This window comes from Teleopsis dalmanni, chromosome 1, assembly GCF_002237135.1.
Source record: "Teleopsis dalmanni isolate 2A chromosome 1, ASM223713v2, whole genome shotgun sequence".
Classification (NCBI taxonomy): Eukaryota; Metazoa; Arthropoda; class Insecta; order Diptera; family Diopsidae; genus Teleopsis; species Teleopsis dalmanni.
Window position 1 is genome coordinate 85,687,787 of NC_051846.1, and position 72,089 is coordinate 85,759,875.

The 72,089-nt window shown below is 30.6% G+C and overlaps 4 protein-coding genes across 4 annotated transcripts; 3 read left to right on the forward strand and 1 right to left on the reverse strand.

Moving 5' to 3' along the window:
* Window positions 1-24,162: 24,162 nt before the first annotated feature.
* LOC119686122 lies at window positions 24,163-24,707 on the forward strand. The gene is made up of 2 exons (XM_038100599.1): window positions 24,163-24,483; window positions 24,537-24,707. The coding sequence occupies exons 1-2, from the start codon at window positions 24,163-24,165 to the stop codon at window positions 24,705-24,707; spliced, it is 492 nt and encodes a 163-aa protein (XP_037956527.1).
* Window positions 24,708-29,682: 4,975 nt separating this feature from the next.
* On the reverse strand, window positions 29,683-30,286 carry LOC119686131. Its single transcript, XM_038100608.1, has 2 exons — window positions 30,212-30,286; window positions 29,683-30,153 (listed from the first exon to the last, which is right to left on the reverse strand). Exons 1-2 carry the CDS (start codon window positions 30,284-30,286, stop codon window positions 29,683-29,685), a joined length of 546 nt encoding a protein of 181 aa, XP_037956536.1.
* A 1,103-nt stretch (window positions 30,287-31,389) lies between these two features.
* On the forward strand, window positions 31,390-32,105 carry LOC119668672. Its single transcript, XM_038078256.1, has 3 exons — window positions 31,390-31,458; window positions 31,536-31,859; window positions 31,918-32,105. Exons 2-3 carry the CDS (start codon window positions 31,662-31,664, stop codon window positions 32,074-32,076), a joined length of 357 nt encoding a protein of 118 aa, XP_037934184.1. The 5' UTR covers window positions 31,390-31,458; window positions 31,536-31,661; the 3' UTR covers window positions 32,077-32,105.
* A 13,629-nt stretch (window positions 32,106-45,734) lies between these two features.
* On the forward strand, window positions 45,735-51,383 carry LOC119668673. The gene is made up of 9 exons (XM_038078258.1): window positions 45,735-45,846; window positions 46,081-46,463; window positions 46,518-46,680; window positions 47,501-47,765; window positions 47,822-47,963; window positions 48,215-48,359; window positions 48,424-49,077; window positions 49,736-51,142; window positions 51,206-51,383. The coding sequence occupies exons 2-9, from the start codon at window positions 46,208-46,210 to the stop codon at window positions 51,315-51,317; spliced, it is 3,144 nt and encodes a 1,047-aa protein (XP_037934186.1). The 5' UTR covers window positions 45,735-45,846; window positions 46,081-46,207; the 3' UTR covers window positions 51,318-51,383.
* Window positions 51,384-72,089: the final 20,706 nt, after the last annotated feature.

Consider the following 72,089-nt stretch of genomic DNA (forward strand, 5'->3'; position numbering starts at 1 on the left):
GTTTGTGTAATGCAGAGAACTTTTCCTTTGTATAAATAATTTTGCTCAACTTAAGAAAGAAATGTATACAGGAAATTTTTATGCTGCAGATATCGACCACGTTAATATAATATATAAATATATTAATATAATGTTGTTATTAACCTATTTGGTAAATCGTATATTATTCATAACATTAGCTCAACTTATTTCAGTCTAATTTTAATATATTAAAATAATTTATTTTATATTAAAGGTTCCGCTAGGATCAGTTCTTAATTTTTATATAGAATTTTTTATATGGAATCTTTAAATTTATTCCAATATATTTTGAAGATTTACTTATTTGAATTATTAATTTATATGCACTTTTCTAAAATTACTATATACTGATTATACTAGAAATATTTAGCTTTAAAATAAAAAGGTTTTAAGTCAAGTATTTTAAAAGAATTTCCAAAATTTATTAGAACTATTATTTTGATTTATTAAATTAAATAAAGAAATTTAATTCAAATTTCTTGCAATTTAGACGTAGTAGCTACAAAAACCTTAGCTCAGATTTCCTGAATTTATAATGAAAAGTTGTTAACAATAAGCACCAAATTTTAATTACTTAATTCCGCAGACCACTTCATAACGCGCAATTAAACACCAGCGATGGAGTCGTCATAAACCTCAATTGCGCAAACTTTTCAATGCTAAAATCGAACGCCAAATGGACTCACAGAGGACCTTTAACGTACTTTAAAGTAATTTTGTTTTTTAATGCGAAAAAATAAACAAGATATCTCAAAAACCAACGTGGCTTTGAAACTTCAACTCAAAGTTAACTTAAAGTGTTAATGAACCTAAAGATAATAAAGTTAGGTATTTGAAGAAAGAGTTCAAATAGTCAAAAACTTTCTTCTCATACTGATTATATCAGAAACCAATCTAATTTACGCAAACTTCCACTTCCAGCTAGAAATAACTATAATAGCTCAAATAATTTTTAAAAGTTGTGAGTAATTCGGTTTTTATTGCTTTTATCTGAATTAATGTGAGTTTTGTGCTTTCCATGCATCGGAGCAAAATATCATTCAAAATAATTATCGCATTTCCTCACTAAATACTTTAAAATGATATATATCACTCTTACGTATACAATTTAACAAAAAATTATATACATATGCAAATCTTTAAATCGGATTAAACTTAATTATTTTTGCCACTGAAGCCACGCCGAACTGCAAAACTGCAGCATCGACAATGCAGAATGTGCGACACCTGCAAGCGCACACGAAACCAGAACCAAAAAATTTACTCCGTAAGCCAGAAAAATAAATTGACCTTTTGCCATATACAAATATGCATATATATATATATATATGTATATATATATTTATGGCTATATATTTTTATATACCCAAACACACAGAAAGGATATGGGCACGTATTTATGCATCTATGCGGACTGTCGTAATAAAAAGATTCACAAAAAATTATGTTATTGCAGCAATTTTTAAATGACACAACCGTTGCCAGCAATATTTTCGTTATTTTCAAATTTTTTCTTCATGGTTTTCGGAACCGGCATTGATTTGGTAGGATTTTTTGCCTTTTAGTGGCCTATTACGAAAATCGTTTAGTTGTTACACAATCGTCAATTTAGCGCTACGAAGCGACAATTGCTGCAACATGCAACATCTGCAGCTGCATTCACATTAGCGTCAACATCAGAACCAGCAGCAAAAACTACAGAAACAACACCAAAATGTCGCAATATTGCTGCCTATTAAAAGAATCCCAGTATTCACACACATCCTTGCATATCCTGTGGCACATACGAGCCTCATATTAATACGTACATTGGCTGCAGTCTGAACATTGTTTTTTTACGATGCGCCTTGCATATGCCGAAGTCAATTGAAGAGTTTTGTTAATATTTGTGCTCCTTTTATGAAAATTGAACCATCCTTTTTTCGTTTTCTGGTTGGGAAAATTGCCTTTCAAATGATGCTCATTCACATAATTGTTGCTTAATCAGACAAATTGTGTCAATTATTTATTTTCAATGGAAATTCATTTAAATAAATGGTGCATTACACACGTTTTCTGAAGTTCATTATTAAGAGAATAATATTATTTAGAATTAAATTCTTGAATAGTGCAGAGAACGTATAACCCCTTGTTTTGTAATAATTATTTTATAAATTAAATATTTCAAATAAGTATTCATTTTAAACACAATGAACATTTATTTACAATTTACATTAACTCAATAGATTAAAAAAATAGTATTGAAATTTAACAATGGAAAAAATTATAATTAATTCAACTACTCTACAGCTGGTTTATGATTTCGGTCTAATATAACAAGGCGATTATATGTGTTAATGAAATTTCACAGCAAATTAGCAAAACCTCAAGTTCGAACATATAAATTAAGTACGTCTTTGGGTCAGTTGACTAATGAACGTTGACTCTGTGCTTCAAATTTTACAGGGCACGAGTTCAACCCTTGATACTTGCAGTCTCAAAAATTATTATTGAATAATTTAACATAAGAAATAATTCCAAAAGCACTGACGATAGATATATAGTAATACCCGAAACAGCTGTATGGTCAGCCAAATTTATTAAAATAATAAAAAATGTTGTTGTGCAATTCACTACTGTTTAAAACCCAACTTTTGACCATTAGCTAAAAAAATGAAATAAATTATAATAGATCAATTTCATGTTAGCAATACTGTCTGACTTAAATTAATAAATGAACTTATTTACTTACTTACTCCTATCGTTCTCTCCTAAGCAGAGCATAAAGTCTCAAATAAATTAACTAAGTACATATATTTCGAAAACCTCATTATCATGACCAAATGTAAATCGAATTTTCTCTCTTACTACTAATACGAATTTTTTAATTTACATTACAACCATTAGTTTCAGATTAAACGTGATCGTCTTAATAACATGGTCGCCACAAAAAGTTTATGGAGGTATCAATTAAATGACTTTTTTATGATTTTGTATCTCGATTTCTTTTTATATAACTATGATATTTTTTTATTGACTAGAGAACAAAAAGTTTTAAGTTAAAAATGGTAACAAGTAATAATTTCACAACACAACAAACAGTTTGAAGTTTAACAGGCAGCAAATAGGTTTCACTTGCGACATGTGATCAGAAGTTGTATCTGCTAATATGGGATCCAGGTGAACACAAATTCGGTTACCCTGGACACGGCTTAGCGCCATATTTACGGGATATAAATGAATACAAATTCGGTTACCCTGGACACTGGACATGGTTCAATGCAATACGTACTAGTTTCGCTGTGACTAACACCTGAAGTTACGTTGGAGAAGTTTTGGCATTTATCAATTAATGTGAAGTCACACCTTCTAACCCTAATACCTTGAAAAAACTACAGAGGCTGATTTCGCTCCTCAATAAGAAAGAAGATACATTCATATATATAACTTCTATTGCTATTGAAGCCATTTATTTCAATGAGGCGTATATTGGCATATTATCTTCATACATTAAGACCGAAAAGTTTTCGGAAATTCTCATTTAAAATTCGCGCGCTGTATATTTTTCGATATTTTAAGTTTATGTAGTTTGGCAGCACTGTCCTTAATTACTATGCCAAAAATGAGCGCGATCTGTCAGACAGTTCGTTTACGGCAGCTGTTGAAACCAGTTCACCTCAGTAGTGCGTTGCGAAATGTCTTCGACGGTCGTACGACCGTCCTGAAAGGCTTTGTACCACTCATAAACTTGAGTTTTCGATAAAACTGATTCCCCATAAGCCTTTTGTAGCATTCGCAACGATTCTGCACACGAAATTTCGTTCGAAACACAAAATTTGATGCAAACTCTTTGTTCAATATTTTTTTCCATTGTTTTTTTCGCAACGCACTACTGAGGTGAACTGGTTTCAACAGCTGCCGTAAACGAACTGTCTGACAGATCGCGCTCATTTTTGGCATAGTAATTAAGGGCAGTGCTGCCAAACTACATAAACTTAAAATATCGAAAAATATACAGCGCGCGAATTTTAAATGAGAATTTCCGAAAACTTTTCAGTCTTAATGTACCTGTGTTTAGAATACAGGCGTGAAGCTCACACAGCAGGTAGCCACGTAACATTACAATGATTCATTCTTCTTCAAGATTGATAACATCATTCTCATGCTAGCTGCTCTGACTTTTCGACGTTTTTTTTGTTGATTGATAAAATATAAATAGGCCTGAGTTTCAGCTATCACTACTTCATTTCATTGATATTTCTTTCCCTGAAGTCTTTTTTTGGGGTCTCCAGAAAGGTGCTATTCACTAAGGACAAAATCTACGATGAGAGTTTTAAGCATTGTTTCTATTGAGTTGTGACTCGATCTATTTAACCCAATGTAAGCAAACTCGCGTTCACTCGAAAGCAACTTATGAAGCAATTTCTTATAACTTTAAAACTTCTTTCTATAACTTTCTATGTACTCTTTTATGTTTTCCGGAAAAATAGTCGCAACAAGCTTTTGGGCGCTCAGAGGCTTCAGTTTCATGTGTTTATAGCTGTCATTAATATATTTTGTAGTCGATAGTGCAATCGTCTATAACGCCTACCCAACCAATCTTTGTCGTCGATAGTATTGTATAACCGATATGTAACCAACACACGAAATTCCTTGTTATCCATTGTTTTAGAAATAAGAGAGCTGCGATCAGAAAAAGCATTTGTTGCTGTTGAATAAAATATTTTTTTTTGAAAATAATTTAATATACTCAAAACACAAATTTCCATTAAAATAAATACACTGGCAATTTTTTATCTAAGTAAATATTGTAGAAGGAGAAACTGATTTTTACAAAAATGAAGCAACTTCAATTTACTTTCAATACAGAGTTTCCATGGAAAATTCTTTATATACTCAACAAAAGTTAAATATTGAAAGGAAACAAAATATTTAAAACTTTGTGTAAAAATTCGTAGTTTGATCAACATAAATTAAAAAATTCTAACAAAAACAAGCAATCAAACCGAATGAAGCACTAAAATCAAATAAAATCAACCGAAACTAAAATAAAATGAACCGCGCCAAGTCCAATCAATGCCGAGACTTGATTTCAAATGAAACAAAGTGGAGCGGACGGATTTTTTCAATTTTGCGATATTTTCCGGTAATTTTTTTTTGCTCCTGATGTGGCAAATGCGGCACAATTGCGTTTCTAGATTTTTTTTATTTTTTTGGAAACTGCAAGACCGATTTTTTGCGCCCTTCATCGGTGTGTTGTTTTTGAAACAATATCGGATGCAGTACAAAAACCCTACAAGCGCCATTTTGTGTACTTTTACTTTTTTAATGCGTTCGTTACTTCGCCATAAAATGTCAGCTTAAAAATGGCTGAGCACTCATTGGAAAATGCTTTAAACTTTACATAATAAATTTATGCGAAAAAATTATATATTTTTTGCATAGATTTAATTTTTTCCCTAATTTTTATAAAAAATATAAGAGATTACTTTTCATTTTGGGTCTAAAGCAGCATCCGAATCAAAAATTTAAAATATTTTTAAGCAAAAACTTTTAAAAAAAGTGGAAAATTTAACGCAATTGTTAAATTATTTTAAAAAATTAAAAGCCCTAAAACAAAAGACCATTCAATATTTTTTTCAGTTATTTTTTTAAATTCATAAAATTTAAGTACAATTAAATAAAAGGTGTAGAAATTTTTCTTTGATAATACTTTAAGTAATTATAACAGATTAAGTAATCATTGATTAAATAAAATTATTAACATAAAATAAATCAAAGGTACTAAGAGCGCATAGTTTATTTTGGGTGTTTGAATATTCCATTAATTTTTATATATTTTGATAACAGAATATTTTTGGTTGGACCCTACCATAACACACTGTGAATCGTCTAGGATAATCTTTGCAGGTTCTACAAAGAGCAGAAGAATACCACAAGGCAAGTGTTGAAGAGCATTAATACAGGTCTTACCAGTACGCACAATATCTTATTATGAACTGAACCTTCGAACAATAGAGTAAATGCTACTATTTTTTTAAAGGATTGTATGGTAAATAAATGTTAAAAACACGATACAACATTCCCGCTTTATAATGGGTGAGTATTTATAAGTTTTGAAACATTTTTAAACAAAAATTTTATTATTAAAACTAACGTCTTGCCATTTTTCGAGTAACATTTCCATCTGTGTCGAACTTGGGTGAAGAACTTGACCAATTGATTTTCAGCGGCTCTTCGGTCGACCATTTGATTACCGTTAGAGAGATCAAAACAGATGGTAGTGATTCAGTGTAAGATACCTGCTAAATGGTGTATAGTACAAAATTTCCTAAGTTCCATCAATATGTCACGACTTTTCAAAAATATGGGTGATCTGGTACTATCATGATAAAATGCAACTTATTTTTTGTTTGCGAGTTCTGGTCACTTTTAATGTTTCATTTGAGCAGTCGAACAGTTGCACCAGGTTTAAGCAGCTCATAACAGATCATTTCATTATAATGCCTCCAAACATTTAACGTTTACCCGAAATCGTTTGTGGGTGATTACCAGCCCTTGATCGTGATCGCTTGCTTTCAATGTTATTGTATTTAAAACATTTGTTGTCCACAATGATTCATTACGTTTCATTGTACAGCGTTTTCCTGATAGTAATTCGATAGATCAATTTTATATTCGTTAATTAAATGTTTTCAAACTATCATGTGGTTGGTATTTATTCCCTCTATTATCTTTTAAAAGCTTGTGTGTCGGTCTTGTTTCGCCAGATGCAGAAGTTTATGGAAAAAATTCTTTAATATGTCCGTAAAATGATAAATATCCAATCATTATTATTATTTTCAAATGGGGGAATTATACAATATGACATATTAATCTAAACTTAAGTGCTTATTCAATGCATTGTAATTTCAGTCTTTTTTTCCTATGTATGTTGGGAAGTTCATATTGAGATATGTTTTGATCACAAAATTCACAACTTCCAAGAAATTTATGGTATTGTTAGGTAAAAATTTCACTTGTAGTTCAGTATCAAAATCCCTGTAATAATTCTTCGGTTAATTTAATTAAGTTGCATACCCCTAATCCCTAAATCAATCTACGTAGAAATTCTCTCTCTATAAGCGACTTCAATTGCGATAGTCAATCGAACATTTGAGAACTTTACTGAGAGCAGATATATGCAAAGAGTCAAAAAAGAATATGCATTTTTAGTAAATAATAAATCTCAACCGTAATTATGTTTATATATATATAACATCAGGAAAATTTAAATTTCAGCTTTTACAACAGACAAGCATATTTTTAAGAATTAATATTTCCTTAAGGAAAAAGAAACATATTATATAGATATCTTATAATTATCACTTCTGCAAAAAATAATATAACAAAAGCATATATTAACTCTATTTCAATTAATCAGTCTAAAAAAAGTTTTTCACAAAGAATATTTTTAATAGAGTGTGATAAAAAATTTAAGAAAGTTCAGGATCTTGTTTATAGAATGAATCCATTTTTTCCGTATTGGATAATTTTATATGGTAAAATAGTATATGGAAGCAGAGAAATTTATTTATATATATGTTGAGTTTATTTTTTATAAAACTTGTGTAGAATTAAGTATATATTTTATGGTATAAACTTCTCAATTCATTATTTCACTGAACATTGTTTAAGAGGCAGATCGAAGTGTTGCAAAAACAATAAATAAATTATATACTCAGATAAATAAAAATTAATTTTTCAATTTATTTAATAAATTTAAAACTAATTTTTGAAAATACTTAAAAATAAATTAAGTGGCTAATAAAATATTTAGATTTTTGAAATAATATATTATTACCAATAGTTATTTCAGAAAATGTTTAAAACTTTGTTATTAAAACTAAAATTAAACAATCTTAGCACAGATATTAATTAATAACAGAGCATCAGATGAAAATACCTACTTATGGATTTTATTCGGAATGTTACTGGAAGTTTTGAAAATCAGTTATAGTGTTATTTATTAATATTATTTACTATGTTTTGTTAAATGAACAATAAATTACAATATATGTAGCGTTCAAATATATATTCGACTATATTCAAAAATAAGACTATGAAGACATATCACTAAAGAGGAAATGTGTGATGAGAATTGTACCAGATTTCTTCGATCGGCGATCGTGACTTTTCGATATTAACCGAAACAGAATAACAATCTCAACAAAAATTCTAATTTATTAAAAATTGTATAAACGAATGAACTACTTATCTATTTCCAAAAATAATGTGAACGTATACATTTATTTAATTATATATGTTTAATTAAACATTATAATTTTTTATTAGCGAACACCAATTTGCTTTAATTATTTTTAGAGTACAGAATTATAACCATATATGGTAACTTGAAATAATATTAAGAGTATATGAATAGAATACTTGCTTACATATTCAATGTTGTTGTAATCACTTGATTCTTAATTGTTATAAATCCAAAATTGATTATTGCTGATTATTTTATTAATAATGTTAATTCATCTTAAATGCTATTGCACAGCAATAATGATTTATTATACACAATCTTTGGTAATATTATTTTTGGTGAATATTTCCTATATATTTTAATTTTTCTAACATAAAATGGTTACTTCATACAAGATGTGTAAAAAATTTTTGCTGCTTATCCAGAATATAATCTACGTTAATCAACTATCAGGCAATTCATTCGTTAATGTCAAACATGCTGCTCGGTCTGATTAGGCTAATACTGAGAGAATCGAAATTCGAAAATTATTACTACATTAAAGTATTAAATCCAGGAAAATGCGGATCAACCGCAAGAACCTCCAATTATTTATTGATAACAAAAAGAAGTTCAGTGATTGGGTATAATAATGTTAAGAGCACCAATACTGCATAAGTGGTGTGATTACAAAAGTTTTCAGTAATTCAAATCTGCAGTCAACAATTCATATAATTTAAGCAAAAATATAGATAAAAATTTTGATCATTATATATATATATAAATCTATCTTGATTAAGAAACTGTGTATTGCGTTTTGTCATGACAACTTTAAATTCACGTAAGTCTCTGCTGACCTGATAAAAATTAGAAGAACTCTGCTTAAAAATTCGATATATTTACTGAACACTTTTTATATCACACCACCAAATTATTATTTATTTAGATCGCTGAAAGGCATTCTTACTAGCATAGAACTGATCTCTAGGTGCACCAACGCGAGAGATAAAAACTGAATTGTAAATTATATTGGTAAGCAATATTCTGCTTTAAAATTATATTCTATATAATTATATATAATATAATTTAATCTAGCACCAACTCTTTTTTAAAATGTAATGAATAAATTAATAAATTTAAAATAAATTTACATATAAAAAGCAATCGCTACACAATGTCTTTCTTTAATTATAATTAATAGTCAATACAAAATTAATTTGAGAAAAAAATATTTGTGAAATCATATGAAAGGACTATACAGTAATGATTACTTTCAGTATTAAATTCCACAATCACGACTAATTACATGTAATTATAATTTGTAATTAATTTAATAATTTTACTTTTTAAAAGAATTTTAATCAATACTTATGTTATTTAAATCTTTGAGATCCACACAAATTATCCAATTTTATTTATATTTATTGGTTATATATTATTTATTTCATTATTATTTTATTTTATAAATTATTAACATTGTTTAGGTCTAGTTTTCAAGTTTTAGCATCAATCCTGAATATTTAATAATTTTTTTCGAAACTAATATGTGTTAATATTATCCACTGACATATTTTAAGATCCAATTTTTAAAAAAAATTTTTAGATAAATATTTTATCATATTTAGTCAAAATAAATTTAGTCAAATTTTAGTCAATATAACAGCAAAATAAGATATTTAAATTAAATAACTTCGTTTTATGTAAAAATAATATATTTTACAGAAATATTTTGTGAGAATTCATTATTCAAGATTTTTATTTAAAAGTTTTCAGATATCACAAATGGATGTTGTATAAACTGATATTACGAATATGAATATTTTTACTGTAATTTCATAATTTGCCTTCTCATAAATAATAATTCGGAAGTATTGAAACTTACTTAATAAAACTAAATAACTATAAATAAAAATTAATCACAAAAGATTTAATAAAATGTTTTATATTTTACTAGATATTTAAATATTTTTAGTAAAAGTCCTATAAATTCGTATAACACTACTACTTTAAATAAATGAGTATTTTTTTTAGAATAAAATTACTATTAAATATATTTGGTCATTAAAACAATAAATTGTTAAATAAATTTATTTAAATAATAAATCCAAATAACCTTCGATACTTGACAATATTAAATCTAATTTTTTGTATCTTTATTTGTGAACTTAGATCAAATTTATTAAATTGTAATTAAATATCTGTGATGTCCCATAATCTTCAGAATTCAGCCTTCATTTTTATTAATCATATTGATTTTAAATATTTTTCAGCTTAGATTTCAATACATTTCAAAATATTTTATATACATTATAAAGATGGAACACCTTAGTAGGCTACAGCTTCCTTGAAAATCGCACTATTTATTATTAATTTTAATAAAGACAAAAAAAAAACAATTTAAGTAATTTAATTTAATTTTTATATTTAAAAATAACTTGTTTTTAATTTGTGAAATCAAAGCATTGTCGTTAATATAGGAACTAAAGTAACTGTAATAAATTTTAAAATTTGGAAATTTTTGAAAATTCATGCATATAATTCATTCATATTGGAATTTCCTACAGTTTTCATTTATAATTTAAATTGTTATTATATAAAATAAGTAAAGTATTTCAAATAGTTTGTTAATATCATTATTAAGCATTTAATAAAAATTTATATGTCCTAGGATGGGGAATGTATTTTAAATATAAAAAGGAGTGACAGTGAAGATTTTATAATTCCAAATCTTTGTTTTATAATCCGTAGAATTTTTGGATTGCATCAGATACTACTAAATATCCATCACCAGACTGGACTTAGTGACCATGTGTTAGTTTGTTTATCTGTCCACAATATTTTTGGACTTGTTTTTTTTTTGTAATATCACTAGCTCACACAATTTTGAAGTATATGAAATTCATGAGTTAAATCTGACTACTCAATAAAAACTATCACATTTACAAATATTTATTTTAGGTTAATAAAAACTATTTCAGAACTTAACATTATTATGCACATTATTAACATCGCATAATCATGAAAGACATATGTATAATATGAAAGATAATATTTTATACATATATTAGAATGTTCGTAATAAAATAGAAGTCAAACTATTTACAAATCAAGACTTTGCTTTAATGCTTTAAAAATCAAATACCATCATACCATTCTTCTATATAAGGAATCTTTAGATTCATACGTATTTCTCAAAGAAAATAAAAATGCTACAAATATGTATTTCTCTTCAATTTATCACTCAACTATAAAACGTTATATTATTTAATTATACTTAAAACAATATTTATTAAATAGATAAAAGTAGAAAAAATCAGTTTGACTGCACTCACCATATAAAAAATCAATTCAATTTACTCGTAGATACGCAACCAAACACAACGAGTCCAGCGGCAATTCAATTGTTTTTAATTCAATTTAAATGTTTGTAGTTTTACGTTAATTTTTTTTCTTCTCGATTTTAAGCACTTAAAATATTTTCAATTATTGTTTTTACCAATCAATCAATAGTAAATTCGTTTAATTAATTAAAAGCAAAAGGATACGCACAATTGATAGTTCATTAATTGATAGTCAGTACGAAAAAACCGGCAATTATTGAGTGGTGCCTTTTTGCATGCAAAGTTCAAAAGTTACTCATACGCCACCGAACGTTTTACTTTGTATTTGAAAATTAGCACATTTAAAATTTTAATATTTGCGCCTTTGCGACTGCACCACGTGACTTTTTGTTGTGTTCTTATGAGTTTTATTTAACAGTCCTGAAGCATCGTACGTACTTCGATATTTTTGCTTCCTTAAGCTTTTTATGATTTGTTTGTAAACAATAAAAATTTCGCCTTTTCAGCTTTTATGTTAAACTTTTTGGCTTTCTTGCGAAATTTTCGCCGTGATTTTTACTTTTCCTTCAATAAACACAATATTATTTACGCTAAAGTCCTGTCGAGTTAGTATCCTCGCTGCTTGCTACATGTGGCAACGTGATTTGCGACGGCAAAAGAGTATTCGTTTGCGTTGGGTTTTATAAATTTTGCTTTTCTATATCTTTGATATGATAAATAACTCGAAAAATATGTAAATTGTAACTTTAAATTTATTACTTAATTTTATAAATTGTTTTTATTTATGCTAAGACTAAGTATATTTATTGTAAGTTTTTCTGTACCTGATGTGATTTATGCTAAAGCGCCTTAAACTATGCTCTAACACTGTGCAATTTAAATGCTTCTAATGTTTATATTAATAGAGTAGTGCTTAAATAAAATATCTTAACTATATACTGCAAATGAAGGCTATAACTTGTCTTATATCCTTGTTGGTATTAAGTTAGGATTTTAAATTATATATAAATTAATTTCAATTTTGTGCAATTTCGATACAATTTCAAATTTATTGTTTCATGTGTTGCATATTAGATGCTGTCACAACCGTTCAGCTTTAAGCGAGCGAATTTTATACTCAAAACATTAATTGAGAATTAAACACTGAAACTAATATTATCGAAGAGAAATATTTTACAAAAATTACAAGACTCTGAGCTATTTTTTACATTATAAATAAATTATTTTCAATTTTATTTTTAATTGATATGCTAATTATTCATAAATCAAGTGTATTAAATTTTAAAAGTCGCTTTTATTTTAAATAAATAAATTATAGATTTACCATATGCATGTGTTGACTTAGTTTTTAAAAGATATAAATGTTTTCTAGATAATTTTACAGGAAATATATATTACAGTTTAAGCTGAGTCTAAGATTTGAGTTTTTTTACTAATGTAGGTTTCTTTACTGCTTTTTAGATTTAATTTCAAAATAGTTTACTTTTATTTTGGTTAAATAGCTAAATGACCGAACATTAAAGTTGTTGCCATAGGTTAGTTTTTTTTTCTTAACGTTACAGTCAATAAAATGTTTCCAAAAATAGTTGTGATATGAGTTATTTAAAAGCAAGTCAGAATATTTTTTGTTGAATTATTTTTATGTTATTAGATTTTAATTTTCATTAAATAATTTTTATAAATTATGATATTTTTCACTTCACAATTTTATATGCAAAAAAATCTTAACATTCTAATTGCATATTTCATTTAAAAAGGCCGTTACATTATATTGTAATGCAATTGACTACAACACCAGAAATTGTCATCCTTTCGTTACCGTAATTCGCGTTAAACTGATCCTTACAATTCCGAAAAATCGCAAATATTTTCATTTGGCCAAGTCAGATTTGCATCGGTCGAACGAACCTCCTGCACGAGTAAAGGACGAACTTGTTAGCGCCAACGAATACCGGCAATAGCAACGAACATTTTTCCTACCAATACGCATATAACAATAGTTAAAAAAAACAAAAAAAATCTAATGGAACAGTTAATAAGTAATTGTGCTCACAGACAAACCAACCATAGTTGTATTTGTTGTGATTGCAACTTAAAGCATGAATCTCGGTTGTGCAGACAATAGCAGCAACAACAACAACAGCACTAAGCAAGCCATAATGTTGTTATAAAAGCGCACGAAGAATGCACTAAACTAAACGAACAACAAACGACAATTGCTTCAGCAATTTACACGATTGCCTTAAAACTATTGCATACTTCACGGCTTGATGTTGCATGTTGCGCTGTGGATAGTTGCAGAGCTATTTTGCTTAAGGCTAGAAGGCAATAGTAAACAATTAGGCTTCGGGTAATATGTGTTTATAAGACACTTGCATGCCGAGCGCCTATAACCATGCAACAATATTTCGCTCCAACCAAAGTGCAGAGCAGTTATTGTCGTGCTTGCTACATGTTCGCTGCAATTTGCCGAAAGTGTAAAAGCTTCCGATAGGCAACAAGTCAAATGCAACAAGAGTGCGAAAATTGACATTGTGTGAGTTTATTTTAAGGCATTTTTTATAAAATTATTTAAGAGAATTATAGTTACTATTCTTTACTAATATAAATAATTAATATATTTTCTCATACAATTTAAATATTTATAAATTATAAAAATATTTACCAAACATAGCCACCCACTTTAAAATAACGGAATCAAATAATAAAAAGCTTTACCAAACGAATTTCCATTTCGCCGTAGAATATTTTCCCACAGAGGCGGAGAAAAATCTACAAGAAAGCTTTTAAAACTAAAATGCATGCGAAAAGCTTTCGTTGTTCAAACCAATGGAAATAGGAAATATAAACAAATAACAATGGAAATATGAAATTTGAAAAATTTTAATTATCAAGAAAATAATATTTTATTTTAAAATCTTTATTAAAGATTTAATTTATTAAAAATGGGAAGAATCTTTGATTAATCAAATAGTTTCTCTGTGTAAGCTTTTTGATGATATATTACATTATTTAATAAATTTGGTAAGAGCATATTTTTAATTAAATCTTTAATTTTATTTAAAAATAACACATTTATTTATATTTATAATTAATATGGAGCTGTGTATGTAAATGTATGTACATATATATAAAATGTTATAGTTTATAGTCAATATTTTTAAATATATTTAGTTTTTAATTTTTATATATATGTACAAATTGTTTTGCTATAACATTTTTATTTAAGTTACATATTAATTATATTTCGATTATTTTAATATTATTATTATTATTATTAATATTATAATTATTATAACATATATTAATTATTTTAGCATATAGAATGTAATCCAAGACTATTAAGTGCCAAATAATCCAAGTTCATTTAGAAAGAAGTATATTTGCGTCATCAATAGGTATTTACGAATAGTGATCACAGCCTTTTAAAATCTGACACTGATGTCTTAAAAACCATATTATTGCTTAACAAAATTAAGTTATGCTAAATATATAGATATTAATATATATAAAACATATATAACTATATGCTTATAGTTCACTAATTCTTTATGAATTCACAATAATTGTTCGCATTTATTTTATGTCATTTACAAGAAAGATTTTATTAATGCAAACCCCTTAGAGTTTTAATTATCTCAGTTTTAAATGATCTTTTATTTTCTATTTGTTTACACTTATTCTAAAAACTTAAAATTGTTTTATACTACAATAATTATTTCAGTGTTTAAATATTTGACACCTTCACTGTCTGCCCTATTGATACACAAAAACAATCAATGTCACTACAACTTCCCTCTCTCTTAGTCTTGCACGTATTCTCGTATATGTGCAATTAGTCGCATCTCCAAAGCAAACAGCATCCCTAACTCTAGCGGGCAAGTCAAAACCAATATTTAAATTACGCTATAACAACTTAATGGACACATTCCTGCACCCACCCAACCCACTGCGTTTTCATTGCTCCAAACTTGTGGCAACTGAGCGCAGTTCTCACCATCGGAATTTGTCCTGCGCAACAAAAGCTCCCCTAAATTAGCACACCAATAGTGTGGGCGCATAAACGTTTCGCATATCATAATCCATAGCCAATGAAATCGCTGTTTATTTCCAATGGGAGCCTTACTCTCAGCTGGTGACAGTTGCACTGCATCTACCGGCTTCCTTGCAGATGATTGTAACTTGTGCCCACGTAAACACCACTTCTTGCGCTCTCACTTGCATTTCGGGCTTACATGCTTTCAGGCAAAATGCATATTTTTTAAATGAATTAAATGCCTGCCTTCCAGCACAACATTTTCCAGCCAGCATGGAAGCCCAATGTAACTGACAGCAATACAGTCAGCTTGATAGCTTACTTTGTTTTTGTGCACGCTGTCATATGCACACGAGTGCTTACGTACATATTTACTGTGCACATATGCACATTGTAGCGTGCAGATATTTTAGTTCGAGTGCGCGTACTATTTGCTTTAAGGGAGCCGCCCCAGCATATATAATATTCCGTGTGTGTTCATATCTGCACATTTGGTTGCATGTCTGTAACTGCATTACACACACTAACCGATACGCATACACAAACACACATACACAAAGACACTCAACGGCACTTGTATGCAGTCATTTAAGGCATTTTATTGCACTATTTACTTTCGTAGCCATGGAAAAACGAGGTGACAAATTTTATTCCAGTGCCTTAAAGTATGCTCACGTTTTTACTCATTCAAACGTTGTAGGCTTTCGCTGCATTTACTTAACTTTCGTTGAGGATTCATCAGTGCCTGTGTGCGTGTCGGTCCCTTACAGAGACTTTGTAGGCATGAAATCGAGGGTAATTGGGGTCGTACAATGTTGATTTTAGTATGGCATCGACTGATTGCAGGAATTTATTCTTGTAGAGATCAGCTTGTTTATTTAGGGTCATCGTTGTTAAATGTCTTGATTCAACAAATTCCATTTCCCTATAATATTTCAATCAATGTTCTTTTAAAATTTTAAAGAAAATGCATTTTTATTTTTGTTCGTACAAATATTATATATTTTCTTTGTTTTTGGTTTATACTTTTAATAACTGCACTTCAACGAAAGATATGAATAGCGCATTGAAGTGTATAAATCCTTAAATGAATTACAGAATAACAAGAATGAAAGAAAAACATGATCGTTATCAATACGAATCAGCTCATAGAATGCAGTTAAATTATTGTGGTTAAATATGCAAACGAATAGTCTCATATGCAAGAGGTGAAATTTTGCTCAATTTAAAATTTATTTCTCAGTACTGGTCCCTTTGAACTCTATATAATTGCCACAATTTTTCATACTTTTTTTTTCATTTCTTGAAGTATTTATATTATTTAGAATATTCATTAGTTTCTATTAAATTACATCAGAATTCGATTAAAGCATTTTCTTAAATTAGAATAGGAATAAAACTCACATGGAATCGGATCAGGTAAATACGGAAGATATAGTACGACATCTTTGTATAATTTAGGCAGTTTTAGTTTTTTATATACGCACGAATACGATTAGTCCTTTGTAATGGTGATGTGAAAGTTTTTTTCATGAACTCTACACACATCTGAAGTTTTTTTTTAACCAAAAAATATTTGTATCTCCTGGAAATTTGTCAGAAGATTTGTCGCTACTTCTAATATATTCAATCATTTCAGAAATTACGTCAAAATTTAAATAAACTCTTTTCGAAAAACATATCTTTTAGATTTGAAAATAATTAAAAATCGAAAACAGCCAAATCGAGTGGATACGATTAATGTGGCAGTACCTCATAAAGTAATTTCACAAGTGTTGCGAATTAAACGATTATCGAAACAGATGGTATATTATTATAGCGAAATAAAATGTTGTTTTAATAAAATTTGAAATAAAATACATTTATTCCACAATTATTATTATTATTATGTTGGCCATTTTCCGAGTTAGTGCATCTGGGCACTTTTACTCTTTGATAACTGGGGGGTTTCTGCAGAGTTTCATCCATCTCACTGACAGATTTGTGTATTCCTCGTAAGCTTCGTGATTATTCAATGACTGATCTGCGTTCCGCACCGTGTAATTAGTGATTACTCTGATAGATAGTACTAAGTAGGGCAGCCTGTCGGTTTTCCCATATAGCTTCAGGGCTCTGTCTCTTATGTATTTTTGGATCCGATTTATTCTAAGGTCTCTTAGCATGTCATTTGTACGGATATACCATGGCACTTTGAAGAGACTTCGGAGAGCATGACTTAGAGCAACTTGTAGCTTCTGGATAGTCGACTCGACAGCTTTGCTATATGCGATATATCCATAATATTGCTCAAAAGTAATAACAGTGGTATATGTAATTCATTGTCTTTTGACAGCTCTGCCGCATCAGTAACTCTGCATATCTTTGCTTGGCGATCTTTCTTTACAAGATCACAGATTTTATCCGCCATATTTACTATGCGCTTAGTAAACCACTATTGAATTATTCAATGAGATGGGAGTCTTTATATTGGCTACCAGAAAAATAGGCAACAAAGAGCAACACTTTTTTGACATGGAATAAAACTTGATTTTTTAAACAGCAATGAAAACAAATGTAGCTTCCACCTCACAAAAATAATAAGAACTTAAAGTTTTAATAATAGAAATAATAAGAAAAAGAGTAAAAAATATTTTAAAATATTTATTGCGGTTAATACCGTCTTAATAAAACGTTGTCATAATTTGACCATCCGGTACCAACCAAGTTCACGTAAATGGAAAACAGAAATTTGTTTAAGTCCATTACAAACTAATAAAGAGTTAAAGGATACTTGGCGTTAGCACTGTGTGAATATCCTTCAAGAACACTGGTTATTTCTATCATTTCATATTCCTAAAAAAGGTCAAAAGTCTAATTGATAAAAATGTTTAAAGTCACTATGAAGTGGTAGCTATGCTGCTTTAAAGTATATTATGAAGTGGTAGCTATGCTGCTTTAACTATAGAAGCAAAAATGGGAGCCACTTTCAGTCGTCATGATCTTACGGCATCATGAGAACAGAAAATGAGATTGAAATCTATTAAAATGTACATGTAATTTAAAATGCATTTTTAAAATACACAAAAAATATGTATTTCAATTTCGTAAAGGAACGTTTACCTGGCACATTGGCACATTTTTTTTTAAACAAAGGCTTAAAACAATGTTAAAGCTGCATTAGTTTCTTTAAAATCATTTTTAATGAGCACTAAGAAAATTTGTTCTACGTACACCAAAAGACAGAGCTTGACACTACTTCATGTCTTAAGGAAAAAAAAGTTGTATAGAAGATTTGTGCTTATTGATTCTGTACTTCAATAATTTCAATTGCGTTTAAGCTGGTTAGAATATCAACTTTTAGGTTCACATATGTAAAAAATTTTTAATTTTTTAGATGTATTTATAAAGGTCCAAATTTCAGTCAATTATGTTCTAGAAAACGTTTGTTTCAATATACCTAATACTTAGGACGTGTGCGAGTTAGGCTAAGTTGATACTAAACCAAATGGGAGATTTTTTGGGATTTTTTGCACTAAACACATTTAGCCATTTATCAACACGTATCGACACATCACTACATTATCAGCACAACTTAGAATTTCCCTCATTTAGAACTCAACTTAGCCTAACTCGCACAGTAAATAGAATTTTAAGAAAGCTCTAAACTGAAAACTCCAACTTTTTTGTGTAATTAATGTGAACCATCTACTTTAAAAATACTTAATCTAATAGTATGTTTTCACTGCTTAATTAGTAAGTGTAACTAACTAAGTAATTTTCGTTAACCATACAAAGAGCTTCTGTATTTTTACAGTAAGTTAGTAAGTAAAACTAAACCGAAAATGTCGAATACTACGTTTAAAGATAAATTTCCCACTAGGGAAATTACCAAAATTTTAAATATTTGTCATATGTTTTATATGTTAAATGCAAGTATATAATAACTAAGCTATGATCAAATGCACTGAGGTAGTAAGCATAAAATAAAATCTTTGTTTTTATTAGTTCATGTAATGGATATATAAAATGTATATATATATAAATGATATATTTAAAATGTATATATTTAATATTGAATAATATATTTAATTTTTTGTGTGATATATTATTAGGCAAAGTTTATTTAAGCTTACAGATACCCTCTTATATCTTTCAAAGAACTTTCTGACACATAAAAGCTCTCTCACATGCAATAAGTAACTTATGCCAAAGGAAACAACAAATCTCTAAAGTTACTTAATTAACTTATTAAGTAAGCAGTGGAAATGATATAATTCACAAACTAAATAATCTATTACTTAAATCAAACTAATGGTTCGGAATATCGATTTAATTTTCCAAGTTAAATAAGTTTAAAAAATAAAGACACTGTTTCTCATTTTGGTAAACAAAACATTCAACTGATATAGGTAAAAAACTAATTAATAAAATTAATCTGGCCACAGTAAAAAAAGAAATTATATTACTCTACTCTTCAACAATTAATTTTAGTTAATTAAATTGAAATCATTTTTACTAATGAAGTATATCAAATGTTCGTTAAACAAGCTATTATTAAATTAAAAAGAATGTGTTTTGAGGAAGGCTTAAATGATTATAGTAATAAGTGGGCTACTGATATTAACTTCAATTTTGAGGTTATAAATGAACAATTTTAGAAAGTGTTATATATCTTAATATTTATTTAAACTGAGTTCACATTCAAATAATAGACCAGAAGATGTAAATTTTATTGGGAGTCGTAATTTGATCAATAAAACTTTGCATTTTAATGAAAATTATTAAAAAAATTTCTTTTTAAATTTATGTTGAAAAATGACAACATTCAATAAATTCTTCACTTCAGAATATCTGATGTGTTCTGACTTATCACGATTTATGGACTTTATGTTAGAAAATACATATGTATGTTTGAGGCCCTTTCAAAAATGTTCACCAACGAAGCTCAAAAGGTGACATTTTAAAGTCCTTTTATGTATGTAACGTCTACAATTTATGTATTCCCCTTCTGATATGGTACATTAAATTTTTAGGACAACACAAAGTCAAATAAAAATCAGTAAAGTTAAGGGCTTAAATAAAATAAAATAAAGTGAAACGAAATTCCAAATACAAATGGCAAAGCCGTTCATTTCTATTTACTTATCACAACCGTAACACGTATTTTAAAGTGTAAATATGCGAATACCTGCAACTGGAATCATTTCCACAAAAGTCACTAAGGCAGAGCTGAAATGGAAGAGTATAACAAGCAGAAACAGAAAAATCAACGAGGCCTACTGCCATGCTCAACGCCTAAGGATAATGGATGAAGCCCGCAAGGGTGAGAAGTGAATATGTGTAAATTGTGCGAGCCGAACATGGAAGAAAGACATTTGGCAACTGGGACTGAAGCACGTAAGCGACAATGCAGGACATGCATTGCAATTACAATTGCTGAATTAAAGGCGCAACATTATGTAGCATGGAGCAGACTGCACACAATGCGATGGTGCACATGTGCATTATGTGAGCCTGATTAAGATGACAATTTCCCAAAAAGAAAAATAGAAATAAAACCAAAAAAAGCTTCAATGCAACGCATGCTATGTAACATTACAGAAATCTCGATCAAGAACTATTTTAATACAAATCCAGGCGCGTCTATTTACAGACTGTCTAAAATCCAAACTGACAGAAGGCTGCTTTTTAGCTACATAACTTTTGTGACAGACTCACCACCACACTTACTGACTCACTGACTAACTGACTGACTGACTGACTGAGTAAGAGACCATATATATTGTTTTCTGTGCGTTGGACTGACAGTACGACTCACAGTTTTTGCACTGCAAAAATAAAAAGTATAACAAATTCCACTTTTTGCCTTTATTTAGTTTTGCAGTTTTCCATGGCGTAAGCAAAATTACGTGCAATTGTTTCACTTTATACGAGTACGTAATGTTACGTTACGTAAACATAGACACGTCAAATGCATCCGTAAGAGACTATAAATAATGTTTCATGTGCCTGTTTACTTGCGGCATTTGTTTTGTTGTTGTTGGAATTGTTCAGTTGCGATTGTCAATTTCGTTGCAGTTTAGAAGTTTTCCATTCTGAGCGTTATTTACTTAAGTCGAACATAGGTTTAGCAATTCTCAAAAACACGCACTCAAACAAACTCAGTTTAAAAATTAAAACTTCACAAACTTTTCAAGATAAAATACTTAAAATCAAATTAAATGCGCTGTCGCAGATATTTGCTGAGATTTCAGTGGTTTTGCTATTTAGGAGAATTTTTTCCTGTTTTGGATATCTTCTCTTATGTTTTCAAATAATACTTTCCGATATATGTTATAATCAAAACAAACATTCATACGATTTCGAAAAAAGCTATTATCACGGAAGTCGAACATAACATATATGTTCGACTGTTTAGGACAAACCATTATCAAAAATATTATGGTGAAATTTCAATAAAAGAGAATTTGTCAGTAAAAGTGGATTTATTTGTATTAATAATCTTTCATAATCTGCACACTGTCATATTGTGTACACTTTCCTATAGATAGTTCAGACCAACCCCGTACTCAATAATTTATATGGAGGAACTTTTAACATCAATCTAATAAAAAAATTTTAAATTCATTGTAATTAGTAGTTCCATGAAGCATTAAAAATAATTATAATGAGTACAAATAAAGTTCTTCGATTTTTTAAGTCCCTCTCTCTGGCTAAATGCCTACTTCAGATCAATATTGCATAGTTTTTGAACACATCTATTTACGAAACTCAATCAGTTTGCTTTTGATATGCATGGGTTCAATATTTTGTGCTTAGCGGAGAATTATCCTTCAATTTTAAAAATTTTCTTATTCTTATTTACTTATTTTATATTTAATATTTAATTTTAATTAAAAATATTTATTGAAAATTATGTAAAGCACTAAAATACAAATTTGTTGGAACTATTATGACCAACTACATGTTAGCGATTGAATTCCCTTAACAAACTTCTAAGTTCTAGATTCTTTAACAAGCCTAGATTATATAGATAATCTCTTAGTTTGACGCACGATTGACCTTTTATGTCGGGGTGCATTCATAGCCTATTATTTAATAGTAATAATCTCTCAGTTTAAAATGTTAAAACTTGAGTTTAGTTATTAATTTATAGATGTTGTAAATCACTGAAGTACTAGATGATTCGATGAGAAAGTGATTTTAACTTAGACTTCTTTGACAATTTTTGTACAACATTTTGAAATTTTTTTTACGTTCGTTGATTTTCGGCAGTTAACATGATCAACAAAATTTTTTTTATTTATAATTGTATGATGGATTATTGTAGATTATTTTTCACTATTTCCTGACTCAAGTAACTAGTTATCCCAAATGGTCCTATTGCAAAGCTTCATTCGATTAATAAAATAGACTAGCTAGTACATACAAATCTGCTCTACATTGTTTACGCCCTCCACCCGACTCCCTAACATCTGAAGGTAGCGGAACCTTATCCACATTACCCTTTTAACCTTCAGTGTAATAGACAGTCGGACTAGTTGCAGGCCATTTGGTCTTTGACTGTTTGCGAGAAACATGAAAGTACCACTTAGATTATAAGTACATCGTCATAACCAGTACACTACAAAACAATTGCATACGAGTATATATTAAGACAGCCATAGAACGTGTAATTTAACCAAATTATAGAACGCCTGATCAAACAGAGTAACGTGTTCACAAATTTGAATATAAATGTTTCATTGTCCGCAGCTCTAACTAAAAGATAAACCATATACCACGACAAGCTACCTACTCTTTGGAGTTTTTCTCTTGGCATTGAGTTTTTGTTATTAATTTTAAAAAAAGTTATATTTTCATATATTATTTTCAGTTTCATATCTTTGATATAAAAGTGTTTATTAATGCGTTGTTTCCTCATACACTTGAAAAAAATTAATAATTACTTTGATTGTTACCTTTTGAGCAATCAGGAAAAAATAAGATGAAGCTTGAAATTGGATCAACGAAAGTTTCGTGCAATCTTGGCTCGTAATCATTGCTTCCAAATTAAGAGGTTTAAAGTTCTAAGGCCGGATCTTGTATTCTAACAATTATATATATTTATGTTCACTTATCTATTGTTGTTGTATTCCATGACTAGTCAAAAAGCATTCTATTAGTGAAGTAGTTTGTTTCCGTTAAAATTGACTTTAAAAAAAATTTAATAATAAGTTATAAAGGAAATCGAAAAAAATTGATTATTAAATAAATGATTTTATTCTTTTTTCATTTTTGGTTAATGACTATATAATTATTGCAGTTAGTTATTTTATTTATTTTTAACTTTTTAAAACATGCGAATTCACTGTTCACTGCCTTCATTGAACTACTAATTACAATGAATTCAAAATTTTTTGCCACAAAATCTTGGAATTGTAAAAATTTGGCAGAAAATGAATAAAATCACTACAATTTTTATAACATTTTTTGTTTTAAATTTTTCACTTCAAAATGTGACGACCAAAAAGGTAAGGATTACGAGAAAATTCTTTCTCATATTATTCACATACTTTTCAAATTTTCAGAGAGACATGGGTATAAGCTTAATCAATTCTGTAGTAGACTTCAATCCCATCTACATAGAAAATCATACAGTCAATATCAATGCTGATCATGTATCAGTTGACGTACTTCTGCACATTGCACAGGACTTTAAAAGTGATCCTTGGACAATAATTGGCATATATTTCAAGATGTCGAAAAACGAGCATTATCGTCCAATTTTTCATTATGATGTTAATGTTTGTGAAATTTTGGGTAGAAGTGGAAACAACAAAATTGGCATGGCACATATTTGGTTAAATTCTTTCTTTAAATTTGGCACTTTACCAAAAAGTTGTCCCATAAAAAAGGTATCACATCTAAAATTTAAATATTTATATTTATATCACTTTTTGAAATTTAGGGTATATATCACTGGAATGGTATTCGCACCGATCACATGACAATCCCTACCATTCTGGTAAATGGAACTTATAAGCTGCTTATAACCACCTATTTTCGTAAAGAAAGAGTTAAAAGAATCACAAAGGAACCCGTAGCTAACATAACAATTTTAATTGAAGTCAATAAGTAAATTCAAGCAAATAATCGCAGTTATTTGAAAGTGCTTTAAACTGTTGAAAATTTTAATACTAGATATGCAATAATACCAAAGCCCTCCAAAAAAATTCGTGATCTAAAAAAACAATTAAATAATAATTTAATCAAATCAAAATTTAAAAGCGTATGTAGAGCGATATTACAATGATTGAATACTTTATCTTAATAATAATCTAGTATGTGATCAATATTAATAAAATGAAATATTAAATGCTAAAATATATAAGTTTAAATTGTCTTAAATTAAACAAGTAACATCCAGGACCAAACTTATAAGTTACAAGTAGTTAACTGGTGGGGTTAGAACAAATTCTATGCTAGAGCATTTAGGTTATCAGCTAAACGTATAAAATATATATAGGAGTGGATTTAAATTTCTTTCTTCACCAACAGTATATTTAGATTTTTATAGGTAACAGAATTTCGAACATCAATATAGTCTAAATAATACTCTTACAGCGCAGCACGTTTAAGTCAAGAGAAAACTTTGAATATCGTTTAAAAATCCAAAATAGACGCCTAACTGTTAGCTTGATATGCTAACATTTTGCTTCAATATGCTTTTTTCAGTTAGTCAGCTATCTAAGTAGATGTCTATGTATTTTACTCCGAAACATTGTGTCAATATTAACCATTAATAACTAGTAAAGACAATGTTTCCCTTTTCTGTTTGACTTAAACGCATTTAGCTTTAATTACCAACAGTTTAAACAGGTTTGAATATGATATATGTGCCCCTGCAATCACATCGATGCCACTTTATTCTTTGAATGGGAAGTCAAAACTGACGTAATATCAGCAGATATTGATTTACCTATGGCAACACTTTTATCGCAAATGGTTCTTTAGAGGTCATCAAAATGAATAGCTTGTCATTAGTTTTTTATTTCTAGCTAAATGTAATGTATTAACAGCATATTTGTAAGAATAATTATGGGTCAATAGCTTCTTGATATGTTTCTATAATAACTTATGAGTTTGTCAAAAATTTAACGAACTCAGAAATTTAACAGACTCAGAAAAAAGTTTTCTATTACATTATTTAGAGCCATGTATTCTTTTATAAACCATCGGTAGTTCATATAACAGTTAAACAATGTTAAACGAATGATCACTGAATCATATGATTAACTTTCAATTTTACCTAGTCAAGATAAAAGTAGGTAAAATAAGATAGAGACATATAGCTATACCCAAAACCTGACGCATAAGCAAATACTACTATATAATATGAGACTCATATTTTAGGCATAATTCTTATTAATTTTTATTAAAATCGAGTCATTATTATACTCTTGCTTTCTAGTTTCTTGATACTCAGTAAACATAGCATGCTGGCTTAGAATTTGATAGTAAAAACCGAAGGTAAATGGAGGGATTTCAAAATAGGTTGGAGAAGGATAGCCCTGTATCCAGTGTATATACATAAGTTCACCGAATATAAGTCTTTACTTTATTTAAAGTTTGTTATATTCATCGTATTGATAATGCCGTTCATGGTATAATTGTTAATTGGGGTCCAGAAAATAATTTTGTTGTAAAATGATTTAACTGATTGGTTTTATATCTAGCACAATATGCTTTTTTTGGATCTAATCTCATTAATATTTCTATTAGTATTAATATTTATTAATTAATAAATATTATTTAAAAATAAGAATTAATATTTGGATTTTAATCTAGGAATTTGAAAGTCATTTTGCTTTCAATTGTCCCGAGTGCGTTCTGTTTGAACCATAAATTTCGAGAATAACTTAATAGAACCACTCTTAAAACATTGAAAATACATATTGAAGCTGAAGTTTGCCATGATCTACTAAGCTAGGAGGAAAAATTTTTTTTAAAACAACTTTTTTATGGCAACAAAGTTATGAAATCCTTAAGTTCTTATTTCTCCTCTTCTGGTTAAAATATATTTTCACATTAAAAATTTAAACAATATTAAATTCGAATCTGATGTTTATTTCATATATATCTTATTTTCATTTATTATATAATGTTAATATGAACATCACAATCAACCACCATTACTTCATTTTTGCTTTTATATATTCCATAATATCCATATCCTCTTATGCGATATTCGCCAGTGTGCAAAAAACTTGGCAATAGTTTTGGGTCCCAATTCCAGCCTTTGAGATAGTAATGACCCTCAGTTACGGGACAATTACTTAAAAAGTTACCATAACGTTTTAAACTATTATACCACTTTTTGAGCAGAGACACCTTGAGGGATGCAACCATGGTACAGACGTCAATATGATAGCTGAAGAGCTGTTGATACTTCCTCGTGTTAGACATTCGCAACTGAAACTCAAAATAGGCTCTAAAACCACTCTTCAGTGGTTGTATTATGTACATATCGACATTCATTGTGTTGTTGGTCGTGTGCAGTGTAAAGTTCGAGAAATAGTCTGGATTAAAAGATGCGCCAGCGGAATGAAATTCAACAAAACGTAACTACAAATATATTTCTTGCATTAATTTTCAAATCATTTCATTTTATATACAAATTTATATGAATACTTACTGCCTGAATAGCATATAATTTGTTTTGAAGATATAGAAAAATAAATAATTTGTAAATATTTGAAAAAAGATTCATTTTAATCTGAACAAAATTTAATATATATGAATAAGCAAACCAGACCCGAAATCAATTTAAAACAAAAAAAATAAGAATTGATGTTTATTTGTTCTTTTTTAATAAACTAACATTAGCAATTAGAAAGCTTTAACTGGGAAAATATTTGCTACTTAACATTCACATCAATCTGAAGCAAGTAATTTTGTGCCCAATTATAGTTTTCCCTGTCATATGAAGAACAGTTTCAAGCATCCTATAAATTTTCCTTGTAAAAATCTCAGATTTGAATTAAAAGTTGAAAACGTTTATCTTCCTATTATTTACGTCAGCGGTCAAATAAAATGTTAAATATTTTTCCTAAGACAGACATTGTTTTTGGCATTATTACTAATTCAAAAAACGATACTTCAACGATATTTCAATAATTCAAAACTTTTTTTGAAACAAATTGCAATTAAAAACTCATTTTTAATGTGATAAAATGTTTAATTGTATTTTAAACTAACAAAGCAATATAAATAATTTGCTTGTTCTTGATTCATAACAATTAACATAACAATTTTCATAATTGCAGATATAGCCCCAATATAATCAACATTTCATCACATCAAACTAACAAGAATAGACTTTTTCAACCAGGCCAAGTATTTCCAGATTATATCATTCTATCAGATACCATCGTTCAAATAACAATATGCGGTCAACTAATATTTTTTTTCTAGGAATTACTTTTGCTTAATAAAGTACTTAAAGCTCATAAAATATTTTTTATTTGTAAGCAGCATAGAAATTCATTTCAAAAGCAGCATAGAAATTCATTTCAAAAAATTAAAAGTTTTAAAATGGTAAATTTAGATAGCTAATCTATACTTTTTCCAACATCATTATTGGAATACATTAATTGCACTAATGCCTATTAAACATATTAACACATTAAAAATCAAAATAATACTTCAATAATAGAATATTCAATAGAACTAATGGGAATTATTATGCTCTCTCTAAAGGGATTCCCAAAGTGTATAAGCTAAAACAATTTAATATTACTATTTTTCTTGTATTTATTATTAAAATCAGTCTCCTGAATTAAGTTGACTAATATAGCAATAATATAAAATTATATGTGAAGGCAAAACTATATATTAAATACACTACATGTACATGTATAAAGTACATTTACCTATGCAACGAGTTACAAATCTTTCCATATGTCTTTTGGAGGCTTTTCTTTATTTTTTCGAATGATGAAATTTAGAGGTTTTCGTATATGTCAGTGCTGCTAACGTGCCAAAGAGCTTCAACTATATCTCTTATTGTTTTATTCAAAATCAGTTTATTACATTTTAATCAGTCTGATTAGTACTTCTTCAGAGTAGAGTACCGTAAAACAGATTAAGAATTTCTTAAGATTAAGAAGTTGTTTGTAGACGATCAGCTTTACGTACTGAGATTGATATGATTGCCAGTGCATCTTTTGGAATTTCAAATCTAACTTATAGTATATTTAAGTAAGTACATTTAAGTAGATATACAGGCTTAGATACGTTGTACTTTTTATAGATGCAATCTATGTGTACAAATTTACTATACCATAGTTAAGATTTAGATACTAATGATTAGCTCAAACTGTAATTTCGTTTAGAGCTTTTTTAAACATTTCCGCAGATTCTTCCACTATTTCAACGATTAATAGGAAAGCCTTGTCGTGTAAAGGTATTCTAACAATTTATATTAGTTTACGATGTACTGGATGCGTTTCCTAGCAAACAAACTTGAAAGCAGTGCCTTAGATAGTACCATTTTTTACCTCATAAAAAATGTCTAACAAAAAAAATCATGTTTAAGTAGTTGACTGGAACAACTGTCAACACTGTCTGAATTGTTTTTCGCTAGACCTTTTTTGCTGTAAGATCTCCAAACATGTCGACAACATACGTCACAAGCTATTGATTTAAATACCACTCACTCTATTATTACACAGTGATCGTCAAAAAACAATTATTCTCCATTTAGATCCATTTTCAAACATTTACTCTGAACTCCTAAATACGTACGGAAGACTTACCTAGTTCATTTCATAGAGCACTATCATAGAGCTAAATTTAAAAGTTAAAATTTTAAATTCTTTAACTGTACTCGATAAATAAATTTTGGCACTTTAAAATTAAAACTAAATACATTACTTCACTGGTCTTGATTTTATCGCCCTCATTTATCAGCCTCATTTTATTTGCTCTCACTGAGAATATTATGCATTATAGTATTATAATTTCTAAGTAGCTCTTTGAGTTTGCAAGATTATTAAAGTGCAATTATACTCAATAAAATTATTTCAAAATGTTTATTTCTTATAAATTCATATTTATACAATATTAATTTCAACTTCATAATCAACCACCATAACTTCATTTTTACTTTTATATGTTCCATAATATCCATATCCTTTTATACGGTATTCACCAGAATGCAAAAAACTTGGTATCAAATTGGAATCCCAACTCCAGTTATTTATATAGTAGTGACCTTCAGGTACGGGGCAGTTCCTCACGAAGTTGCCATATCGTCTTAAGCTAGCGAACCACTTCTTAAAAAGAGATTCTTTAAGGGACGCAACCATGTTGCAGACATCAACCTGATAGTTGAAGAGTTTCTGATAGTTTTTCGAGTTTGATAAACGCACTTGGAACTCGAAATAGGATTTAAAACCGCTCTTTAATGGTTGTATTATATACATATCAAGACTAATTGTGTTATTTACGGTTTTCAGAGTAAAGTTTGAGAAATATTTTGCACTAAAATTTGAACAACCTGAACGAAATTCAACAGTACGTGTCTGAAAATAAATTTTTTATTGAACAAAATTTTATTTAGTCCCAAACATTCTCACTTACTCCTTGAATTACATTTATTTCGTTTTGTATAATAAGTAAAATAATAATCTTATAAATATTTGGAAAAGTTTTCATCGTAATGTTAAAAAATATCAAAATTTAAATAATCTAACCTAAGTACGAGTTTGTTTACAATAACAAATAATGTTAAATATATCAAATATATTTATAAGTAATTAAGAATTTATATTTGTATGGCAATAAATCATTATTTAACAAGTTTTGACCGCGGCACTTCATGCAATATGAATGTAACTGTAATGTAATTATTGTGATTTCAACTATATGCAGATGTTTTCAATGGTACAAATGCATTGCGACTTTAATAAATCGTTTATACCGCAGACGACTTCCTAACGGAACAGTAGTCATTTTTACTTAGTCAAAACCAGATAACTATTATTGAAAATGTATTTTTTTCTTACCCAGTGTTCTTTCATCTTACATATCTAGAAAAATGCAACAAACTGATAAATCCATCAGTTTTGACTTACTAAAATGGTAAGTAGACCAATTTGAAACAAAAGGTAGCTTGATAGTATCATCAGATTTATTCTATTTGAAATATATAGATTTCTGTAGTTGTAGATTGAAACAATCACTCTTCAATAAATATTTGTAAATACCAATGAAATAATTTTCGGTGGCAATGAAATATGTAATTTTTTGCTTTTCATTCCCAGTTTTTCATATATTCTTTTTTCAGACCCAAGTTATCCAAAATCTTTCTTTTGCAGAGTTTCTTTTTGCTACGAAATAAATTGTTTACTAGTATTCGCACTTTTTTTATATTCCAAGACAGACATTCTTTTTTATGTTATGTTATTAATATCAAAATATACAACTCAAGTAAATTATTTTAGTAATTGAATTAAGTACTAAATAATAAAAAAAAAATTTTGTTAACAATGATTGTATTTAAAAACTCATTTATATTTCGATAATGTGTTTGTATTTACGTATCGTATCATCTGAAAATAATTGAAAACAATAATAAAAAAATTATTTATTTATTTTTTTTTATAATGATTATTGATATTCTATAAGTCAAAATAAAACATAAAAAAGTAGCGCTTACTTCAAAAACATAAACAAATATATAATATTGTTATCAATAATATTGTCATACATACAAAAGTAGATAAATTCTTGCTGCTATGCTTCGATTCCTGCAAACACTAAATAGATACATTGTAGTTCTAATAATTTTGATCATCTTTTCAACTCGAAACACCCACTGCAAAAAGGTAAGTCAACTAAAGCGATTCATTAATAAAACTTAAATTGGAAATAATTTTAATCAATTTTTAATATTTCTTCTAAGAAATTCAAATCGTTGCTATTTACAAATATTTACACCGAATTTAATCCAGTATATGTCAGAAACTACAGTGCTTGGATAAATAAAGATAATTTATCCATTGATCTTGGCATATATTTCATACAAGACATGATTCCAGATCCTTGGATGAAAGTTGCTATTTTGAATAAAATTCCAAAATCCAAGAAATTTCGTGGAATATTCTCATACGATGTGAATATGTGCAGCATCTTCAACAAAAGTCCTATTGGATTCAATCTAATGTATTTTTGGATAAATAATTTATTGAAATACAGCGACATGCCTAAAGAGTGTCCCATCAAAAAGGTAATCATCAATACAAACTCAAACTTAATTATTCTGACTATCGATTTAAACATTATAGGGAAAATATAGTTGGAAGAATTTGCAGCCCGAAAAGGAATCAATACCAGGATTCGTTGTATCTGGCATTTATCGCATAGACTCAATAACTTATTTTCGTAAGGAGAAAATTGAATACATAGCAAATACTACAATGTTGGTGGATATAAAAATGAAATAAATTTAAGCAAATATTCTGTGACTATGTAAAAAAATAAGACAAATATAAGTACAAAATTACTAAGATTATTTTATTTCATTAAACTTGTAAACAGTGTCATCTATTACTAAAAACTGATCAAAATTTTAAAACATGTACATGATAATTAAATATACGTATATATATTAAAAATGTACCATAGTATGTTAATAAGCAAAATTTTGTTAAATCTTGTACAGGACTGGAAAGGGGAATGGAGAGAACATTCTATACAACTTGTTATTAAATTAGAACATGGACATGGAAAAACATGGACTAAGCATTGTATACCGTGACGAACATAAATATGACAATGACTGTGATACAAATGCCCCCAATGGTTCAAAAGCATTATATCTTTAATGAATCGAATGTACCGCAGACTAGTCCCTAACTGAACAGTAGGCATTCTTGATTAGGAGAAACCAAATAGGTTTTATTAATTTGTTTAATATATACTTCGCAATAACAAAAGGAAGATTTTATTTTATTTTTGATCAGGTCTATAGTACTAATTGTACCGTTCATTATTCTTTATTTATATTGATTAAAGTTTTATTTAAAATAAAAATATTTGAGATGAAGAACCCCACAAACGCAGAGAGACAAGTTAATAAGTTAGCTATTAAGAATACCACTACACAAATACATATAGCAAATCTGACAGTTCATTTGTGATATAATACCAGATTCATATTTCAAAGAGTAAATTTCATGTTGAAGAAAAATGTTGTTCAAGCTATTAAAAAATCGAAGGACTAAGGCGAAGTACATTCAGTATAAGCAAAAAGGGTAATTGACAATTGAATATAATATACAATTGAATATACCCAATGTTGTTAAAACGCCGTTTAGTCAAATTTCCCATTCCATTAGTATAACTGCATACAATGCATATAACTTCCTAAGAGATCCCTAGTCACTAGTAAGTGGTGCCCTCACTTTCATGAATTGAGATACCATCATTGATTGTCTTAAAAGGCAGAGATTAAAATGTGCTTCTAATATTATAAAATGGCTAAAATAACAAACTACATGGTAAAATTTTTATCAGTAATTTACTAGAACATGGATAGACTGAACAATGATTTAAGGAGAATAAACGTTTTAATTAGAAAAAAAATTGAAAAATCGGCAAGAACAGGAAACTATAGTGCAATAAATCTGGAAAAGACTATTGTGGTCATAAAAATGATGATGTTGCAATAAAGAATTAAGGTCAATTTACTTTCAGAAAAAACCATGTTCTAAAGGACGTTAACTTGATGCAACTGCAGTAAAACAAAAACTTAAAAACAAAATTGATGTTCCAGTGACTTCAAATTTTATTTAGAAAAGACGGTTATAAGCATGCATCCCTAATATTAAAAAAAGCCAAAACAGAACTTAATTAGATCACAAAAAAATTAAACGGAACCCGATGATATGTAACAGTCTAAAGTATTTATGAAAATGTAAGGAGCTCAAGTGTAGTGAAATTAAAATTGGCAATTCAAATTAGTTACTATCTGAATTTATGTATGAGTTTCTGACATATTCGGTTTTAATTTCGAAAAACTTTTCCCCTGGTTAATTACTGTTATTACTTTCACGACAAACTGCCGAATTTGTTGAATGAATTTACCAGCCCGCTTTTTTAGCAATCATTCCAACTGTCAATCTTGAACTTCATCTAAGTGACACTCACATCAGCAGTCGATAAATTTAGACAACCTTCAAATCATCAACATAGAAAAGTATCCAATCTGAAGTCTTTAAAACCTTTTCGAGATGGTGTATTGTTTCAAAATGCTGCTTGGCATTTATGAATAATACTTCTACAAATTAAAAATTATATTAAAATTCGTAAGAAATATCGAACTGAATCTTTTGTTCTGATGATGGTGGAAGTAACACTGACTCTTAGTTATTTGGTTGGCAACTTCGTGTTTCCATTTTGATTGCTTGCTATGTAACTTCAAATCATATACCACGCCAAATCGCCTAGCAATTTTAAATTGAAAATTTATTTGGCGTTGCCAACTATGCGAGGATTTCTTACTTCGTCTGTGGTATCTTATATTAATTTTTAATGTGATTTAGCTTTGGTTAAGTAAATTTTTAACCAAAGCCAAAAGTCAAAACAGTGGTCGTCAAAAGTAGGTATCAGATCAAATAGTCATATATATATTTTTGTTTTGATATGTCAATAAATACCCTTGGTTCAACCCTTGGTACTTGAAATAACTTTATTGGGTCTGCCAAAAATTCAACTACATGAAAAAAATAAAAATTTTTTTTGTTGCAATACAACACAGCTCGAAATCTGACAGCTAATATTAATGTAAGATCAAGGATTTATAATATTAATCCTGTTCAATTAATAATAATAGAATGGAAGAATTTTAAACAATAAAACTAAATCTCGAACTTATAATAAAGTTCAAAAAATTTTTATTGTTAAGAGTCAACAAAATAATTAATATTAAAATAAAATAAAAAATTCAAAAAATAATAATAGTAATATTTATAATAACAAATAATATACGCATGCTTCATGTCAAAGTAATTAGTACACACAAAAAGAGTAATTATATTATAATGACATATTTCGGAGAAACAGTGTATCAATTTCTGTTTAAATTTCAACGCTCATTGATTTCAAAATCCATAATTATTAACCTTTTTTGAATTTAAATATCTTAATAGTTTCGTAATTTACTTTCACCGAAAATGTTTACTAAAATTTGTCTTTTATGTCTAAAGGCATTAATATTTTCACTATGCCTTATTAGTAAGAGTTCAGCAAAACGTGTAAGTAAATTTATTCTCATCATCTATAATTATTATAATTGAATTACATACTAATCTTTCACTTGTACATTACATATATCTGCATTGTAAGTCGGATGTGTTTCTGCTTTTCACTGGTGCCCAAACTACAATTAATAAAGATTTCATGTCCAGTTACACAATTGAAATATTACCGCAAGCGCCGGGATCATCGTTGAACATGAACATGGATTTCATACAAAATGTCACGGAACCCATGATGCAAATAAGTGTTCTCCTTCCAAAGAGGAATGGTGATTATACCAGTGCTTTTCATTTTGACTTTAATTACTGCAGCATATTTGGAATGAATCAATCAAAAAACTTATTGGAGGCCAATGTGGGTAATTATTTGAAAATCTGGATCAGTAATATTAGAAAATATGGCAATATGACTACATGTCCAATTGTTAAGGTACTTTAATAACTATTTCTATTATTTAATTATATATTTTCTATAAAATTATATTATTATGTATTAAAAAGATATATACGCTATCTGCTATTAATAATTAAATCTGCAACATAAATATTTTTCTTAAATTTTTTTTTTTGCTGACCAAAGGGACAATACACAATTGCAAACCTAAGAGCTGATAGAAACAGCATACCAAATTTCTTTCTGTCTGGAAAATATCGCATGGAGGTGATTTTTTACTTAAATAGAGAAACTTCTAAATTACAAGTCTACAATGCAACAATAGATGTCGAGTTAAGAAAAAAGGATTTGAAAAAGCATAACTAAAGATACATATATTATGAGTTCCACCGGTAAAAGATAAAAGATATTGTATTACTTAGTTGAGTTATGTATTTAAATCTAAGAAATTTATTCTAAATAAATAATAAATTCTGCTCAAAGAATTTTTTTGAGTTTAATTTAAACTTGCGGATACAGTTATATATTATGAAAGTAATATTAACTCTAGATGGTACAACAAAAATTAGTTAAGGAAGTAACTTCTCTTAAAATAAATAAATTTTCAATAGATATTTGTGTTATCTATGTTCCTTACACTGTTTCATCTTCGTGTTCGAAGTATGAAATTATTTTCAAATCACGTATAGTCCTCAGCTAAGACAATAACCAGATATTTTATTGGTCGATCCTTTTTTGGTAATGGTTGATCACAAAGCATCTTACAACTACCATATCCCTTAGGATCTCATAAAACGGATGATTGTCTTAGCTTGCAATACTGATTTGAACTCTATATTGTAACAAAATCGATACTACCACCTCTGAGTACTCTGAGAAGCTAGAATTGTTTTTGTTTGAATGTATTCGTTTACATCCATAGTTGTTTAATATCCCCGTTTTATACCAGACTTACAAGGATCTAACATGTATCAAATATACTATTTCTAGAGGATATCTTGAAATAAAATAAATTTAATTGACTAATAGACTACCAAAAAATATTTTTTTTCATAATTTTTTATTAATTGCAAATTTGATTGTCTACCTACGAATCTACCAGACTAGTTTCGATAAATAAACTGTTAACCAAAACCACTTTTCGTTATATGAGCAAATCAATACAGAAAGACTTGCACTTTTTATATTTTTTTAGGTATATGTCCATAATTTTGTCATAAATTTATTAAATTAATACATTAATAGTGTTGCTGTTAAGCTAGATTTACTTTGTATAGGGACAAAGAAGCTTTATTAAATTTTTAGAAGGGTTTTCGAATAACAAAGAAAGAAATAAAGGACAAACACAAAAATTTATTTTTTAATTTTTATTGAAATTTGGCTGACCATACAACGCTGTTTCGAGTATTGCCAAGTACTCTTCATCAGTGGCCTTTGGGAATAATCGAATTTTATTTAATTAGTTTATAGTCCGTATATAATTTGTTTGGACTGCAAGTGCCAGGCTTAGAACTCGTGCCTGTCAAATTAGAAGCGATGACTAATCGTGTTCATCCACAAGAAGCCAAGGCTGCACAAACTTTCAATGCTCAAGTTCCAGGTTTTATGAAAAGTAAAGAACAATATGTTAAAATATAATATTGTTCAGCTTTTCCTAACCGCAAAAAGCGGATTTGTAGAATAACATAGCATAGCTTCTTTGTAAAAAGCACCAGAATGGTCGCTTTACATATAGTAAGTAAAACAATATGCATTACAAAATGTCTCTACAAAAAGAGTAGCTTTGAAAAGAAATAAAGAATAGGCAAAACCCAAAAGTTAAACTTTCAATTCGTTGAACTTGTGTTTCCAAAAATAAAGCTGTAGTTTATAAGCTCGTTCTAATTTAAAAGCACGGCAAGTGCTTTGGTTGTTGTCACTAATTAAATAAAAATAAGTGACAATAAAACCTGGAACTTGAGCATTGAAAGTTTGTGCAGCCTTGGCTTCTTGTGGATAAACACGATTAGTCATCGCTTCTAATTTGACAGGCACGAGTTCTAAGCCTGGCACTTGCAGTCCAAACAAATTATATACGGACTATAAACTAATTAAATAAAAATTCGATTATTCCCAAAGACCACTGATGAAGAGTACTTGGCAATACTCGAAACAGCGTTGTATGGTCAGCCAAATTTCAATAAAATTAAAAAATAAATTTTTGTGTTTGTCCTTTATTTCTTTCTTTGTTATTCGAAAACCCTTCTATTAATACATTAAATTAAATCAAATTTTGATTAAGTGCCTCAGTTATTAAAACAAAATTGTTAATTTTTATTTTCTTAATATTAATTTTTTTGCCGAGTGTGACGCATCTTAGACAAAAAGAAACTATTTAAAAGTTAAAGGGATTCGAATAGAAATGCTAAGATAACAACGAAAACCGTCCTCGTCCCACAGAGCACTGTTAGTGATAACAGATGGCACCGAGTTCTCTAAGAACATTAGCTAATGTTGTTAAATGAGAGGTTGATAATATATTCTGAACACTTGCTCTTGGCATTATACTTCCAAATTATCTCTCAGCTGAGTACAGTTAGCGATAGTTGGAAGCAAGGAGTTTTGTAGGAATAGTGCATAAGATTATCAGTTCAAAACATATTCCGACAACACTTACTGGCTTATCAGAGAAAAATGTATTTCATATAAGTTGACCACTGAGAGATTATTTTCAATATATTGTAATGAATGTGTATTGTAAGTCTTACTTCGGATTTGCTTTAAAAAAAGTTCACCTTGTTGTGAACTAGAAGATATGGTCCTCAGGATTATATTATTATTATGTAATTATTTTATATTAAAACCGATTATTACGTGGTCAACGATTCATCTGTAAGTTACAAAACTTATTTATATAATCATTAAAGAGGAATCAATATTAAAAGATGTTTGATTTGTTTCACTGTAATGATGTTTTGTAGACCAAAAAATAATTATTATGAACAAATCTTTATGAGAGCTGGTCAATTTTATGCATAACTATGTAGACTAATAATATATGTCTAAATAACGGCTTTGGAACGACTATTCACGATATAGCTCGATACAAAGCTATGGAGCATTGACAATATTGTTCAGTGCTTTAGATTGAAACTTTAACAGCATTTCTAACTTGGAGGTCCTTCAAAATGTATATGAGATATTTTTAGACCGCATTCTACATGAATGGTACTACAAAATTTTATTCTTTCTACTTTACTTAAAACCTAATATTCTTTAGGTTAGATAAGGTTGGTATCACGGTCCAACCAAAGTACCCAGAGCCCACTTGAGTTCAAATAATGACCCGTTATGATACCATGGATTAGCGTTGTCAATACGTAGACTTCAGGTTAATGTACGAACATATAAAATAAATTTGAATAATTTTTTTCTTGAAATTTTGCTGGGGTATTGAAATTAAATGTAATGTTAAAGACATTTAATAGTTGTAAATTTTTAAATTTCGGCTATACAATAGCGGCACGTGCTTGGTACAGAAATAATTCACAAAGTTAAGCTTTCTTCTCAAATAGAATAAATCGAATTAAATAAAAACTACTTGAAGAACACGTAATGCTGCGCTCGGACAAGATTTAAACATTGAAATGTTTAACGGAAAGGAAACACAACTACAACAAATTAAAGTAAAATAAGAACAACATAAAAATAAGTTAAGCATTTAGTTTAAAAAAAGTTTCATCTCAACAAGTGCACACTTCACTTTATCCCTATCCAGCACCTCTGCTAAGTACTCGACACGCGTCCTTCAGCAGTTTTCACATCCTTTGGATGCGTTTAAATTACGTGTACGTATTCAGTGTCGTCGAACGATTGTTTTCCATTCGCAGGATGTCGCTCCTGCTGTTGTTACTGCTCGTGCCAGTGTCACTGCAAACGTAATTGTTGCACTCGTAAGAAAGGATACTGTTGTTGCTGTAATGGCGGATGTCAACTCGTTGTCGCATCGTTATTGCTGAGCGTCTTCATGTTCACTATCATTGCACTTCCGTTTACGCCTTCATTTGAACGTAATTTCGTAATCATTACAAATCCATTGAAGCAAATAGAACTAAATGTGCGCTTCAAGTACGAAAACACAAAAAAATATATAGTAGGGAGGGAGAAGTCCTGGCAAATAATGGCGACTTGAAGGAAAAACAATAAAATCGATCTGAAAACTATTGAAATAATAATAAAACTGTATTCTTAAGGAAATTGGTATCATTATTTTTTCGTTAGATTTCGTTTAACTGTAGCAGACAAAATTAATAACGCGCCCCAAGTTCAACTCCAAATGAAGAATAAAATTTCAAGTTTGCTTCAAAGTTTGCGCAACAGATATTCAATTGAATTTCTAAAGGTTTATACTAAGAAATCTTAAAGATTTGAGAAATATCGAAGAAAACAAAATTTAAAATAATGCAAAGATAGAAATATTGCAGATAAAAGAATGTATATTTATAGTATCTACAAAAAACACTATCTATAAAATATTACTATGTAGTAGACATGTGTATTGTAGATAAAGTAAAATACATTTATGTTTTATATTCGTTGAGTTTTATATGCTTTGTAGTTGGAATACATTAAAATATAATAGCATTATTAAATATTTATCAATCTAAAATACTTATTTCAGATCATATATCAAATATTTTAAAAAAATTAAAAAAAAAAAAATTAAAAGGTATTTTACTAACCGTACAATGGCAATGAAATAGCAGACTCCCTAGCAAAGAAGGGTGCATGTACTTCTTTCATTGGTCCAGAGCCCTTCTGCGGGGTAACATAGCTTGACAAATAGCTTATTATGTGAACGGGAGAAACAACATCTACTTGAACACTGGAGAGCCCAAACAGGCATGCGACAGTCAAAAAGATTCATTGATCCTGATCACATCTACACTGAACTTCTTACAGGACACTGTAGACTTAATTACCACATGAAGATTATAGGTGTGGTAGAAAGTGACTCCTGTCGACTCTGTCAAGAGGAGAAGGAAACATCAGAACATGTTCTATGCAACTGCCCAGCGGTTGCAAGACGTAAACTCAATTACCTTGGAAGCGGAATATTAGTCCCAAGTCAAAAAGATAAAATGAAGCCCACACCAATTACAAGATTTATAAATAGCCTAAAATTGTCCTAGTTGGGCTTTTAGGCGCACAATAGATCTTTTAGGTTGGGGTGCTTTAATAGCCTATTACTTCTCTGCTGGTTGAGAATAGGTGACTCGGAATTTGAACTGGGAATAAGTTTATCTTGTATCGGCATAGTAGGTACGCGTCTCACTGTATTTTCCAATAACATCGTTTGTGGATATTCAACTTCTATGCGACCAACTATCACTTCCTGTCGAACACCGCGTCGACTCATTTTATCCTGTTCTGCGCGAAGTTCTTCGAAGTCATCAGCTAGTAATGTTAATTCTGTTAAGCTCGAAAAGTCTCGACGTTTGATGTACATTTGGTACTCTGTGCGCATATTTCGGTATATTCGCTCCAATTGCGAATCTTGGTTCATGCCTGTGTGTCGCATAAGATATTTAATTTCTAGTAAATAATCTTTTAAATTTTCTTGTTCCTTCTGAACTCGTGCTCGCACCTCGTCTTCTAATCTTTCGAAATACCTATATGAAAGGAAAAATCTTAGAAAGTCCATCTTGAAGCTTGACCAAAGGTTTCAATGCTTATTGTTATTGCGGTACCACATTAGTGCTTTGTCTTCAAGTAGTATGGGCATCATCCTGGGAACTAAATTCACGTTGATGTCGTCAAGGTTTGCTACCTCTTCTATGCTTTCCACAAAATCTATTGGATCTATTCCTCCATTGTACTTTACAGACCATTTTCGTATCCGCTCTACGGTTTGTGCATACGATAAGGCCATGATGTGCTGCTTATGCGAACGTCTTGTATGTTTCTCTGTTTAACTGGCTTGAATTGAACTATGAGCGAGAGTATCTAGATTTTATCTTATAATCATGTTTGCCTGTGCCATTGTAACGTAGATATTACTTTGTTTTAATTTTGAGAAGTCTGTCTGTCCCTGCTCGGGCGCCAATTGTAACGACACGGATTTTCCCGTTTCGTTATAATTTATGCTGGGGTATCCTCAGTCTTTTCCAGGGGGTCGCTACAATAAATTTATATTCGCGGAGACAGGACTTCTCAAAATAAAAGTAATGCGTTTATAGTTTCAGAACTATTTATTTATAAAAAAAAAATTCAATGACATATAAAGAGTATTTAAATGTGATAATTATTATTATTATTAATGGAAAAAATTTTTATTATGACTGGGACGGCACGTCAGTGGCAGTTGATTCTTTGGAAAACTCTCAAGGGGATTACTTCCAATGACTATTTCGGAGGGATTCTAAATGGTCTATTCTGGCCTTGTAGTTGGCTTCTATGTTCACCTGTTCGGATAATAAAAAAAAAAAAGAAAGATATTGAGGAATATATGTTTGATTTATATAATACATATATAATGGTGTCCAAGCGCGTTGACTTAAAACCGCCTTACGCTCGTAAACGATTATATATATACTTTTGTATTAGTTATACACATTGACATAACACCGCCTCTGTGTCAGATAATATTTTATTGTATTATTTTATTAGTTGACATACAATGCCACCGAGTGATCATACAAAACAGACTAAATTCTTAGAAAATTGCGCCTTATTTTATATGCATTTCTCTTGAACTTTTTGTGTAAAGTACACAAAGCTTAGAGTTGATCTTAGTTGAACTTACTGCACTTAACACTTTTGCACAAAAGCTCCCTTGTGCATCTTTTTGCAGCGAATTGCATTCTGACATTTTTGACGTTTGTAAATGTTTGTTTACATTTTTATAAAAAGCGGCGGTGCTCGTGGTTTTATTTTATAGTTGAATTATTTATAAATAAAATAATAAATAATTTATAAATAAATTATTATTTATTAATTTAAATAAATTTATGTGGAAAAATAATGAAGGTATGTTATATTGTTATTTTTATTTATATACCTTTTGTATTTATTATTGAAATGTTTTCTCCTAATTACAGATTACTTCACGTATTTTGTTCAAAGTGGTGGTGTTACTAAATTTTACTTGCGTGTAAGTTAAGAATAGCTGTAATGAAAAAGACTTTTCTTGAATAAATTTTAACATATTTAATATTAAATTGAAGGCCGTAACACTAACATCGACAAAGTCAAAATCAGCAGGAAGAACATCATTCACAACATAAAAATCGCAACAGACAATAAACGTAAAAACGAGTCAAAAAAAAAAAAAAATTTAGCAAATTTATCGATGATGTTGACACTTCCTGCAATCAATTGCAACTCCAAACATAATCGACGCCTTGCCTCTTGCTCCCATAGAAAGGCGAAGAAAATAAAATTATTACAGCAAGTCTGTAAGCAGCATTTAACGCTAACAATTTGATGAGAAATAATAATATCCGCTTTAGATGTATTTATTGCAGATACAGTCGCTACGCAAGCCACCGCTCGGTATAGGAAAAAATCTGTTTGGTTTATGCAACCATGGTGTGTTTCCAGCTGCTTAATGAAAAAGAAAAATCCAATTTACTTCGAGTTAAATGCGCTATTGAAGCCTCATTTGATGCTTCAAGTTGTAAGCTGAATGTCGCACGCAGAACAGGAAGGATTTTTCAATGAGTAACTTTTTCTTTTCATTTTTTCATATCAGATTCGTGTTGCATGTATCTTTAAACACAGGTGTTTATTGAAGTCGTATTCTATACTGCTCCACCATTATTGTCTCATATCTACGCAATATTAGAAGTGTAACAAGTACAAAACATAATGCTTTTCATGGGCCAGAGAAGTGAGCTAACGAATAGGCCTCTCGTTTTATCTACTGTCAAATTACCTTAACTATCACTTTGATAATAGCAATAAAATTAGGATTCAAATGTTTTCTCCAGTAGTTCAAATTTATTTTAGTTTGCTTTTAATCCGCCTTGATTATTTCATTTTATTGTCAGGGAATGTAAAAAACCAACAATGACCACCAAATCATTATGAATAGTAATCCAAATTAAAACGTAGTAATACTAGAAACCACGTAACTAATTAGTAATTAATCCCTATTCCAATTTATGTCTCAAACTAATTGAAAATGATCAATAATTGGTCTCTGTGTTAAAAGTTTCCGGAATTTAAACATTTAAAGGCTGCCATAAAATGTACAGACGCATTTAGAGAGCACTGTACTGTGTTACCATGCAATCGTTGTGCTTAAACTATTACTTAGTATGCTTACGTCATTTGTTTTTACAATAATATTTTTTATATTTACGCTATCACATCAAAACAAAATTTTTCAGAACGTTTTGGCAAAAAACTTACCGAATGTGATTGGGCATTATCTGACAGATTGTGTACTCCAATATGTTTGGTCTCAAATATTTGGCAAATTACTTATCATTTATTTATTGAAAGGAAAGATGTTAACACTGATAAATTTTATGCCCTACAAGTTGCTCAAAGTCAAGCTCGCCGATGGCTCTTTAAAGTGCCATGGTACATCCACACGAATGACATGCTTAGAGACCCGGATCTAGGTCAAAAAATACATAAGGGACAAAGCTTTGAAGCTATATGCGAAAACTGACAGGATGCCCTACTTAGTACTATCTAATCTCAAAGCAGTCACTAACCGCACAGGGCAGCACGCAGATCTTAGATCAATCATTGAATAATCACGAAGATTATGAGGAATATTCAAATTAGTCAGTGAGATGGGTGGGACTCTGCAGAAACCCCCCAGCCATCACAGACTAAAAGTGCCCAGATGCACTAACTCGGAAAAGGCTCAACATAACAGTAACAATTATTTTTAGTCATTTTTAGCCCTCATATATCAATATGAATTCGTTAATTAGATATTAAGCACTTATATCACCATAGCTTGTAGTTGAATAACACTGGTGATAATGTCTTGAGTTCACTATACCATTTTGATTTTATCTTATCTTTGCTCTTTAATAAATATGCATTGAGTCTATTGAGCATTCGATTCGATACCGTAACCACATTTTTATATCTAATAGCTAATTTTAATGTAATGCATTTTGCAAAAGTGGTTAGTCACTAATTTCAAGACTTAGCTATTTGGTCCCAGTAAAGGGATGCGGTTTTTTTTGTTTCAAAATTCAATAATTCTAATTTGACAGCACAGTTTTTAATCATATATCAAACACTGTCATCTAAAATATCACACGTTAAATTTTAAATGTGTGTTTTAGAATATAGATTGTGCTATGCGTAGAATAGGTATACGCATTGGGTACTCCAACAGTACTATTTCGATGACGATTTTTTGCATTAAATTTTTTCAGTAATGATAGTCGTGTTTCGCTTGATGGATCAGTTAGCAGCATTTACCTGGCCTTTTTTTTTACAACTACAAAAATATGATCCAGACAGTCAATGTTGAGAGTTGCAACCACAATATTATGAAATTTTTTTGGATTGAAATTGAAGATATGAATATGAATGGTATATGATTATAACAGGGCATTACCATAAACCATTACTTAATACGCCCTGGTTTGACTTATTTCGTGCGAAAAACTTCAAGAACGCGTAATTTCAGGTGTTAGTGATGTAAATCGGTCAACAAGATCATACTATTTGGTATCACTGGACTTAATTTTGTACGTTTACACAAGAGATCAAGTTTATATGGACAACTTGTAGAAAATATTTAAATTATCTTGTACTTCGAATCTAAAAGTAAGATCTTAAGTAATTAATATATGTTTTACAGATAGATATTATCAAGATCATACTGTGATAAATTATTATTTTAACAAATAAAATAAGTAGTACTTTCGGTGGCAACTCTGGACAAAATGAAAATTTTGTTAGGCTTGTATATGCAAAACACGTAATAAGATTTAATGTTAAAATTTTAAAAATGAATAATAATTCTTCACAGTTATTGATAACAATACTGTTTTTTTTTTTTGGAATAAACAGTAATTTGGAATAAAATATAAATTTTCACGCCTTTTAACAGTAAAATAATAAATAGAAAAAGTAAGGTATTTGTTACGAACAATGTCAACACGGAATACGAATAGTTAACGAAATCTTTTATTGACAGTTAACTGGAAACGGCAACCATGAGCTGCTTATTAGTTAAGCGATTTCCAAAAGGTTGGACTAATTAAGCCAGCAGTGTTGTTGTTTCATATGCTATTTTTAAAATAAGCGCTTATTCTTTTGTGATATGCTTACAAAAGAAAAGGCCTATTAATGAATTATTGCATATACTTCTCTATTTAGTTTTAAAATTTTTGAATATTAAATTTAAACAGTAGAAACCGTCGATTGAATTTGATTTGACAATTAATTTATAATTTTTTATACAATAAAAAAGGAATTAGATAAAATATTTTTTTTTTATTTAATATTTGGCTCCACGATTATTAAAATAAAAAGAAATATGTTAGAATGAAATCCTAATTTTGGTGTTTTCCAATTACAAATTTGAGGCTGTATTAGACTAGGTAAGTTGACTACATATAGTAGTGGTTTTCTATTATTAAGAAATAAAATAGAATTATTTATATACCTTGAATCAAATATGTTTTAATTCTATATTTTTATCAATTTATCTTTGAAATTCAAGTGCAATTTTGTATCATACTGAAAACAATTTCCTTTTCTAATTAAAAATTGTTTTCTGTGTGCTTTAAAAATTTATATATATTATCAAAATTTTTTTTTATTTTATAAAATAGATACGGATTTTTAGCTTGTCATTTGGAAAAGATCTTAAAGTGCTGCAAAATTTCAAATTTTTTTTGGACTGCTACTAGTTTTAACGTGTGAAGCAGGTGTGTTCCAATCAGCAATTAGAAACCTAAAATGTCTGCGGGATTTATATTTGATATAATTATCGTTAAAATCGATTGTCCCAATGTTGATCTACAAGACCAAGAGCTTATTACGGTTGACGTACGATTTAACGATGTTTCACTCCAGATTACCTCAAGTCGCATTAACGTACTGGAATTTCGATCCGGTCGTAGCTACGAATTCGATGCCAGACCTGATGACTTGCGATGCGACTTGGAAAGTACACCGCTACAACTAAGCGTAAAATATAACAATGCCACAATAGGTAAATATTTGAAATTAATGTATTAAATACTTTATTCAATATGTTTAACACCAGGATGTGGTGAAATGCATTGGCCAAGTTTCATAACAGATCAAATAACGACAAGCGTTGGTGAATTGACGCACGTGGATGAGTGTGATCTGAATGATGCGGACAACGTCAAAATTGGAACTATCGAAGTTATTGTACGTTTACAGGTTAAATGTCAAGAAATGTGGTAAGTATTAAGTGCAATATCATATGTTTATAGTTTCAAAGTGCTTTAAAATTGAGAGACGATTCCTTAGTTCGAGAAATGTTTTATTCACATATGGAATATTATGGAATATATATAGAATATTTCATATATGGAATTCATTACAGTTATTTAAAAATCGGAAGATTAGTCCTTACTTCGAGAAGTAAAAAGTATTCTTCATGTGTAGTCTACATCCTGTTTGAGAAAAATTTGCAATCAAATATTATCGAAATTTCCAAATTCACTTATTTTGGTCTTATTTAATATGAATCACGAATTAAGAGTAAACTAAAATCAAGTATATCCTATAACTTCTATAACAAGCAATCTTTGAGACATAATATTTTTACTGATATGAATTTTTTTTCTGATTGAGCTTCCTTTGTCCCCTTGATTGAGAGTGTCTATCCCGATTATTATTGAATAACCAAACAAATTAATTAAAATTTTAATTATGAAAGCAAGGAAAAACCTCCAATAATTTATACGTTTAAAAATTAAACGGTTTTTATTAATTTTTAGTTCATTTAATAAATTAAAACGGAAAAAAAACTTCTGTAGTTGAAATCATATATTATTTACATTAACGCTATGATATCGTACTAATATCTTCTAATTATTATAATTAAATCTTTATCCTAAGCTTTGATTAAGATTTTGATAAATAAATCTAAATTTTAATTACAATATTTCCTTCTTTCACCAATCATTAAGCATAGGAATGATACATCTGTCAAATAGGAAAAACTGTAGTGCTTATGAATTGTACTTTTGCTAACATATTTTCTCATATATCTAGCGACGACCTTCTTCGCGATGCTGACGATATAAGACGAAATTTACACAAAGTTATCAATCCACACGATATACTTTTTGTAGTGGGAGAGCCAGTGAACGACGATGACGATTGTATGTGTATTAAAGACTCAGACGAAAATAACAATCAAGGATGTGGAACTGCAACTGCTTTGGACTTATCACGTTACCGAAATGTTAATGGAAAGCTATTGAAAACAGCAGACATTCTCAACACTTGTAACAACCACAGCTGCTGTGATCTCAAGGTTTATATATTGTATTTAATTACTTTATCTCTAAAACTACTTCAAAATCTCATTAGAAAGTATCAAATCAGTACCAGGAATTAATTGATGTCTTGCAATCTTCTGAATGTTCAAAAAAGAAACCTCGAAAACCAGCACCCAAATGTTGTAAAAAGGAACCAAAATCATCAAAGGAATCATCAGGAAATACAAGCGTCTGTATGTTGTCAAGATTTTATTATTCTTGCAATAGCTAGAATTTTCCAAAATCTGTCTAAGCCATTAATTTAAAGATACTGCGTCCAATTTAAAGATAAGATTTTTTGATACTGCGTCCATTGATGAACTGTTGCATTTTTTCTGATCATATATTTCATATGTCACGCTTGTAATATTTTGGTTAACAAAAAACTCTTCAACACCTCATTTATATTTTCTTCGCTAACTTTCTAATGAAATTGTTTTAATAGGTTCTGACATAAATATGCATACATATGCGGCGAACAATACGGATGATGAAGTATTTAAAAGATTTTTAGATCTTTTACCCCAACTTAACTCATGTACAAAGCAACAAGCAGGCCCGGTGCAAAGTTCCTGTTCTCAAATGCCGCGGTAAGTATTAACAATTAAATAACCAATCATATTTTTTGTTTAAAACTTTAATAAATTTTTGCAGACGTTTCTGTCCCGTTTGCAAAGAAAACATTGGATGGCTTCCTAAAACATGTGCCTGTCCCAAATGTGGATATAAGGCACCACCCGAAAAACCGCCCAGTGAAAAGCTTACACCTGAACAAATATTAAAGGAATGCTTAGATAAGTGCTCTAGTGGTTCGGATAAACTAAATCCATGTGCAGCCGCAGAAAAAGCGAGCGAAGCAAGCAAGTGCCGTTGCTCCTGTGGCACTGGCAAGGTTTGTGCTCATTGCCGTATAAAGAAGCTTTGCGCTGAAATGTTTGGAACTGGCACTAATAAATCTGAAGAAAAACCGGCAGCACGAAATAATGATGATACTCTCTCTATTTGTGACGATAACCCCACAAAGGATTGTCGTCCCTATTTGGCTCAAGTTTTTTCTGAGCTAAGAGATCTATATGACATTAAAGAAACCAAGGAAAAAGAATTCAAAACTAATGAGAAATGTGAAGCTGAACTTAATGGATGGAACAAGAAAAAACCGAAAAAAAAACGTAAAATCAAAACTACAAAAGGAAATAAGAATTCATTACCACTGCCAGATTGCACTGCTAAATGTTCAGGGATGATGACAACCGAACCGGAAACTATTGAACCATGTGATCCGGGTGTACGGCTCTCTTCTAAAAAGAAGTACGTCTGTACATATTCACATTTCTAGATTGATATTTGTAAAATTATGTACTATTTCAAGTAAGACAAAAATCTTTTTTTATGTATTTGGGTATATTGGCGAATACTTAAACTATATGACATATGTACAATCAATATACACTGATGGTTCTAGATCATCATAAACTAATGATGCTTTAGTCTCTTAGAGTAACAAATAAATATTCATTTAGGTACTTAATGATTATTTATGCTCCTGTCTAATAGTGCTCTTAGTAATTCTCACTTAGATCGTGTGCGAGTTCGAGAAAATTGATGGTAAATTGAAGGAAACAATAAATTATGTCGGTATTGCAGCGAATGTTGGTATTTATCAAAATTTCGAGTTACCATTGTGAACATTTTAAAAGCTGATTAATAAATAAATAAATAAATTTGAAAAGTCTTAACCAAAAATAATAAATAAGTGCAGTAAATAAATAAATAAATATTTACATAAGTACAGTGCAAAAAATCCCTAGGAAATTTAAATTTACCTTACCTCAATTTACTCGACTCGCACACGGTCTTGTTATTCAAATAATATCAAATTTTCTAAGAAATAATTTGTTTTTATTTTACTTAATTTTATGCATTTCTTTTTGTTTTGTATTTCATTTTTTACTTATATTATTGGTAGAAAACTATTTGCTACCGGTGATCGTCCTTGCCCATTGGCAGCTGTAAATACCCACGTCAGTTGCAAAAGCTGTCCACCACGTAAAAATGTTCCAAGACATATGGGTTGGCTTTGGAATATAAATCCAGAGAGCATCCGTAGCGGTTGGAAACCAGGTGCCATTAGAAAATCCGTTAGACAAATGATGAGATATTTTCTTAAAGATTATCCAGCGGACACAATACGTGTTTCTCCTTATGGTGGTCGAAGAGTATGTCCAGAAATCCCAAAACCTGATCCACCATTGATACAAAAACCGACTTTACATATATGTAAAAAAAATGATGAATATATTGTGACACTTCGACCACTGAAGGACTCAGAGGCTTTGAAAAGTTGTGCAGACCCATATCTCAATATGAAACCTATTCAATTCAAAATTACTAAAAATCCAGCTGCAACGGAAATGAGAAACGTTAAAGCTACTTTAAAAGAAATGGGCTTTAGCAAATGTACATGCCATAAACCCATTTCTTCTTGCTACTGCAGAAACTACCTTGATAAGAAACGTTTGGAATACCAAGCTAACAAGGAATGTCGAAAGCGTTGTATTCCTAGCTGTACCGACAAGCTGGTTTTGTCGGACACAACGGACTCTGATGTCGAGTTCGATTTTGGTGTTACACCTCCAGCTGGTGTCATCAAGCCAAATCTTCTAAAAAAACCAAATGTTGTAAATCATGGTACGCAATATGCAGATGGTGATTGGAATGTACCGCCCTTATATCCGAAACAGCCTAACAAATATATGAGACTATATAATTGTGCTACAGGCGATCGTTATGTCGAAGGTTATGGTTCATATGGTTACGGTGGCTATGGTGGCGGCGGTGCAGGCTACGATGCTAATGCCGGTTATGGCGGTTTCGATGGTAGAGGAGGCAGAGGTGGCGGGTTTGGCGGTGGTTTCGGCGGCGGAAGAGGAGGTAGAGGTGGTGGACCAGGTGGTGGTAGAGGTGGCGGATATGGCGGTGGAGCTGGCGGTGGAGCTGGCGGTGGACCAGGTGGTGGTAGAGGTGGTGGTAGAGGTGGTGGAGCTGGCGGTGGAGCAGGTTATGGAGCTGGTGGGGGAGCAGGTGGTAGAACAGGTGGAGGAGCAGGTGGAAGAGGTGGTGGTGCTGGTGGCGGTTCTGGTGGCGGAGCTGGTGGCGGTGCTGGTGGCGGTGCTGGTGGCGGTGCTGGTGGTGGTGGTAAAGGAGGAGGAAGAAATAATGGAGGTGCTGGCGGTCCTGGCAATAAACTCGGCGGCAAAGGCGGTGGTGTAGATATGATGAAATATATGAAGGGCCGTGATGCTGGCAAAGGTGGAAAAGGTGGTCAAGGTGGTCAAGGTGGTGCAGGAGGTGCAGACGGAGACGGTAAAAGAGGGTAAGTCAACTATTTTTCGTAAAATAACAATTACTCGATTATTATTTCCTTATCACAATGTAGAATGCGGAAGTCTGGTGGTGATATGCCTCCACCCCTCATTTGTATGATTGATAGACGCGCCAAGCCATTTGATCCGTGTGGTCCTCCTCAATGCTGTCCCCGTATTTGTTAAAAATTAATTAAAGTTGTGTCTTTAAGTCTATTCAAAATTATTTGCTTTCTGCATGGAGTAATAGTACTTTTTTTTTGTATATATGTAATGCAATGTATATTTTTTTTTTGATCAGAAGACCAACTTCACTAATAAATATAATAAGAACGGATTTTTGTATATATTGCATGGACTAAAAACAATTTCTTAAAAGCTATGAAATTAAATCGCTAAGTGCAGTAATAAGAAAATTTTGTGGGTGCATCACGAATTTGAAGCACAAAAAAATTAAGGTGAAATAATTTTTACTGATCTTAATAAATATTTTGTACTTATGAACATTTAGACCAGCATATGGATATTAGAAAAGGGAACATTTTTTTATACCTCAATATTTAATATTAATATTGTTTATTTTTTCAGAAACACGTCTATTTTTTCAGGTCACGTTTACTCATAACAAATATAACACTACAATTCTTCTGCGATACTGAGACAGCACTGAAAACGGCGTTAAGGACTCAGTATAATTTTTTTTGTATTTGTCAGATTTAATGGTGTTTAATAGTTTTACATTACTAATAAATAACCATAGCTTACAGCTAAAAATTTCCAAATACGATGCAAATGTTATATAATAAAATTTTTCCTAGAAATATTGATAATTTTTTTCTTATATACAATTCTTCAGTTATTCTATATACAATTATAAATCATTATCTTCTCTCGCAACAGCTATGTTACATACATATGCCTCCAAAATTTTTTTCTCTTGTATGGATGTATTCATACGACTACTAACTATGTTGTCATAATTACCGGTATTCCTGAAATAGTATTGGAATTATTGTGCATTTCATGATTCTCCATGTTAAGAATCACCGGAATTCTGCCAGGTTTATACATACAAATGCTATTTGGTATAATTATATAAGCAGGAGATAAATTTTTTCAAAGATCCTCCATACTGCCTCTTAATTGTTAAGACTGTGTTTCTTGTACTGCCTTAGTAGAATTGCTGTTATTTCTGTTTCTTGAGCTAATTTCTTTAAGAGATTTTCTTTATATTTCGTTTGCTTCTTCTGACTTTAAAGTCTGCATCCTTTTATTTCATAATTATCTGCTCTTTTACTGAAAACGTCAGCGCCAAGAAAAGTTCTTGGATTCAATAAAAAGTTTGTATACTGCTCTATTAATCGTTATATGATCGATCTTCTTACAAGTGTCTCCATTTCTTGACTCTTAGGTGCACATGAGTTAACTACGGTGTGGAATACATGCCCCATCTCTAAATGGGATGTTTGGCGAGTATAATTTTACCAATTTGTTTTATTTAATTCATTTAAGTAGTCACCCTTTGGAGGCGCAGTCGTAATTTAGCTGAATTAAATAATATGTTAATAAATCATATACAAATAAACAAATCTCGCATTTTTCGATTTAATTATATTTTTAAATATAAACTGTTTGAACCCATTTGGTCTTAGTATCACCAAGTTCATAGATTTGATGTTCGACTATCTGCTTGAAGTGGTTTTAATTACGGCATATCTACATATCCATTAAGATAATCCAAAAGTGATTTCTTTAATAAAGCTTGTAACCATTTGAATTAAAGTTGAATTAGCCTACACTCCACTCATTTCTTGACGGGATTCGTGTATTCAACTAGGTAGTTAGATAATAATGTTAAATTTTCAAACAACAGTATAGTATAGAACATATCTTTCCTAGTCTCGGATCCTTATGATCCATGAAATACCATTCTAGACGTTTCTTTCGCTTATGTATCAGTGCCGGGCACTCCCCAAGCACAAGGTATGCAGTTTTCCTCTCTTCTCTACAATATCTGCAGAGTTGGATTGAATAACCCCGTATTAATTTTTAGGTTATTTTTTAATTGTGCTGTGCAATCTTTGAAACGCTTTAGGTTGTAAGTCCCTAAAAACATTTTGAATTGTGATGGCCTTGGCAGCCCTGCTCAATAGAGTTCTTCTTCTATTTCCTCAGCGCCGTTCGTAAGAATGAATAGAGTTGCTTTGCTTAGATCACAGAATGTTTCTAGACACATCATTCTTGATGGCGCGCCTCTTCTTGTCTGTTTGTCTGCCATTTCATTGCCTTGAATGTCAACATGTTTCGAAATCCATGCACCATAGCTACATCTGATTGTTCCAGCCAAGTATATTCAGCTTGTAAATGCACTCTCATACCAGTTTGGATGTTACCTGGTAGGATATAAGTGCTATCATCGCTGCCTGGCTTTCAGTCAGTATTGCGATTTCACAGTTCGGGTAGTTACGTTCAAGGTTAAAACTGAAGCATCTATCTAACGCGCATATTTCCGCTTGAAAGATAGTTACATGATAGCATATGCCATCCACACAAGATAACTATTAAAAGTGAATTAAACTTTTTAAATGTAAATATTATTTTGAATTAAATTTAAAAACATGTAGTAACTAGGACGAATGTAAATGACGAATGTTAAGTCAAAGCTTTCAAGATATTGTTAACTTGAATGAACCATTATGAGTAATATCTATTTATTATACTTTAAAACTAACACTTGTCTAGTATACTATATATGTGTCAAATATAGATAATGTTAATTAGAACAAACTGAATTATATGAACAACTCTTGTTCCTTTCTTCCACTAATTTTTATGAAAGGTAATTGTATGTTTTCCAAAGCCAAATCTATGAAACGTACTTCACAATATTACAGATGGAATCACAGAAAAAAATAGCGGATAACTTCAAAACGTAATTAAACTAGTAGAAAAATCTGTGAACAAAAAAACGATGATAAATGAATAGGATACGTTGAGGATGTATGCAAAAAAAATTGAAGCGAAAACTGCACCGTATTATGAGCAGCACAACATTTGCGGCAACATAAATCCGCACAGTTGCTGCTAACAAAATCTTAATTATTAATCTAAGGAAGCACTTCAAAAATATGAAAGAAAAAATAAATAAATTATAAAAGCGTAATTTAATAGAAAGGTCTGCAGAGAACGTCAGTAAATGGAGCTAGAAATATGAAGTATGGTAAACGTTGCCATGTAGCTCCATAAATGTCTTCATGCTGCATGCTAAATAGCCTGCTGCAGTAACTAAAACGGAAACTACCAGACTTTCGCTGATGTGGCAAAATAATAGCTGCAGATGCTCTTGGAGCAGCAATTGTGAGAAGTAACGGCAGCACACAGTTCGCAAATACTGTAGAAATTGTGACAACGCTTGGCCGCAGGACATTTAAATACTTTTCCCATGCAGTCGAAGCCGCACATTGTCACATACTGTTCCATAAAAAATGCACAAAGAAACTTTAAATTATTATTTTTCCCTTTTTACTTCGGAACCGTTTTTTGGTGGAAATCATGACATTTTACTGTAAAGTTTGCGGTCGGTCCATTCCCGTTAAGTTATTGTGCTGCATCGCCACAAATGCTAATTGCTGCGCGATAATATCAGGAAAATGGAAATAGAAGAGAACAGTACAGCAACTGGAATTGTTGCACGGCTTCACCGATTGTGTGCATGAAGGATCTCATGTAAAATAAATATTTTTTTCACTCTCCACACAAAAATGACAATTTTCAAACTTCAAACATTTTTCACAATTGGCAGAAGTTTTTGCAAATAATACCAATTTATCATTATTATCAGAACGTGTCGAACTAAGAATTAACATCGTTTATGATTGCCTAATAGTAAAAAACGTGGAAACCTAAAAAGAACCACTGCTATTCAAAACGCCAGAAATCTAAAACCCAAAAAAAAACTCAGTAAACAAATGAAGTAAATACGATTGAAACTTAAAAAACTTAATAAAAATTACAAAAAATTTGACTTCAATATACGTGCAAAAAACTTATTACTATAAATTAATTTCAATCGTTTCTAATTTTAAAATAAATATACGGAAATATTTTGTCAATCACACAGAATGATTTCAATCCAAACGTTTATTTAGAATCATTTTAGTTCAAGAATTAAAATTAGAAGATGTAGACCTCTGTTTGAGGAGATCGCAGCAATAAAAAGTCTGAGGCAGTGAACGAAAACACACACACACAATTTATACACAACCAAACACAGTCAACTGTTTTGTATTTTTTAGTTTAAAACACTACTCTCAATGGAAAACTAATGTATTACTAGCATACTTGAATAAGAACACTTGGATCGAACACCAAATGTCCCGGTTGTCAGTGCTAGACACATTAGCACTATATATGCACTGCTGTCTTCTCTTCTTCTAGACATAGTTTGCAAGTATATTTTTCAGCAAAAGATATCATTTTTAGTTGTTATTTGAAATAGCCAGGTCCAGTAATCTACTAGGTCAGCCAACTTAAATTGATCCGTGGATAGCTAAGCACTTTTATCGCTTCACTGACTATCGGTTTTGGCATCCGTGAAGCTTTTGGTCGCCTATAATAAAGATTCCTTACTAATAGTCAAGCAAAAATGAAAGCTATAAGTTCTTAAAATACAACATTAAACCAAAAGCCATACAATAATATGTTAAATCTCACAACAAATCAATGTAACCATAGTCTGGATGAATACCGCAACATAGACTTTAATGACAACTGTGTACCAGATGAAGGGGAACACAACATCACAACCGTTATATAATATGGTAGTTATTTTCTACATTTTCCTATACCTATCTTTATTTGTCTATAACAGACACTTATTTCTTTTAAAAACTAACAACTAGCTAACAAAATTAACTCAAACCAAAATATTAAATAAATTTGTTACTGATTGGCATGCATCGAGACTTGGAGACTCAGTTAAAAAACTGACGACCTTTATGAGCTTCAGAAGACGAAGAACTATCAAGCTTTCATTTAAACCTAATATTCAAATGACCATGAAGTAATACAATTCATAAAAAAATTCTTCTTCGAGAACGGATTGAATATAAATTGATATCAGAGGACTGAAAAAACTATCAATAAATATTAATTCTTTAAAGCGAAGCAAGTCACTTTTGAAAAAGAGTAAACACAACACAGAAACCCTTCAAAGAAATAAACTCGTTAGGAATTAGGACAATACAGCTTCAGTGTAAGACTATAGACTCAGAGGTGGTCTATATGGAGTCTGACTTTCACCTTTTTCTCACACCTATCCTTTCACAAAATGCACTAAAATAAACATATAATTTTTTTGCTGAAGATCTTTCTAATATTTATTTTGTTTAATAATAAAAATAATCCAACTCTTTTTACAACTCAAAGAGTTTTTATATCCAACACAAGGAAATCACTTGATGAAGTTATTGCACTTTGATTGGCAGCACAGTGATTTCTTTTGATTGTATTGATGATGTCACAGGAAATATTTTTTCTCGTCTCATCATCGTGTACCTGCAAGATTTGGTTCAATTTCAATATAAAGAATTATAAGTATTTATTTAATATATTATTAATAATAAAATTATGTATGTCATGATATAACATAGTCATCTAAAAGCTGAAGTAGATGATATAAAATGCAAATATTTTATCTTAATTAAAAAAAATTATTCAAACATAAAATTAATTTTTTTTCTTTGTTATGAAATGCAAATACCCTTCCTTGAAATATTTATAAATCCGACAAAAAAAACTTACTTTATGCCCCATTGAACTGCAGTTAAAATATGTGAATTAATATTTTTTTAAAAATAGTTCTGTAAAAAATTTCAGTAGCAATTTCACGCTTATTAACAATTACAACTGCATTCTGCGAATATTTTTTATGCTACGAATTGTGTAAATGTGAATAAATTTATTAACAATTCTTTTCATTTTTAAAGCAAAAAATGAAAAAGAATTCAAAATCATGAATAAATCCCATTTCTGTAAAGTATATACCATACGATTTCAGTTTTGGACAAAAAGATATGTTGAAAAGATATTTTTAATGCTAACTTCACCGAGCAAATATTGTCAATATTACGAAATAGGTGGAAAATTATAAATAAATCCCATTTCTGTAAAGTATATAGCATACGATTTCAGTTTTGGACAAAATGATATGTTGAGTATTTATAATGCTAACTTTACCGAGCAAATATTGTCAATATTACGAAATAGGTGGATTAACAATAAAATTAAAATACAGCATAAATGTATTTAGATAACGGACACGAATGTAACGTTTAAACATAACAGCTTCTATAATTTCTCATCATCTATACATATTTAGTTGAAAAAAGCATTCCAATTACTAGTCTACCACTATATCTGATGATATGTTAATGAATGTAGTAATCTGATGATGAGTAAGATATGGTATAAGTTCTTACTAAAGTGTAAATGATATCAACCTGTAAGGACTTTTTTATCTAGTATTTTAAATTTAAAATAAAGATTTTTGTTTTGAACTAAAACAAATAACGTCTATACTTTCTCCTCATCCTTTCACTAGCTCTCGAACTGATCAATAAAACAAATTTATTGCAACGACCCGGACCGCGACTGATTGTTACCTCGGCAAAATCAAACGGCGTATCCTTGTCGTTACAAACCTTTTCCGTCTGTCACAATAGAGGTAGATACTATGTGATACAACTCTAACATATTAACTTTTTTTAAATTTCCAAAATGTTATATGTTGCGATTTCCTTCATTACCATGTATCCGGACAATAACACCATATTTTTTCTCGAATGAGCTTTTTGAATTGGAGGCTTTATAAAAAAACAAATGATTTTACTAATCCAATATATATGAGCAACTAAGACCACTTTGTAAAGTACTAAACTGTGTAAATTAATTTAATGTCAATTTGCAAGCACCCTCTGTTTACTGTTAGTTGTATCAAACATCAGTTGATAACTATAGAAACATAATATTATCTTTATTTGTTGTCACATTATAATCCTTATATAAATACACGAATCTTCGAATTTCATATGAAATGAGAGATTAATCCAAGACATCCAAGTTCAACAAGGCAAACGCCTCCGAACAAGCCGCAATCCTGTCGTTTGAATAATAGTATTTCTCCTAGCATACCAAAGGAAGGAAACAGATATGCCACTAAACATTCTTCACTAAACGGTCTTCATTTGCCTCATTCATGAACATCGGGGATAACCACGAAAAAGCTAAGGTTCACGTTTGCGCAGAGAGGCTGTTAGAGACATATCAGGCATCATGATCGCTAACACATTTTTATCACATATCACATCCTTATTTTTCTGGAATAGTAAATAACAAACGCAACAACAAGTATAACTGAAACCTCATTAACTATTTTTTTAATATTATTTTATCCATGGATCGCTACACCTTTTTATCACATAATTCACATTATCTTTATTTTTCTTGGTAATAGTAAATAACAAACGCACAACAACTACTAAACTGAAACAATTAACTATTTTTTTTATTACTTATTTTATCATGATCGCTAACACATTTTTATCACATATCACATCCTTATTTTTCTGGAATAGTAAATAACAAACGCAACAACAACTATAAACTGAAACCATTAACTATTTTTTTAATACTTATTTTATCATGATCGCTAACACATTTTTATCACATATCACATTTCTTATTTTTCTGGAATAGTAAATAACAAACGCAACAACAACTATAAACTGAAACCATTAACTATTTTTTTAATACTTATTTTATCATGATCGCTAACACATTTTTATCACATATCACATCCTTATTTTTCTGGAATAGTAAATAACAAACGCAACAACAACTACAAACTGAAACCATTAACTATTTTTTTTAATACTTATTTTATCATGATCGCTAACACATTTTTATCACATATCACATCCTTATTTTTCTGGAATAGTAAATAACAAACGCAACAACAACTATAAACTGAAACCATTAATTATTTTTTTAATACTTATTTTATTGATCTTCATTGAAAAGAACTTTCGTAATGAAATTAAGTATATAACCCCTTCCACAATCAACTTCAAAGTATCCTAGTGAGTTTCAAAAATCAAATTGATTTTTAAGCATTCAAATGTAGTTGATTTCTTTAAGAAGAACTACTGTTCTACCACATTGATATCTACTTTATGTGAAGAATCTAATTACTTCATTAATTACTTTAATAATTAACTTCATTGTTCAGCAATTTGTTTAATAAACGTTTCTATTTTTATTGCTATAACTAATTTTCATTTAAAATTTTCTAAATAAATTTATTAAAAAATTTAAATATATTTTTATTATTTCGGTGTGTACACATATAATATATATGCATTATATGAGCATACATACATATGCTTTCGTGTATATTACATAGCATACATCACGGCCGTATAAGCATTTAACAAAGTTTAATTGTGCAAATTAACTGAAGCACAAAGCTGAAACACCACGTTAACGTAACTTAACGCAATGCAACGTAACGAAACGGCGTAATCACCCAACGTAATTGGCCAATCAATTCTGTCATTGTTCACATTTATTACGTTCGTCGTGGTGATTTTTTAACAAGGGTCAAAGACAATATTTTGGGTTATTCTAGTGGAAGTGTGAGAAGACAACAGAGCCGAGCGATTAATTTCGCTTTTGGTTTAAAGAGTAAAAAAATTATTTGAAAAAATTAAAGATGCGTTTAAGTTTCGAAATTCAAATGTGAACGTTTATTTAATATTTTTTCACACTAATTTAAGTTAAAAATGTTTGAAATGAAATGTTAGCAGTTTCTTTTTATAACAAATTCACAAAACGAATGACAACTTCCGTTTCCGTTTGCCACCATCAGGCTGTCACATGAAGAGAAAAAATTACATGCCTTCGAAAAAGTTTTGCTTCTTCATTATTCTTACATCAACTGTGGCGAATTTTCTTCGCAGGATGCAGCATTTTAGCTGATTTTGTGGAACAACTTTTTTTGAGAAAAGACAAAGTGTGAAGGCAAGTAACCATCCAACAGTTCTACAGCAACAACAAAAGAAAGTTGCTTTTCGACGGCAGCAACAGAACTTCTCTCCACATGCCGCGTGAAATTTGTTGAATTTTAATCACAATTTAAATCATTCGAAATCATCATTATTCGCCGCCGCACTGCGTACATATCGCAGACGTTATCCAAAAATTTATCTGCGAAACAAGACAATCTTTTAAATAACTTTCGGTTCATAAAAAATGACTGCCTGTCATTTATTTAATTTATTTTAAGAATTTTAACTCTTCTTCATATATTTTTAACAAGTTCGTAAAAGTTTTGTCTTTTAAACTAGAGTTTTGATTTTTATCCTTATTACATTCAGTCTAATATTACTAAATGATCGGTTCTTTTATCACAAAATATATATTTACTTATATAAAATCTAAAAGAATTTCTTTTCCTATTCAATATTAAAATCCACTTCTATATAAATTTAATAGTTACTTTTATGCGGCTCTATCATTAAAAGGAACCTATTAGTCGTCAACTGCATTACATGGGAGTAATGTATGGACTAGCTTTTGTATTTTCTTTGAATCCAACTCCATTTCATTTTGCAATAACTGTAGCAGCAGTTGATATATTTCAGATTGTTTGTAACAGTCGGGTGGACATATCCCAAAACTGTCAATATTATGGTTAGTTATGACATATATTTATTATATTTATTAATTATAACATATACCAAATGGTATAGCCTAAACAAGACTTTTTGGTGCAAAATGTGTTGCACACATATACATAAACTAACACCACTTTGTTAAAAATATAAACTATTGCAAGGCTGGTTCACTACAAATAACTCCTGTACTAGCTCCTTTTAAATAAACACAAATATATTAGTTTAGAATAAATGAACATAAATAAAAATAAAAATAATTGTATATTGCTGTGAAAACAAACGTTCGTATTATAGAAAAATACTATAAGGTTTCTTACATAGAAACAAAAGTCATCGTTCACTGTCAGTTTCCACTGACGCCCGTTTCGTCTGATAACTATCCAGACTCATCAGAGTGGCTTATGTATGTATCGTCACTTAATAAAAGTCAGTTCTAACGTAAGAAAAAATCTATATAAATAGACTTCTGTATATATGAATAATAATACACCATACATCACGAATATATGTAACTACTATTGACTACTATTGTAGACTATAAGAGTTCAAATATTTTGGAACAACTATTGAACATTAATCGAATGTTCTACAGATCTTTTCAGGGATTCTTACCAACATCAATCATTACAAAGCATTGGCAGAATAGTACCGAGTGCAATAATAAACAAATGTACTCCTTGTAATAATTGTAGTAGTAGTAGTAGTCATATTTCCAATAAAACCCGAATTGGACCTACTCATCGATAAGAAGAACTTCAACAAATACTAATAGCTCTTATTCAGATAAGTTTTATTTTATTATCAAATTTACAATTTCCCATTATCTTTGTCATTATATAGTATATAGTAACAAATCACTTTATTACAGAAACTTTATATTCTAAATGAAATATATTTGAATAATACTTATTTATTTGTTTTGATGATATTTTTGTTGTGAAATTTAACAATTTAATTTCAAACGAAACCACCATTCTTCTGTGGTTTAGTCAGATATAATTAAATTTTTTCAATACGCTATATGCCGATAAAGCTTACTTCACCGGGTAATAATGTTTCAAGTAGAAAACTTTTTTTCATTGTTTACACTAACAACGTATAATGACAAAAAGACTACTAATTGCTGTTGATGTTTCTGTTAAGGACTTTCTAACTTTAAACTTTGATAACTCGAAAACTAAACTATATTATAATGCAATTTTGTGGTAAGAATTGGACGTGCTGAAAAATGAAAATCGTAAATAAAGACATCGATTAATGACTCTAGAAAAGTCTCAAAGCAACAGTGTTAATAGTCTTAAAAGCAATTGGATAAAGCCCTACCTTGGATAACCTATATTTAAACAAACAAAAATAAATTAACATTAACCATGATAAAAATATTTTAGATACTTTGGACCTAGTTCAGCACTAAGTGTGAAGGATAAAGCTATTCTCTGTCAAACAATAATTTCAGCAATTTGAATGTAAGACTTACTGCTATAAGGAACAGACATCAACCTAAATCTAAAGACTCTGCTAAGATAGCGATCACAAATTCGTAAAATTGTAAAGAACCGGGGGTGGTACTTAACAAAGTACTATGAAGTTATTTTAGCAATAAAAGATGAAATTATTAAAACTAGTACTTATACAATGTTTACACTTAAACTTATCGAATCTGCTTAACATATTTTTATACAAATTTTAAATGAATTTTGTACTGATTTTATATAAAAAATGATGTGTAAATTTCGAACTCATTACACTAACTTAAGCATAGTAGTAGATAGATCAACTTGAGTAATACTGATTATACTGATGTTGAAGAATATAGCAATTGCTAGATTTACTCTATAGATGGTTAAGACAATAATCTCTTAAGTTATCTTATTATCGTTAATTTGCAATTTTGAATGTGATTTTCTAACACCATTTTAGTTTGAAAATATTAGTGTTTGATTTATCATTTGAACTTGTTTTTTACTAAACACTTAGTAAAATTAAAAAATTAAAATTAATAAAACAATTGTAAAATACACATTATATATAAAATTAATATTTTTATCTTTTACGATTTTATAGTTTGAAAAATATATTGGTGCAGTTCTTACAAAGCTTTTTAAAAATACTGTAAGTTTTATATCCAACAACATGGGTACAGGATATGTGAAAAGTCAATAGTGAACTTTTTACTTCACGAAGACCCTCTGACATCTAAAAAAAATTTAGTGGCCATAACGATTCATGACATTCATGCCGCGCAATGTCGTTAGAACGATTTACTTTATTACTAAGGAAGGATGCGATTTATGGTTCACGTCTTTTGTTGCGAGTATAAACATAACTTTTCCGACTACGCCATTCTATCAATTGCTGAACGCAGTCAACTGTACCTCACCACCCGTTTTCGATATTGAATCTGTCAGAGTCGACGTAACGCAATATTAATCTCGTTAATGACGAGACTGAATCAGTGTTTTAATCGACCGAATGAAAACTTTAAAGTCAGCCGATACGTTTTAATTCTAATAAATTAATGAATGCAAGGCAGATGCAGTGCTGCTGCAAAATTTCAAATTTTCCAGAAAATAAATGCGTTTATATACTGATATAAAATTTTGATATTTGCTTGACAGCTCAATTTCCTGCAATGATGAAAATTTTAAGGATAGAAGTGCCCAAATAGAAAGAATTAAAATAAATTTAAAATATGAAACCACTTCTTACTATTATAAAATTCGACGAATACATATAATTGAAAGCTTTTCTATATTTACTTATATGCAAAAAAATAATTAAGAAACGCAAATATTTTTGTATTAAATTTAAATAATATCTTACTAATTTTTGATAAAAATTATTCACATTATCAACATAATTTATGTTAATTTTAAAGCACACAAACGCTTTTATTATCTTTAAAAACATTTTGGAAACATCTAAAGAAATCTATATTTTTTGATGATTCAGGTTATTCAATTACTCTAACTTAAAATTTTCGATAACGATTTCATTTTCATAAATAATTGGCTGTTAATTACCTTGTTAATTTTAAATCAATCAAACATCAAAAATGCACAACTTTGTCGGTCTAATTGCTTATCTATCTTATAATTATCTTATGAATAGTCTCTCTTAAATCAAACAGACTACTTCCATTCTAACTTATCCCACTTATACTTATTATAGGCATAGTTTGTTACTAATTCCTGAAAACTGGATGATGATATGTTTAATATTAGGAATTCTCCTGATGAGGGCGAAACCGAATTAGCCGAAATACATATATATATATATACAAAAATGACGATCGAAATAAAAGCTTAAAAACATTACTAATAATAATTTAGTATATTCAAATCCGTTTGACGATTACTCAAATTGTTTAGTGTTATGTTCAAATAGACAAATGATTATCGTTTTTCATATTTTCACAAAATTCGAAAGGTAATTCCAAAAATATGCATTATATTCTAAAAAAACCGTAATGAACTTGGCAGCCACAGCAAATTTTACTAATTGGCAGCCACAGCCAATTACTCCTAACGTTAAATATTTCTCTATTATATACTTGTAATATATTCTTTACCATCTAACTAAAAGACCAATCTGTAGAGTCACAAAGGAGATGCAGGTACCCGAAAAAACCCTCAACTAGGAAAACACGATTTTCGAAGTGCATAGGTTCATTGCCCTAAATTAATTGGTTTCAAACCACACAAGTTTTAAGTAATTCATTAGAAAAAGAATAAAGGATTTCATTAACACATTTTTTTTCACACGTGAAACGGATTCCCAGTTTCAAGTCGAAGTATGAAATCAATTAATCGTTATTTTTTTTGGGGGGGTTACCAGTGCAAGACTGCACCTCGTATGTATTAAACACAATACATATGAGATGCTTTCCAAACTATACAAGGGTATTTATAAACAAATAAGAAAATTTATACTGAGCCTATTTGTTATTTATTATTCGCATTGGTAAAAGGACTGATCGTTGGACTACCCGCACAGATAGAATTTCTCAATATTTTATAAAATTTTGATGTATCGAAATTAACACGTCACAAGTGATAGTCTTTGAAAATGTCGGTACTAGCCTTTAAAAAAAAAAATTTGACATAGAAACTTGTTTAAGTCCGCAATGATCCTGAATTTAAATTGACCTAAATGTTGCTCACATTTATGTTGACCCTGTTTAAACCAAATAAACTGCTCACAAGTATGAGAAGTAGAATCATCAACCGTAATATAATTCATTACTTAAAACTGAACAGTATATGTAGGTTCTACCAAAATTTAAAACAAAGGTGTTTTTAATCGATGCTTGTTTTTGAACCGATATGAACACGCTAGTGTCACTTTAGGCGCAATAACTCCGCTTTGAAACGTCTAGAAGTCGTAAAATTATGGTCATAATGGAATACTTACTTCTAAGAGATCTACTTGACAACCATATGTAATTGTCAATAGATAGCCGTGCTACTAAACGATATTTTTTACAAATTATGTTTACAATAATGTCCGTTTAATACTAGGTATATAGTTGTTGGACATACAGTCACTGAATAGAACTGTACATTGTTTCTGTGGTTTTGCCACAATAACAAAATGCATTGATCACGTAGATTCAAATTCGGGGAAGTCACTGATCGCAATAGGCAGACGGGCGTCATGTCTCGTATGCGTTGCTGTTGTTGTCTGTTCCTGGAATTTGCTTATTGTGTAAAGAGCATACGAGCATATTGAGGCGAATAATGCCTTTTAGAGCTTAGTACAATTTTGAATATTGAAGTGACGGGTTGTGTTTGAATCAACACAATAAATACATATTAATAAATATATATATAAATTGTTGGTGTTTTCTTTTATATAAATATAAAATTCTAACAATAGTAATATGCAATATTTAATCTCAAATAGGGACTCTTCCTGTGACTCTCTCTCTCTCTCTCTCTAAGACACCTATTTTAAAACGCTTTCTTTAGAAATTGCTAACTGATTATTTACAATCCTTATCCATATTCTTAGAAATGATTATCTATCTGCATGGGAGGTATAGTCGAAATAACAAGTTAGATTGGAAGAAAATTTCTTTGAGATAGTTTCCAATTCCTCATATGTAAAGATTTAACGAAATTTAACGATGCCAAACCAGAAATTTCACTCAGAACTTTTCTTAGTTTACGAAAACTTATTAAAGTTTTTAAGTAAATTCGAAAACGTAAAAAGTTTCGTTATTTTTTCTTTGCAAATAAAAATAAAATTAAATTAAAATCGTTAAACTTTGTTGCCAGTGCGAATTCACAAACGCCAAAAATGGCAAATATTAGAATTTTGTAGCGACATTCGAGCGCGGCATCGAGCAAATGTAAGTTTGTAAATAAAAGTCAGATAAATACATAACCAGAAACTGCTTGTTTTTTAAATAAACATTTTTGCAGAGTTGTGCCTCTGCATCTATAAAATATACACTCTTTCGCAATCAAGTTTAAATAACTTTTCAACACTTCACTGTGTTGAAATGCACAAATGGATTGGCAATAGTAGAAAAAAATTCCTTAAACCTTGTTTTTACACTTTGTTTTAAATAAGTGCATCCTTTCTAGCAGTTCTTATTTGTAATTTAATAACTAAGTTTCCTCTATACCTTTTCACATAAAACTTCTGTCACTTAGTGTTAAAAGTTCGGCGCAATACCGATTTCCCAGCCACAATCATTTACCTATGGGCTAGAGTAGAATCAACTATTTGAAGCAACTTTTTTTACTACGCATATACGGTATAGCTTTCTTCGGGAGGTACCAAAGTTTAAGATTGTAGACTTTAACATTGATTTCACTACCAAAGCTCATAAAACATATGCAACTATATCTAATGCCAACTAATGTATACTACTTGTCAGATATTTTAATCACTAAGCTATATTGACTCATAGAGTACTCGACAAAGTTATTTAGACTCCTGCAATCCGTTGTCAAATGAGCTTGCTCAAGTAATCGAAATCGTACCCAGATTTCAATTCTTCTCAGGATAATAAGAATGGCAACTTTGGAAATTTCTAAGAGCTACGTACTATGGTAAGAGCTGCCAAATGCAAATCGCTACCTGTGTCTGCTGCATTATTTCCTGCTTTGTTTAAAATTATCCTAATTGTTAATATTTAATTTAAGAATTTTTTATTATTTCCTTAGCAAACTTTACTAATATACATTCGTTTATAAGAAAATAATTGTAAACGTATGCACGGCACCCATTTTCAGCAATCAGTACATTCCCGAACTCTAAAAGAGAGTATATTATTTACAGAATAGCTTATAATCACAGCTAATAGTCCTTAGTTATCACCTGAAGTACTTGGAATAAGCTAGAATTGGAAGAGGCCATACCTTAAGCTTGACTCCACGAAAAGCGGGGGTCTTTTGTAGCTTCAAGGATACTCCGTTTGATAGAAACTTATTGTAGATTATGTAGAAAAAATAAGCTATTTATAACACAGCAATAGTAGAACTTATAAAGTTATACATACGTTAACATATATCTAACTAAGCTTCACCACTTTGATTGCAGCATTTAGTAGGGCGTACCTGACATGGGGTATAAAACAATATTTAAACGAACTCACAACTCCAAAGTCCTTCATTTTAACAAGCTGAACAGAGAATTTGTCAAACTGCAGACCAAATGAAGAGGACTAAAAGCTGTGGTCGCATTTGTTGTAGTTTCAGCTACTGCTTGAATTTTAAAAACATTTAAATTATTTTTGTCATGATTAGAATACTTGAATACTAGTGTGAGGTTATCTGCATCAAATCCTGAAATCCGGTTAATTATAGACTTTGCTTTAAATTAACAAAAATTGTTCAGTACTAAATTAACAACACTGCTTTAATAGCATGTGTTAACCATAACTGTCATTCAAGGTATCATTTATATAGTTTAGGATTTGTCATATCTCACCGCTGATACCACTGAATTCGTTCTTAAACAAAAACTTTTAGTTGACGATTTTTTGCATTTTTTAACTGTTGGATTTTAACAGTGGACTATTTTTGTGTTTCTTAAAAGAATTCTCACACAATCACCGCTTTAAAAAATCTAGGCGACAGTTAGGACCGAGGGTTTAGCAGTTATATACAGATAAGTCTTAAAAAATTATGTCCTGTGGATATGAATGATATTGACACGCAATAATAAACTTGAAACAGTATTTGGAACTCAAATTTATTTGAAATCTCAATGACAAGTCTGTTTTATTTACATTTTCTTTTGGAACCACTGTAACGACCTTTTTCCCGGTCCTATCTATAGCTGGGGTATACTCAGTGAGTATACCAGGGTTCGTTATAAGAAATTTATAAATGTGAAATAATAGAGACACTTTTGTTTAAAGTAGCGTTTATTATTTAACCAAAAAAATATAAATTAAGTTGTGGAAAGTAATAGACAGCGATGTTGAAAATGTTGTCAATGATGTGGAATGTTGTTAATGTTGTAACACTGTTGTAGCGATGTTGTAAACGGTGTAGAATGTTGTATGATGTTGATGTCAGTGGTGCGCAAGTTGCTGTCATTAGAATCGTGAAATCTGTAGTGAAAGAAATTCCAAATAGCTAATCTCTAAAGAAACTCTAATAAAATATAAATCAATACCTTTGTCAGTAAAAACCAGACAAGGGTCCCTTCCTGCTATTACGCCTGGCCACGTCCGTCAGCAATTGCCAAACGCTCGTTGTCCCACACGCCTTCTGACAGTGTTGGTGACACGTCGCCCATTCCTCCATCAGCTATGGCCAAATGGAAGTCAGGATGACTAGTTAAATTACCCTACGCCAGCAAAAGCCAAGCAGAAGGTAACTCAACTGGTTAAATTACCCTACGCCAGCATAAGCCAAGCAGAAGGTAATTCAACCATTATCACTTCACCCAAACTAGTTCATCCATTCACATGATGATCGTCAGCAATGGCCAAACGAATCAACATGTGCCTGGACCAACTAGTCCGAGCTCCCACTATCGTCCCTAACAAAATAGTTCTTACCTGTAGTGAAAGAAATTCCAAATAGAACGATTTGGCAATTTCGCTGCCCTTTTATTTGAAATTCCTTTTATTACATACAAAAACAATAATTATTTTCAAATAAACAAAGTCCCGTAAATTTGTCAAAACAAATTTCTTATTGTTGTACGCATTGCAATCAAATTCAACAAAAATAACTGCATCACATAAAAAATGCGTGCACAATATTTTTCTTAAATTTGTTTATGCAGACAAACAAGTGAAATAGTTACAACAAATTTAACTAACTTTTATTAGCGGCAAAAAATTAATCAAAACATATTTTACTTTACAGGGTCATTCGTTTATAAAAAATGTTTGTCTTTGATATGTAATTTACAGGGTCAAAAATAGGTGTTACTGCAGAAAAATTTTATTGAATATAGAAATATGTTTTATTAAGTGGATTTAAAACTCATAATAAAAAAACTCATTATACTATTAATTAAATTTGTGAGCCTATATTTTAATGCAAAATTTGGGCCTTACACTCCCTCCCTACTTTCCCGAAGGTAAAAGCGCGACCACTACTTTTCCTGACTTCCTCATGGTAATTTGATAGACCCGGTCTTTGTATTTAGTTAGAAAATTCTGTTTGCCTCTTTTGTTGAAAACCACTACTCTCTGTTGTATCTCAGTGCTAACAGCTGCCGGTATCTCTTCGGGTTGCAGGTATTGTTTCACGGCCGGTTCGACAGTTGGAGTTGGTTTATCGTTATACACCTGCGCTAGGATTTTCTTGGCTGTGGGTGGTGTTGGTGGACAGCCAGTCAGTACCACTTGTGAGTGCAGCTTTGTTGGTGTTAAAGCTCTTATTGATGACTCCTCAGACTCTGCTTGTTCTTCAAAATGCTGCTTTACTGGTGACTTGGCTATTGATGATGTTGACGGATAGGTAGCTAACTTTTCTGGTGGACTAAACGTCATTGGTATCATTACTTCGACCACTGGTTTAAACGATTCTTGCTTCCGTTCTAAACGGCACTGCTGCTGTTGCTGGAGAAGTGCTTCAAGGCTTGGCCGCATGGGTATTGTTGTGGGGCGCACCGTTTTTGCTGACTTTCTTGGCCTCCAGGTCCTCGGTCGGATTGAGGGCTGCTTTACTCCTTGTTGCCTAGGAATTAATTGTGATCTTGGCGCCACTTCGGATTGGGTGACTGATTGTTTATTGTTTGCTGCCATCGGTTCACTTCCTAGCGGTAATGGCCACTCCTCTTCAGAATCGCTGCCAAAAAGTTCACGGCAAAGCTCGACCCATTTTTCTTTAGCGCCTAACCCTGGTTCAGTATTCGACATTGCGGTACTATCCCCTACCTTGTCCTTGACATTAGCTCGTTCAAATCGTTGGCTTCGCATTTTTTTTTGTTTATTGGATTTATGAGTCTTGGTGTAGTTGCTGTAATGGAAATGAAAGAAACACCAGATTAATCACCCCTATGTCTTACCGCTTGTACTTATTAGGGCGTGAGAGTAAGAGCGTATCGCTGTTGTGTTTTCATTTGGCAAAGCAGGTAGGCTTTTGTTCCCCTCCCCACTCGCTTTTGATGTATGGCTTGATCTCACTGACGTGTGCTGTTCTGGTGCCTTTCCGATCCTTACTTGTAAGTATTACAATCACAGGAGACTTGAATGCTTTCACGTTGTAAGGTCCACTAAACTTAGGTGACAGTTTAGCTGCCACATGGTCAGTTGCTTTAGAGAGGATATGTTGCTTCATTAGAACGCTGTCTCCCACGGCTGGTTTCCAATTCCGGCGTCGAAGATTGTAGTGTTTGGCATGCTCCGCGGCTGCGCAACGAGTATTTTGCTTGACTAGAGTTATTACATCCTGTAACTTTGTTGCTTTATCGCTCAGATCTTGTTTAAGGTTTCCATTTCCGGGTGTCACTTTATCGTACATATTGTTGGGCAGTCTTGGTTCGCGTCCGTGATTTAAATAAGCTGGCGTGAATCCGGTTGTTTCTGAAACCGTTGAAGTAATGGCTAGGGTTATTTCTGGTAAGTACTAGTCCCAGTTACGTTGGTCCCCTTCGGTGAGTTGGCTAACTAGGGTTTTAATCGTGCGATTGGCTCTCTCGGTTGGGTTCTCCTGTGGCGTGTACGGTGCGGTAAACTGCTGTTTGACTCCTAACTGTGTGAAGAATTTCCGTGCTGCATGACTGGTGAATTGGGTCCCATTATCCGTAATGAATATCTTCGGTATTCCAAACCTAGCCATTATTCGTTCTCGGAATGCCTTTTGGACGGAGGTTGTAGTAGCGCTGCGCAAAGGTATAAGCTCCACCAACTTTGTAAATTTATCAATGAAAACCAGTAGTGTATTATTGCCTCGTTTGGACCTGGGTAATGGTCCCACAAAATCTGCACACACCATGGCCCAAGGTTCTTCAGCGAGCTGAGTAAGCATATGTCCGGCAGCGGCTTGTTGACTGGATTTGAACCTTTGACAAGAATCGCAACTCAGAACATATTTACGAACATCTCTTAACATTCCAGGCCAGTAGTAGTTGTTAGCTATTCGTTGCCTTGTTTTGCGAATTCCGAAATGACCCGCCGTCGGTTCATCATGGTTTTCACGAAGGACCTGTTGTCTCAAGTGTAAGGGAATGCAGAGCTTCCATGGTTTTATGTCATCGTCTTGGGCGTAATTCGGAATGTGTCGGTATAGGTTCTGGTTCTCGATGATATAATCCGGATATTTCTGTGGATTCTGCTTAACCGCTTCTTTCCGTTGGATTACCCAATCCTGTTTCGTCGTTGTCATCGTTGTTCGTGCCATTAAGATCTTGTCCTCTGGTTGCCTTGATAGCGCATCAGCCACCACATTATATTTACCTCTGCGATATTCTATCGTGAAGTTGAACTGCTGTAACTCAAGCGCCCATCTTGCTATGCGTCCCGTAGGGTTGTCAATAGAATTTAACCACTTTAGAGATAAATGATCAGTGATGACAGTGAATTTGTACCCCTCCAGATACGGTCGCATTTTACGAATGCCCCAGACAATTGCTAAGCATTCCTTTTCGGTAGGCGAATAGTTTTTCTCTGCGTTGTTCAGCCGTCGACTTGCGTAGGCTATCACTGCTTCTTTTCCCTCCTGCTGCTGCGTCAATATGGCACCGAGTCCATAGTCACTAGCGTCAGTCTGCAAACAGAAAGGTTTAGAGAAGTCGGGGCATTGCA

Coding starts and splice junctions, on each gene's coding strand:
- LOC119686122 (XM_038100599.1), top strand. CDS start 24,163: ATGGGTATAAGCTTAATCAATTCTGTAGTAGACTTCAATCCCATCTAC. Junction 24,484..24,536: donor AAAGTTGTCCCATAAAAAAG/GTATCACATCTA, acceptor TTTGAAATTTAG/GGTATATATCACTGGAATGG.
- LOC119686131 (XM_038100608.1), bottom strand. CDS start 30,286: ATGAAAACTTTTCCAAATATTTATAAGATTATTATTTTACTTATTATA. Junction 30,154..30,211: donor AAATAAATGTAATTCAAGGA/GTAAGTGAGAAT, acceptor ATTTATTTTCAG/ACACGTACTGTTGAATTTCG.
- LOC119668672 (XM_038078256.1), top strand. CDS start 31,662: ATGATTCCAGATCCTTGGATGAAAGTTGCTATTTTGAATAAAATTCCA. Junction 31,860..31,917: donor AAGAGTGTCCCATCAAAAAG/GTAATCATCAAT, acceptor TAAACATTATAG/GGAAAATATAGTTGGAAGAA.
- LOC119668673 (XM_038078258.1), top strand. CDS start 46,208: ATGTCTGCGGGATTTATATTTGATATAATTATCGTTAAAATCGATTGT. Junction 48,360..48,423: donor TCCTGTTCTCAAATGCCGCG/GTAAGTATTAAC, acceptor AAATTTTTGCAG/ACGTTTCTGTCCCGTTTGCA. Junction 49,078..49,735: donor CGGCTCTCTTCTAAAAAGAA/GTACGTCTGTAC, acceptor TATTATTGGTAG/AAAACTATTTGCTACCGGTG.